The sequence below is a fragment of the Phalacrocorax carbo genome (assembly GCF_963921805.1).
Source record: "Phalacrocorax carbo chromosome W unlocalized genomic scaffold, bPhaCar2.1 SUPER_W_unloc_2, whole genome shotgun sequence".
Lineage (NCBI taxonomy): Eukaryota > Metazoa > Chordata > Aves > Suliformes > Phalacrocoracidae > Phalacrocorax > Phalacrocorax carbo.
Window position 1 is genome coordinate 1123906 of NW_026990253.1, and position 72089 is coordinate 1195994.

General features: G+C 43.1%; 1 protein-coding gene across 1 annotated transcript; it reads right to left on the bottom strand.

The window, feature by feature from the left end:
* Positions 1 to 4764: 4764 nt before the first annotated feature.
* On the bottom strand, positions 4765 to 29764 carry LOC135310843 (carnosine N-methyltransferase-like). Its single transcript, XM_064439899.1, has 8 exons — positions 29368 to 29764; positions 28100 to 28292; positions 27204 to 27367; positions 19158 to 19298; positions 14301 to 14479; positions 12052 to 12165; positions 7541 to 7644; positions 4765 to 7229 (listed from the first exon to the last, which is right to left on the bottom strand). Exons 1-8 carry the CDS (start codon positions 29730 to 29732, stop codon positions 7128 to 7130), a joined length of 1362 nt encoding a protein of 453 aa, XP_064295969.1. The 5' UTR covers positions 29733 to 29764; the 3' UTR covers positions 4765 to 7127.
* Between the last annotated feature and the right edge of the window lie 42325 nt (positions 29765 to 72089).

The window sequence follows — 72089 nt, forward strand, 5'->3', positions numbered from 1 at the left end:
CAACCTCCTCCAGCTTCTGCTTCGGGACTGCATGGCAAACACTCGTCTCTTCACTCTGAGGAGGTCTCTTGAGCACGGCAGGACAAGACAACAGCAGCAACTCACACAAAAGACCCTTGAATGGCATGTGACACATTAAGAGCTCTGCATAGCGCTTAGCCATATAAAGGTCGAGCCAGCAGCTTTTTAACACATGTCCCACAGAAGGGCGGGCACCGTTGGCTGCTGTCGTGGTTCAGCCTCAGCTGGCAACTGAACACCACGCAGCCGCTCACTCACTCCCCCTCCACCCCCGTGGGATGGGGAAAAGAATTAGACGAGCAAAAGAACTTGTGGGTTGAGATAAGCACAGTTTAATGATTACAATAAAATGATAATAATAATAATGATTATGATAATAATGACAATAATGTTAATATAATAAAATGGAAAAGGAAGGGAAAGGAAAAAAAGGGAAAAAACCACAGAAACACGAACGATACAACCGCTCACCACCCACCGACCGACGCTGCCCGTCCCCAAGCCGCGCTTGCTTCCCCCCCCCCGGCCAGCTCCTCCCATTTAACTAACATACTGGGCATGATGTTACATGATACGGAATATCCCTTTGGTCAGTTTGACTCTGCTCTCTTAGCTGTGTCCCCTCCTGGCTTCTTGTGAACCCGGCAGAGCATGGGAAGCTAGAAATGTCCTTGACTAGTACAAACGCTCCCCAGTAACAGCCCAAAACATCTGTGTGTTATCTCAACAGTTTTTTCCATGCTAATTTCAAAGCACAGCACTATACTAGCTAGAGTGAAGAAAATTAACTCTATCCCAGCTAAAACCATGACAGCTGCATGTGGAGAGCACATGCGCGTCCTACTCTCGGCCATGTCCGCTGGATGGGGTGGAACCCAGTGCTATACACCCCACCTCCAGTGAGTAACAGGTTGGATGAGTTTCAGGCAAGCCCTACAAACTGCTGTTAGCAAGGGCAGGTCATGAAGCAGAGGGCAAAGTCAAGGTTGTGCTGAGGAAAACAACCCTGTTTCAGCACCTGAACAATTCCCTTCCTCAGAGGTTTTCCACAAACCAGGAAGGCTCACACTGCGGGCGGGGGACAGCTGCAGAGAGACCACTCTGCTGGGGGGAAGTGGAGTGGCCCGAAGCAAGTTCCCCACCAGGAGGAAGCCCCTGTTCACCCACCTGCCGGGGCACCTAGGTCTCCCCTAGGTTAACCAAAGCAACATGTAACTAGCAGTTACAGCACATAACATACATAGAATTATAAAATGATTCGGGTTGGAAGGGACCTTTACAGATCATCTAGTCCAGCCCCTCTGCCATGGACAGGGACATTTTTCACATCAGGTTCCCCAAAGCCCCATCAAACCTGGCCTTGAACACTTCCAGGGAAGGAACATAGAGAACTTCTCTGGGCAACCTGTTCTAGTATCTCACCACCCTCCTCATAAAAAAAAAAAGTATTCTTTATGTCTAATCTAAATCTACCCTTTTTCAATTTAAAATCCTTTAAGGTCTCCCCACAGCCTTCTCTTCTCCAGGCTGAACAACCCCAACTCTCTCACCTGGATAGGTGCTCCAGCCCTCAGATCATTTTTGTAGCCCTCCTCTGGACCCACTCTAACAGGTCTGTGTCTTTCTTGTACTGGGGACCCCAGAGCTAGACAGGGTACTCCAGCTGGGATCTCATGAGAGCCGAGTAGAGGGACAGAATCACCTCCCTTGACCTGCTGGCCACCCTTCTTTTGATGTAGCCCAGGATATGATTGGTGCTCTGGGCTGCAAACACATGTTGCTGTCTCACATCCAGTTTTTTCATCCACCAGCATCCCCAAGTCCTTCTCCACAGGGCTGCTCTCAATCCACTCATCCCCCAGTCTGTATTGATAGTAGGGATTGCCCTGACCCAAGTGCAGGACTTTGCACTTGGCCTTGTTGAACTTAATGGGGTTCACATTCTCCTACTCCTCAAGCCTATCAAGGTCCCTCTGGATGGCATCCTTTCCCTCAAGCAAATCAACTGCACCAATCAGCTTGGAGTCATCTGAAAACTTGCTGAGTGTGCTGGTTTTGGCTGGGATAGAGTTAATTCTCTTCACTGTAGCTGGTAAAGTGCAGATGGCACATTGATGCTTTAGTTGCTGTTAAGTACCAGCTAAGTGTTGCTAAGCAGTGTCTATAATAGTTAGGGACCTTTTCAGCTTCCCATGCTCTGCCATGCGGGCAAGAGGCCGGGAGGGGAGGGGCCACAGCCAAGACAGCTGACCCCAACTGGCCAATGGGATATTCATTCCATACTATGTGACACCATGACCAGTATATTAACTGGGGCAGTTGGCATCCGTGGGGGGAAGTTGTGGCTTGGTGGTGTTGGGTTGGTGAGTGGCTACATCACATGCTGTTTGTTTTGGTTGTTCATTCCCCCTTCCCCCTGGCCCGGGTTTTGCCTCTTTCATTATTCTCCTTTTGATTGCATTATTATTGTTGTTACTGCTGTTTTAATTATTAAACTGTTCTTATCTCACCCCATGAGCTTTACCCTTCTGCTTCTCTCCCCCATCCCACCAGTGGGGGAGTGAGCGAGCAGCTGCGTGGGGCTGAGTTGCCAGCTAAACCACAACACTGACATAGGCAGTGGGATTGAGTGCAACCTCACTGATGAAGATATTAAATAGTGTTGGTCTCAGTACAGACTCTTGAGGGACACCACTCATTATTGGTTTCCACTTGGACACCCAGCCATTGACAATAGCTCTTTGGATGCAGCCATCCAGCCAATTCCTTGTCCTTCAACTAGTCCATCCATCAAATCCCTCTCTCTCCCATTTACAAGAACATTGTTGGGGACCACAAAGGCCTCAGTAACTAAATCAGGCAATTCCCTCAGGACCCTGGGGTCTATCTTGTCGGGTCCTGTCATGAGCCACTGTTGGGTTGCACAATTTGGCAGAAGTTAAACCCCCTTGCTTTCTAACCAACCTCAGATAATTCTGGGTGGCTAGGGGTGGCTGGGCTTAACTTCTGAGTGATGTTCAATTGGATGTTTTATCGTGACCAGGTTTGTTGTATTCTCGGGAACAGAATTAAGACTCAAAATGGAGTCAAGTGCCAAGTCACTTTATTTGGCTGCCAACAAGTACGCAAGAGAAAAGGAGAGAGAGTTACGATAGCTACCACCACAGATCTGTGGCATCCTGTCAGTCCGATGTATCTTCAGTCTGGTGGGGGAACGTTCCAACTGGTCTCTGCAGGTTCCGCCTTTTATAGCATTGTGCCATTGCATAGTCAATGAGATGTTTTGCATAGCCACACCTCCCACTCGGCAGTGGGGCGCATGTGCAGTATCGTCACTAGAGGGTGCTCAACGGTTCCAGAGGGTTCCAGAGGGTCCAAGCCCCCCTCCCACATGTTGTAAGATGACCCTGGGGCCAGGTGCACGTGCAGAGGACTGGGCCTATATGCTCTGAGACAAGATATAGAGAGATATATATATATGTTCCTGTTGGGTAGAACTTCCTCAGTTGCCGTTGTGGTGAAGCCTTGGTAGTTAAGCCATTCTGCCAACAATGTTGAGACAAGTTTCTAGTCCCTTACAGGTCCCATGGACTTGTATAGGTTCAGGTTCCTTAGGTGGTCTCAAACCTGATCTTCTCCTACAATGGGAGGGACTTCATTCCCCCACTCCCTTCCTTGAGGTTCAGGGGGTTGAGAGATGTGGAAAGAGAGATTACCATTGAAAACTGAGGTTAAAAAAAATTTAAAATTTCCAAGTACCTCAGCCTCCATGTCACTAGAACTCCCATCTTTCTTACAGAGGGTGCAGGGGAAGGTGGGGTATGCGGTCTTTAATCTTCCTTTTCTGGCTAATGTACCTGTCAGAGCCTTTCTTATTATTCTTTGCATCCCTTGCCCAATTCAGATCCAACTGTGCCTTTAGCATTCCTCATCCCATCCCTATATTCTTCCCACGATACATGTCCCTGGTTCTACTGCCTATGCATTTCCCTCTTGTGTTTCAGTTTGACCAGGAGGTCCTTACTCAGTCATGCTGGACTCCTGCCTTCCTCGCCTGATTTTTGATACACTGTAATTGAGAACTCTTGTGCTTTAAGAAAGATGTCCTTAAAGAGCTGCAAGCTCACTTCTGCTCCTTTGTACCTGAGGAGACCCCATTCACCAGTCCCTTAAACAATTGAAAGTTTGCTCTCCTAAAATTCAGGGTCCTGGCTCTAGTCTTCACTTGGCCCATGTCCCTCACAATTGTGAGTTCCAGCAGGGTATGATCCCTGCAACCCAGACTGCCACCAATTTTGACAGCTCTATTGTGTTCATCAGGTCTAGTAACAGTTTTCCCTGGTGAGGCTTAAGAAATATCCTTGATGCACTCTAAAAAAAGTCTCATGGACTGCTTATAGCTAGCTTGCTGTGCTGTTTTTCCAGCAGATGCAGATTTCCAGCAATACAAATTCCCCAGCAGGATCAGAGCCCACTAGCGTGATGCTTCCTGTAGTTGAAGTAAGAATGCTTAGTCAATAGGCTCCCCTTGATTAGGTAGCCTGTAGTAAACACCAGCCACAAGGTTTCATTTGTTGGCTTGGCACCGTAGGCTATATGACATGCTGCAACGTTTAGGAAACAGAGGTTTTTGCAGCACCCCAGGAAGTTGGAAAAACCTCTCACAGCAATTCTTGGTCATAATGTTTCCACAAGACACTTAATCCAGATATTCAACAAAACACTTCAGAACTTACAGACAGCTCTAACATTCCTGGGACTTTTAATGCAGTAGTTGATTACATACCAAGAATTAAAAAAAAAAAATTACCACTGAGTAAATGATAAAAATCAAAGATAAGTCATACTGCAAACTGTAATATCCAAGAAAAAAAAATCAAGCCTATTGTGGACATTATTGTCATAACTGATTTTATAATGTACTACATGTAAATAAAAATACAGGACATTTTACATTTATCAAACTTAGTCCATATAAAGAAGTACTACTATTCTGCAGATTATGAAGCATATTTTGCACAATTACAATACCACATACAGTTTAAGTGACTTAAATTATCTTTGCTTCAGCTGCTAAACAAGTTATGCAGGTTCCCCCCCCATGTGTACAATTGAAGAAAATAATGCAGTCACACAGAATAATACACAGTTATCCCTGTCCATGAAAATACAAATAATGATTTTTAAGAACTCATGAATAGGACTGCAGATAACACACTAATTCATTCAAGTAATTCATAAGATTATTCTACTTCCAACTCTTAATGTAACTGTTATACTTCAAAAGGAAAGCATCAGAAACAGATTGGTATTTTCCAAATTTAAAACAAAAGCGCATCACTATACACCTGATTTAAGTCAATTAAAAAAAATATTTTTCCAAAAGCAATGTAAAAAAAAAAAGATACTTTTGACAGTGTGGGATAGTGAAGAAAAAAACCAAGAGAACAAAGGATATTGAGATTCAACCAGAATGCCAGAGTTCAATTGTCTATTTGTAAAAACAAGAACATCACATTTTAAGAGTAACTACAGAGTGGTTACAAGAGACAAGTTGGGTGGTATTACAGATATAACTATTCAGCAATTGCATAATCAACTTTTACCTAACCTCACCTTGCCCTCAAGGAGCTTGAAAAATGAAATTAAACACTAATCACATTTTATCTAAGGGGAAAAAAAAACTAACCAAAAAATAAAACCTAAAACCAAACCCACCATAATAAAGGCAAAGTATCCAAGTTCACAGGAGGAAAAAAAAAAAAAAAAGAGTAAATAGTATAATAAGGAAATTAAAGGAAAAAATTCTTTTTTTGTGGTATGCAAGGGGTTTTTTTTGTTTGGTTTTGTTGGCTTTTTAAAAAATTTGTTGTAATGGTAGTGTTTCAGCTTTAAATTGGTCTCTCTTGTGTAACACCAGGATTTGTAGATTGAATATCCACCTAAGCCTCATTTGCCAGGAAAACATTAGGATAAGGAAGCAAGAGGTAGATCTTAATGTAGCATGAGTAAACTGCCTTCAAGTCACAAACAAATTATCTACCAATTGGCCTGCATATGCTGACTTTGATAAGGAGATGCTTTGGTTACAGCACATATTATTTACATGCCTTCTTTTTTTTTGTGGGGGGCGATGGGGGATGGGGGACGACACACAACAAAAAAAGGCATTTCCTATGTCCCACCACCTCTTCATGGCATGGATAACTCAGCTATGCTACTAATTTTTAAAAAAAGAAAAGAACTCAAAGTAAAAGATAATTAAACAGAAAGCTCTCAAAGATATTGCTTCAGACAGTTTTGGCATTAAATAATAGGTAGGTGACTCAAAAGATCAATATATTTTAAGTCTGCAAAGCATCCAACATTTCAGTTTTGACACTAAGATTCATCAGAATTAGTGTTTTTCCTGAACTGAGGTTAATTTACTGCTCCTCTGTGACATGCTGCTTTTCTTCATTCGATACTATGCTTTCACATAGTATTTCAAATTGTCTACAGATTGTGTTTTGAGTAAATGGTTAACAGCAGTACAGACAGATTCAGATTAGAATTCATACAATAGTCTACTTTGTTCCTATTTACACTATTTCCAGTTCCACAGAAAATGCTGTAACAGTTCTGATAGTTATTATATGTCAAGAATAATTTTTCAAGAATAACTTTTCAACCCATTTCAGACTTCATAATTTAAGTGTACATTTAGAAATACTTCTCTGAACTGTGATACAGCTAGTATGCTAAATAACACTATAGAAAAAAATATTATAAATTTCTGAAAAAAAATGAGGCAGCATTTATGGAGAACTAGCCTGGTTAGGGGAAACATTAAATTTTATACACATGAAAATGTTACCTTTTTTTTTAATAAATGCATTCCAAAGCATATCGTGTATGTGTACGTTTCCCCCTCCATTTTCAATAATACATTACAAATACGCACGGCACACTACATGTTTGGATGATATTAAGAAAATAGATGCTATCTAAATCATTTTAGGTGTAAGAAGGCACCACTGATTTGTCCAGACATCACCCAGTCTGTTTTGTTCTCAGTTTTAGCATTCGAGCTAGCATTTTTCTGATTAACCTATCCAAATTCTCTTCTATTCTGGTTTTCTCACCACAAACAACACACATTCATAGTAGTATTTCATCATGGAGAGTTCATTCACAGTGTATGTTGACGATACAGATTCTTTCTCTACCTGAAAGTAAAAATCAGAAGTCTTCAAAATACCTTCCTCTACAGGCACTGTAGAAATTTCTCTCTGTAAGAAATTTCTATATACTTTCTACCAACAGATTTCATGGTCTGTCTACACAGGTTAAAAAACAAAACAAAATAAACACCCCAACACAACAAAATAAAAAAGAACATGACTATAAACATTTAACTCTCTCAAAAGTTATTAGTCTAGCCATTAAACTGCAGTCCATTTAAGGTAAAATGTTTGTATGAAGAAGTTAGTTTTGTTTACACCAATGCTATTCATTCAAAATTGCCGCATCATCTTACCTCTATATGGAATCCATACTGCAGTATAACATTTTTTATATCCTCATAGCTTAACTCTATAGAAAGTTCATTTGCCAAGTTTTCAAAGTGGTAAAGGAGAGGACCTACAGTATAAAGAAAAAATGGAAAAAGCTATTAAAAAAGGCAATTTTTTTAAAAAAATCAGAAGTACATACAGAAAGTGTTAAGAATGCTAATATCCAAGCCGACAATATTCAAAATACAGACCAAAAAACCCACCACATTTCTATCACTCGAATATGATTTTTATAATTAATTTCAGTCTAGCATCACTGCTCTCTCTACAGAACAGGAGGCAGGACATGCTGTGGGCTATGTCCACATTCTGCAGCTGCCCAGGACTGGTGCAATGACTGAATAACCAACTGCTACTATACAAAATGTTTAATGTCCAAGTTTGGTCTGCCTTTCCCTTACCGTGGCAAAAGTTTTAAGTCTCCTCTTTTGAGCCAAATCTCTTAAGCCTTATTCTACTTAGAAGCATTCTACAAATTAGAACACTGTGCTGGTTTTGGCTGAGAAGGGGTTAATTCTCCTCCCTGGGGTGGGGGGGTGAGGGGCGGGGACGGCTACCCTTCCAGCTTCTTGCCCTCAGCCGCGTTGGCGTTGGCGGGAGGCTGGGAGGGGCAGGGCCACGGTGGGGGTGGCTGACCCCGACTGGCCAATGGGATGTTCATTTCATACCATGTGACACCATGACCAGTATATTAAGGGGGGGCAGTTTGCGGCTTGGTGGAGGTGTGGTGCTGGGTTGGCAGGTGGTGAGCGGCTGCATTGCGTGCAGTTAGTTTCGGTGGTTCATTCCCCCCCCCCTTCCCCCTTCCCCCTTCCCTTCCCCCCCACCCCGAGTTTCGCGCCTCTCATTGTTCTCCTTTACGTTGCACTTCTGTTGTTGTTTCTTTTAATTTTAATTATTAAACTGTTCTTATCTCAACCCATGAGCGTTACCCTTCTGATTTTCTCCCCCATCTACCGGTGGGGGAGTGAGCGAGCGACTGTGTGGCGCTGAGCTGCGGGCTAAACCACGACAGTCTTTTTGGCGCCCAACGTGGGGCTCAAGGGTTGGAGATAATAACAGCTGCTGGTCACAGCACCATGTTGTCCTTTTTGCAGTTGGTGTTGGTTTGTTTAGTGTGCTGTGTTCTGCTGTGATTAGTAACGTTTTGCCTAAGAGATGTGTTATGAAAACACTGGTTTTCAGCTTTATCTGGTATTTGGGGTTTTTGCTGAAACCATTACTGTACTTTGGATACCACATTGCTGAGGCAATTAGCAATTATACCTCCTCCTCGGAGAGATTTTATATGGAGGAAATACAGAATAGTACCTTTGCAACTTTGTTCTATGATGTCTCTGCCTCTATTACAACAACCTTTTTGTATCTTGAACATCCTTGGGTGGTTAAGGTGCACTTATTGTTAGTTTTTGGGCATGTTGTTTTGGTTTTGACTAAGCAACTTAACAATATTACCCAGAAATCTGCCCCAAGGCTTGACAGTTACGAGTGGCAGGGCTTGTGGGATAGCATGGGCAAATACCTAGGGCAGTGGGCACCCCCTGTAAATTCCTGTAAATATGAATCAAAAGTGTCTCTGTTAAGATCAGAAATAAAATCAGTGCTTCTGCTCCTCTGTCTGGGGACTTGCTCACTGGAAACTGGAGTAGCAGCTTTCCTGGAGAAACCTCCCTGAGTGATTGTTTTCCCTTGCAGCTCATGTACCCGTGCCTCTAGGGTCGATGTAGGATTTCCATCCCTCTTCTTCATGTCCTCTCCACAGTCACACAGGTAAAACCATAGTGTGCCCCATGGTGTGTATCCTCTCCTTTGAGCAAAGTGACAATTATTCCTAATGGCTGAGATACTGCTCCGTACTGGTGGGGAGTAGGACATATCTTCTTTGAATTGCTGGAACTCCCGGGACAGGTTCTCAACAGCAGAGATGAGCAAGGAAGAGTGATTTGCTTCGTATTCCCGGAGTCTATCAATCACCTCCGCCACCACTGGTGTCTCGTCATCTTTCCAGGACATTACTGCCAATGAGTTCCCATGCATCAGTGGTGCGCTCCATACAAACTTCGGCCACATGGGTCATGTGCACTGGGCTTCGTCTGGATCTTTGGATGACTGTTTATCGTCTAGGTCACTATAAATCACCTCAAGCACGGCTAGTTCCCTCAGGTACTGGATGCCTTTCTCCATGGTCATCCGTTTTCCTAGGCGAAATACAATATCTTCCTTGAAGGGATACCTTTCTCTCACACCTGACAGGAGTCGCCTCCAGAGGCTGAGGGCTTGTCCTTTTTCCAATTGCTTTGTCAATGCCCCCTTCCCCAGAAAGGGATCCCAGTTGTTTGGCTTCCTTTCCCTGTAATTCCAGGCTACTGGCCCCATTATCCCAGCATCGGAGCAGCCAGGTGATAATGTGCTCTCCTGAACAACGCCCAAAATCTTTCCGTATATCCAGCAACTCACTCAAGGATAGGGATCGGGTAGTTTCTGTTTCTTGTACAAGTTCTTCCTCTTTCTCTTCCTCCTCCTCTTCTTGTGATGGCCCTGGTTCTTCATCGTCTCTTTCTAAACGAGTTGACTTTCTCTTCCATGATTTCTTCTTGAGTATAGGGGCGACCAATACTGGCACGGGTTGGTCCTCGGATTCAGCTGCAACGCTTGTCACCGGGGTTTGAGTAGCTGCAGTGTCTGTCGTGGGGGTTTGAGTGGCCGCAGTGCTTCTTGCTTTCCTTGTCTTTGTCTTTTTAGATCCAGAGGCCTTCTCTTCCCCTTGGGGGTACTGAATAGTGTTAAACAGGGCTCAATAGGCATGGGCCAGGCCCCAGCACATTGCAGTGATTTGTAGCTCTTTGGAGTTGCCAGGGTGACAACATACTTTCTCTAAGTATTCTACTAATTTTTCAGGATTCTGCACTTGTTCAGGGGTGAAGTCCCACAACACTGGGGGTGCCCACCGTCTTAGGCATTTGCCCATACTATCCCACATACCCTGCCACGCATAGCTATTGAGCCTTGGGGCAGATCTCTGGATGATATTCTTAAATTGCTTATTAACCTTAGACAGAAGTGACACCGTCTGCCACAGCAATAGCAACAGATGTATCTTAACTACCCAAGGATGTTCAAGATACTGAAAAGTTGTTGTAATGAAGGAGGAGACATAAGATGGTAGCTAAGGTGCCATTCTGTATTTCCTCCATAAAAAACCTCTCAGAGGAGGAGGTATAATTGTTAATTGTCTCCATGAGGTGGTAGCCGAAGTACAGTAATGGCTTCCATGCAAGACCTAAATAACCGATAATGCTCAAGGCCAGTGTTTTAATAACAAATCTCCTAGGCAAAACATCTCTAGTCAGTGCAGAGCACAGCAAACTACAAAAACCAACAGCAATTTTTAACGTGTACTTTACAATCAGCATGGTATAGACTGGACAAACTAATATTGAGAACAGATGAATCAATGCTGTGACCAGCAACTGTTATTATCTCAAACCCTTTGTGCCCCACGTTGGGTGCCAAAATGGACTGTCGTGGTTCAGCCTCAGTCGGCAACTCGACACCACGCAGCCACTCTCGCTCACTCCCCCCACCCCTGTGGGACAGGGGAGAGAATCGGAAGAGCAAAAGCACAAAAAATAAAAAAAAAACTTGTGGGTTGAGATAAGAACAGTTTAATAATTACAATAATAATTATAATAATGATTATTATAATAACAATAATGATAATATAATAAAATGGAAAAGGAAAAAAAAAAAACAAACCAGAAACACAAACGATACAACTGCTCACCAGCCACCGACCAACACTGCCCGTCCCCGAGCCGCGATTGCTTCCTCCCTGCCCTGGCCAGCTCCTCCCAATTAATATACTGGGCATGACGTTACACGATATGGAATATCCCTTTGGCCAGTTTGAATCTGCTCTCTTAGCTGTGCCCCCTCCCCTCCCGGCTTCTTGTGCACCTGGCAGAGCATGGGAAGCTAGAAATGTCCTTGACTAGTACAAGCACTACCCAGCAACAACCAAAACATCGGTGTCTTATCTCAACATTGCTTTCATACTAAGTCCAAAGCACAGCACTATGCCAGCTGCAGTGAAGAAAATTAACTCTATCCCAGCTAAAACTATGACAACTAGCAAAAAGAATACAGGATACTACATTTGTCTACCTTAAATTCGTGACACATGAATGTGAAACCTGGCACTGGACAGCTTTGCTTCTCTATTTGAAAAACCCCAAACAAACGAAACCAAACACAAAAAACCCCAAAACAAAAAAATCCTACATGGTTTTAACATGATTAGAACTAAGACACATTGGACATATTCTGAAGAGGCCTGAGATAATTTGAAAGCCCTAGCTCTGTAGAATTGTCAGCACAGACACTTCCATCCCCACAACTCTTTTCAGGTACTAGGTGCCTTGTATGTGAGGAAACAGAAGTCGAGTTTGTGGAAAAGACAACTGGTCACACTTACCTATATTTATCCATATGCCTCCAGGCTTTAATATTTTCCATATTTTATCGATATAATCAATGACATTATGTGCTGTATCTATAAAGAAACAAGTTGCTATGCAGTCCCATGTATCTGTACCAAAAGAATATATTATACAGATATTAGTTTCAATGTTTCTCTCCCATAAAAACATATAATTTAACACCAATATTTATATTACACTCAGGATTTGCTTCAATTAACAATAAGAGTTGAAGACTCATCGCATTTACCAGAAACTAAATGCAAAACAGTGTTTTACATAAATGATGGACAGTTAGATTTGCGTTTGTGGGGTCTATATTTTGAAAAAAATGTAAAAAATTAATGCATACATATCTGTGCATTTTACAAAATAATTCTTTGCATATCTTATATAAAATATAAATTGCTTATATATTATAAAACATAATTACTGTAACATATTAAATATACTTCAAAATATTTTATCCAGTATCTGAACATTTCTCCAATTGTTTTTTTACTAGTGTATTTAACAAGCAGGATCTTTCAAGAACTACCTTGTCAAGAATGAGTCTGTTTTTGTCTAAACATGCACCTGAAATTTTAAAAGTTTAAGTTCTGTAAATTTTTTTAAAAAAATAATCTGATATCCTCACAAGACAGCATCTTCAGAAAATTAAGCAGTTATATAAGGAAGGTGTAAGAGAACAACCCCCCTTGGAAAGAAGAGGCATTGTCTATGTTTAATTAGCATTAATCTAGACTCCTTTATTTTTGATCAAACACTGTTTTCATGTTTTAATATTTAACCTAAACTTAGGGATGGGATATCTTGGCCATCAGTGATTATTCATTTAATCAAGGACAAGCATTCCTTTTGGAAGAAAATAAAGGAGTTGGCAAGAGAAAATAGCCTTGAGTTGTCCTTAGGTGACATGCAATCATATATATGGATAAAAAGGGTTAGGATACTTCATCTGTAAAGACCACCAAGAACCCTGAAGAGAGGAAGGCATGTGCAGAAGGATCTGAAACAGAGCCAAGAGGAGTGACTTAATGCTATTATGCAACCTATGTAGGTTAGAATGAATATGTATTAGATTGGCAGAATATGTATGGACTTATTGTACAAATATAATGAGGTAGCCAGCTTCAGTGTGCTTGATTTGTGGAAAACCACTGAGCACCCAGGCTTGCGCAACCCTGAAATAAATTAGCAATGTCTCTTCTGAGTGTGTGATTATTGACTCATTGCACGCAGGGAGATGAATCCACTTTTCAGACAAAGGCATCTTATAAGAAAATATCTAGAAGCCTAGCTGCACAAAAAAGTGGCAGATCAAAAGCTAGTTATTTTTCATCAGAATGAAATATGGGTCCAATGAGGACAGAGATGTGGAACTGGAAAACATAAGTCCTTGGTGATAATCCAATACTATGTGAGGGGGAAAAAAAAGTTACCTCTAAATCGGAATACTTCATGTTTCTTGTTATTTGCTCTACTAAGACCTGAAGTATTAAATATTAGACTACATATGAAAGAAAAAAAACTAGATAAGTGCTATTCTTCAATCAAAGAATAAATGTGTAATTGGTATGTGCTAAACAAGGTTATCTTCTGCAGGTTAATTCAACATTAGGTTAGTCTCATACAAAGACTACTTTATAGCTGCAGTGAAGATAGCACAATTAATCTGATATCACCAGGAAAAGTAAGGGTATTTGTACTGATGGGAAGTCTCAATCTTTAATAATCATCCCCATAATATGCCCCTGAAATACTTGCTACTGTCAATAAGCATATATTTGTTTCAATTATAATTAACTACTATCAAAAAAGTTTGCTTTGCTCTTACAACAGAAAATTAATTAACAAAAATACTTCCCCCCCCCCCCCAAAAAAAGAATGCATTAATTACATTGTTCACTTCCTTAACATCACTTTTTTAAACATCAAGTAAACCCTTCCCTAACTTTGCCATATTGTCTTTATTTTAAAAGAGACTACTGCAGCAAAGATCTGTTAGGCAAGTAGCTAGCTACAGCAAATATATTACTGTATGCTGGGGTTTTTCTTTTTAGTTATTAAAAAAGAAAAAAAAAGCAAAGCTGATTAGGAATAAGAAAATCTTGTGATAGGTAGTACTTTTTTTCTTAATGATTACAGATATAGTTCTACTCTATTTGTAATCATTTCTTATTGTCTCATTACAAATACACTAAAGATAATTCCGAGGAAAGACTAAATATTTGCATTTACTCACTACACTCAGAGTAAATTTCTTGAAAATCCCCTGCTGTCATAGAGAAGTTTGAACCATAAGGAAGACTGTGAGGGTCAACATCAGGGAAATAAATGGGTCGTATCTGATCAGCAGATCTTCTGTTATTGCTAAATTGATGAATCCAGGGATAAAGCTTACATGAGTTAATTTCAGAGCATCTGCAAAACATGGAAGTCATAACAATTCAATTTAAATTAATTGTTTATGTATTACCTAGAAGTGTAGGTGTCTTGAATATAAAATGATACAGAAAAAGACTCACAACATCCACTGTTTTATTGATAAAGTTAATGCTAAAGCTAGAACTTTTCTAAGGGACTTGACAAACCTGATTCTGTGGGATGGATGAAATTTGTAATTCAGTATATCCAGAAAAGCTAAGCCTTTTGGTGTTGTCTTTTTTGTTTGTTTTATTAAAAAACAACAACAAACAAACACAAAACCAAACCAACAAACACAAAACCAAAAGAAACATGCTTGTCTTAAATTTCTTTGGGAATAATATTTGTTCTCATTCTAGACTCTTTTGCCTTTCCTGAACCATAATCACAGGGGTTTTGAAGCACAACAAAACAAAAACATTTTTCAGATGCAAAATTAAATGATGCATTTAAACTTCAAAAGATTAATCAATTTCACCTTTTCACAAAGCACAGTAGCTTTTCACTAGATGTCATTTTAAGTTAATAATATCTGGAGTACTGCAATTATGCTAAGCAAACGTTTTTATTTATTTGTGGATTGACATGATCAACTAAATGAACACTTACTCTAAGAAGTGATGAAAATAGTATTAACATATAAAAAGCTTTTCCCAATCCTGCAAATGATTCATAATTTTAAAAAAACCCAAAACTAAACAACAACAAAAAAACCAAAACCAGTTTTCTCTCCCATGTATCACTACCAAATTCTGCAGTCAAGCTCACTTACTAAAGCTATGTTACACATACATAACTAGATATTCGGAGATAACAGAGGATATGCATTTTATGAGAGATGTTGTCAACAAGTACTTTTTAAAAGTGTAAGCAGTCTTCCAGGTTATAGAAAATGCACTCTTGGCTCATGGATATAAAGCATCTGAGGTAAAGTTTTTGAAATAAAATTTTTTTACCATCTCCATGTAGTATTTAGTTTTCTCAGTAAAAACAAAAATTAACTGTATTTGAACAACAGTATAAAGAGTTCATCAACTGTCTCCATATATAATGGATATAAAAATATCAGATACATGCAATCAAAGAAAACAAGCAGGGAAATAACCCTGACAACATAGGCCTTGTTTCCTTCAAGCAAGACATGTCTATTTTGGCTGACTTAACATTTGATAGATTAACTTTTTTTTTTAAAATTATTTCAGCATTCTTTGTGTGCTCACGGTCAATTTGTATTGTCCTCAGAACATTTCTGTAAAACAATGAAATTTTCAGAAAAAGCAACACAAAGAAACTAAGAGACCAGAGTAGATAAAGGAAATTTTTCTGAGCCATAAAGGAACACATACCTTCCAATACTTCTAATTTTTGAGCATAAAATATATACATGTAGACTTCAACAGTTCCAGCAGCAATTCCCTACTTAATATAAAAAGCCAAACCCTCTCCATATTCAAACTTGAAAACCTCCCTTTTCCAGCTTTTATAATTTATATCTCAAACTTAAGTAGTGCAGTCCCTTACAGCTACCATCTTTCTAATGAAAAAATATAGGTAGGGAGTTAAAGTTGTTTAAGTAGTAGAGTGTGAAGCACTTATTTCTAATAGGTACAGTACATATATTGGGTAACGCTCAGTCTGAAAAGGTAATTCTAGACAAGATGATTAGGTAAAATCTTACTTTTGACCAATTAAGAAACCTTCTCAAGGTATCAAGATTAGATGCTTTTTTAGGAAAGTAAAGATTAGCCAACTGTCAGTGTGAATCCTACTTGTATGAATGAAAGCATTTTAAACCACCCCTACCCTCATTTGGGTGCAAAGTGATTTTATATTACTCCAACTGAACTTTCTCAAATATTCATAAGTGCTGCTTCTACTGAAGGGCTGTCAGACAGGCTACTGAGTCTGCTCTGAATCTCCAGCTGCAAGACATAGCAAGTCAGCAATCAGCTGCACACTAGATCAATCCTGTTGCACAGTGGAGAAATGAGACCACATAAGATCTAGTGTCTCCCTTCCCATCAGATGTCAAAGGGATGCAATGTGTCCTTGTGACTCTAGGCTACCTGAAAATTTTTGTATGGTTTCCAGAGGCAGGACAACTGATTATGCTTCTTACAGTTTTTATTCTTCAAAAAAACACGTAAGAAGCATGCCTGCATATCACTAGGTATCACCTCTGCCATCTGTCATTATATCCAGGATTACAGCAGCTTTGGAGCCATTATAGCTTAACTCCTTCAGAGCCACTTTATTTTCAAATTGGAGCTTCCTAATGGAATAATGCACTTTAACCAATATAGTTTTTCAAAACTGCACTGATTAATTTCAAATATTCATAGCAACCATAATTATACCTCGATGCACTTCTGTGTTCACAACATATTGAATTATGACATTTTATCCACAATAACAAAGGCTCTCAATTTAAGAGTTGCTGGGTTTTTTAACATGTATTAAAAAAATGTCAGATATCACTTTGTATACAGAAGATGTAAGCCACTATACCAAATCTGGAAGGCCCACCGGAGTAGTAGACTTGATATTCAGGATTGACCTTGGTTTATTTTTAGGAATAAAAAGTACTGAAAAAGAATGCAGATCCAAACTATAAGCATACAATAGCAAAACCCTCATGCCACTATAAACTAAAAAAAATTAATTAGGAATCATGTCACGCTGTTTAAATGGTAAAATTAAAAATAATTTTCAAGAAGTTATTTCATAGTTAAATTTTCTTTTTTTAAAATCACAACACCCTCATCCCCAAATAAACTAAACTAGCATTTAATTCAAAGCTGTTATTTTCCTTCCAACATGGAAAGCCTTAGGGACCAACTCAGTCCCCTTTTTGGATAAATTAAGAAGGGAAGAAGAAAGGAATTATAGCTAAACACTTATTTGCAAAAATCCTTCTTTCTTACCATATTCTTCCTTAACTGGTATTTTCAGCTCATATTGTTCATTGTTGTTTCTTCCAGTTCCAGGAAGGCAAACATGTCAATTTCAGAACGCTAACTGGGAACAGTCACTTAAGACTAAAATAACAGATCTCAAAGGTCCCTAAAACCTTAATAGACATCCCAAGGTTAAATCTGACAGAAAGGAATGCCTGCACCTCAACTGAACTGACTGAAATTCAAAGATAACAGTTCTCTGTATTGTCTTCCATGCCAATAACAAAACTTGTAATCGATAACTTGCCCAGGAAAGACGAAGGTTACAGCAGCTGAGCAACACTCAATTTCACTGTCTAAAATTAAATACTATTAGCAAATATAATAACACATATATACCTCTTTGCTAAATACATTTTATACTAATAGGAAGCACCACATGAACATTAGATGCTAAGAATTTTGGAGTACTAGAGTAAGCTAAGCATGAATTTTCAGGAGAATTCCACATATGGGCCAAAGATTCCATATGTAAGGAAAACAAAAAAATTAGAATGTTAACTGGTTTCAACCAACATGACAGCTAACCAGTGCTGCCAAATAGGGTAACTAAATTGTTTTATACTGCACTGAATCATTTCTGAAGTTCTAAAGAATGTAAGAGCCAGTAGGGCCGTATAGCTAGGGATAAGTAAAAACCACAACCTCCTCCTTTCAGTAGCTGCAAGGCATTAGATCAACTCAATAATTTATGAATAATGTAAGGAAAGAGCAAATAAATCTATAGCAAATATTTATTTCCATTATAGTGACCAATACTGTCTTAAGCAGACATGCAGCAGCCCTAAAAAACGTCTTCCCCTTGGTCTGTATTTGAATGGTAAGCAATAACAGATCTGGGATCATCTTTTTGTTTCCATGCCTAGCATAAGGGAATAACAGTTCACACACAGAGCTTCAAACCACCAATAAGTATAAGTATAAGCCAATATTTTATGTGTTTTCAAAGGCATGTCAATTCATACTTCCCCACCCATAATCTTCCCATTCTCATTCTTACAAGAACAATTACATTTTACTACCTTCTTCCAAGTTCATTGTGAGATCAATAATTTCCAGTATAAGTGAGAGAACACCAAATACAAAAATGTCACTCTAAATTAAACCTATACAGTGAAATTTATGTTATTGCCCTACATTCAAATTTAGTACCACAGTTTAACTGTAGAACCATCATTATTGTAATTATTACTCAAGTGACAGAACTTGCTTAAGAAGTGGTGCAGCATGTTTTGTTGGTTGCTTTTAATGTAGAAACAGTAACTTAAATTTTAGTATGGAATATAACATTTTCATTAATAGGTTTCCTCTGATACTAGTCACCATCACTAAGTATCATGCATATCTTAATTAAGCCATTTTTGATACCCAAGAGAGATGTGCATTTTATAGAAATGCATTTGAAATAAAAATCTTAAATCCTTTTCAAGATTATGCAGGAAGTCTGTGGCAGAGTCTAGAAATCTCAAGTCGCGTAACTTAAAAGCCATGCTTGCTACTATAAGCCTAATGACTTAGCCATTAGACTCAAATACAATGCTTCCTGCTCCAATTATCCCCACTCATTTTTTCATCAAAACACTCTAAAAAGTGGTTGTCTGTTAGAACTTACAAATCTATTCTCAAGACCTTTATTTATTCAAGTTTTTCCTCATTTATACTTTTGCCTCCCTAGTACCTGGAGGTTTCAAACAGCAAGTAAAACATAAGCCATGTACCTGTTGAGTACAAAGTTAGAAGAAAAGAGCATAAAGAGGCTCCATTCATTTCCTTGGCAAGCATAACCGAGCATAGCTATTTCCCATGCCAATCTACCTAGCCCAGCACCAGGTACCAGGATATTAACTTTGGAGCAATCCCTGCAACAAAACAAAAATAGTAGTCAAGTCTCTATCATATACCTCTTTAACAAAAACATATTGAGGTCCAGTCCAACATTTTCCCCCCATATGCTTAGATGTTATAATGTACTTCCTGTACGACATTACTTTTTAAAAGACAAACCAAACCAGTTCTGATCAGATCACTTAATTGTATAAAGAAAAACCCACAGAAAAGACTCAAAATAATATTCACACAGAATAAAAGTACTTATGCCTATGTAATCCTTATTCAGAGTATAGTGCATAATTAAGAAAAATATATTTAATAACTTGGTTATCATTAAAATACTCAAGTGATTTGCAGAAAGAGCAAACGTTCACATATCACCATTTATTCTTCTATAATGTCCATTGATAACTAGTATTCTAGCAATCAGAAATTAAGTTCTTTCTTACATCACTTTATACTCAGTAAAGAAGAAAAAGTATTTTGACAGCAGAACCACAAAGCAAACATGAGCTCATGAGCAATTCAGACTCTAAAAACTTGAAAATAGGTAACTTTTCAGCAACTGTGGGTTTTTAAATATACTGTTTGCAGATTTCCCTCAAGCACATAAACAACATAGAATTTCCTAAACCAAAGTTCAGCGTAATTATCTGCCCCTTCACTTCCCATAACTAGACATCAAGTTGAAGACTACAGAAAGGCATCCAGCAGTTGTGTGGTTACTGAGAAATTTAAGGCAACCTTTCCCACCTTCCAAGTTGAGCAACTAGTAAATACAAGAACTAAAAATCTCAAAGTATTCTCCCCTTCCAGGCAGAAAATTATGAAGGTACTAAAAAGCTGTCTTATGCAACCTGCCCTAGGTAGTCCTGCTTGAGACTTTCTAATTTCATATATCAAAAAAGCAAGTGTGAATACTCAGTCCTCCCTCCTTTTTACATCTCACCTTCAAAGGCAAAACACCTGTGTATTAATTTAATATACAAATGCAACTAAATGAAGCCACAATCAGCATTAAAACAAACAAAAAAACCCAAACAAAACCAAACACACCCCCACCCATACCCCCACTGTGAGAGAAAGCAAAATGCAAAGCCTTTTGATCCCTTAAAAATCCAGGATGCTAAAAAGGGATCAGAAGGTTTAGCATGCTGTATAAACATGAAGATGAGCAAGGGAGTTAAATAACTTCTGAAAGGTAGGTAATGATCTTCAGAAATCATGCTAACAGGAGAGAGAAAGTATTATCCTTTTCTAAAGGCCACACAAACTAACAAAGCAATTTTAACAGTGCCTTTTGGTTTGTGTTTGTGGATTAATCACATAATTGGTGAAGCCTCACAAATAAAAAAAAAAATTAAAAAAAAAGAAAAAAAGGGTTTTTAAATGCCTAATTTTTATTCCTTTAAAGTTATACTTTGGGGGGGGTTGTTTGTTTGTTTTGTTTTGTTTAATTTTACAATTAACAAAAAGCAAGAAATCAAGATACAACTTCACTATTATTTAAAGGCACTTCTGTGAAACAAGTTTTTATTTGCCTCTCTTCTACAAGGAAGGCCATGGGGGTGTGGGGCATGGTGTTTATATAAGTGCTACTACATCTCTATAATGACCACAGATACTAAACTTTTAAATAGATACATGTGCAGTACACATTTTTAGAATACAAGACATTCCATTCAACAGAAACTCAAACTTGTAATGGAGACTGTTCTAAACTGAGACAAGAAAAAACCAACTGGTGTTTCAGAGCTATAACAACAGGGACAGAAGTGGCATCATATTAGTTGTGTCTGACAACAGACAACAAAAACAGAATTCCTAGTAAAGTTGCACAAAGGTGTTGACTTCAGAATCATACAACCTATTATCAGATGTTTCCTCATGCCAATTTGAACTTTAGATAAAGCTTACTGGTGATAAATGTAAAATTCAAAACATTCCAACTTCAGTCACATCTGTCTAAGACTTTACACAGAATCACAGGTTGGAAGGGACCTCAGGGATCATCTAGTCCAACCTTTCTAGGAAGAGCACAGTCTAGACAAGATGGCCCAGCACCCTGACCAGATGACTCTTAAAGGTGTCCAATGTGGCCGAGTCAACCACTTCCCTGGGGAGATTATTCCAATGGTTGACTGTCCTCAATGTGAAAAATTTTCTTCTCGTGTCCAATCAGAATCTCCCCAAGAGCAACTTGTGTCCATTCCCCCTTGTCCTCTCCAGGTGACTCCCTGTAAAAAGGGAGTCTCCATCTGCTTTGTAGCTACCCCTTAAGTACTGGTACATGGTGATGAGATCCCCTCTAAGCCTCCTTTTCTCAAGGCTGAACAAACCCAGTTCTCCCAGCCTATCCTCATATGGCAGGCTTCCCAATCCTTTGATCACCTTGGTGGCCCTTCTCTGGACCCCTTCCAGCCTGTCCACATCCTTTTTGTATAGAGGGGACCAGAACTGCACACAGTACTCCAGGTGTGGCCTGACCAGCACTGAGTAGAGCAGGATGACGACTTCTTTATCTCTGCTGGTGATGCCCTTTTTGATGCAACCCAGCATCCTGTTGGCCTTTTTGGCCACATCAGCACACTGTTTGCTCATGTTGAGCTTTCTGTCCACCAGGACACCCAGGTCCCTTTCCACAGAGCTGCTCTCCAGCCAGGTGGATCCCAGTCTGTACTGCACTCGCAGATTATGTTTTCCTAGGTGCATGACCTTACACTTCTACTTGTTGAACTTCATAAGGTCCTTGCTGGCCCACTCTTCCAGCCTATCCAGATCTCCCTGCAGAGCGGCTCTCCCTTCTGGAGTGTCTACTTCCCCACTCAACTTGGTGTCATCAGCAAACTTCATCAGGCTACACTTGATGCCGTTATCCAGATCACTTATGAAGATACTGAATAACATTGGGCCCAATATCGATCCCTGGGGGACTCCACTTGTGACAGGTTGCCACTTGGAAAAGGAGCTATTTAACACCACCCTTTGGGTGCGGCCTGTCAGCCAGTTCCCCACCCACTGCACTTGCCTAGGCTATACCGCATTAATTTCTCCAGCAGGAGACTGTGGGGGACTGTATCAAAGCCCTTGGAGAAGTCCAGGTAGACAATGTCCACCGCCCACCCCATGTCAACCAGGCAAGTCACTTTGACATAGAAGGCCACCAGGTTTGTCAAGCATGATCTGCCTTTACTGAAGCCATGTTGGCTTTTCACAGTCACGTGTTTCATTTGACTTGTGATGGCCCCCAGGAGGACTCGTTCCATAACTTTCCCAGGGATTGAAGTAAGGCTGATGGGCCTATAGTTACACAGAACCTCTCTCGAGCCCTTCTTGTAGATAGGGGTAACATTTGCCTTCCTCCAGTCCTCTGGGACATCCCCCGTTCTCCATGACTTCTCAAAGATTATGGAGAGTGGCCTTGCGATGATGTCATCCAGCTCTCTCAACACCCTCGAGTGGATGGCATCAGGGCCCATCGATTTGTGGGGGTCAAGCTCCTGTAGTAATTCATATACTAACTCTTCCTTCACTGATGGTGGGTTGGTGTTTGGATCAACCGGCAATTTCATTCCCAAAGCCTGGGACCTGACAGTGCTGGTAAAGACAGAGGTGAAGAAGGTGTTGAGGACCTCTGCCTTTTCAGCATCATTGGATATTGACTCTCCTTTTCTGTTTAACAGTGGGCCTATGTTTTCCTTCTGTTTCTGCTTGTGGTTGACATGTCTGAAGAACCCTTTCTTGTTATTTTTTATGTCTACAGCCAGTTTCAATTCAAATTGGGCTTTTGCTTTTCTAACTGCATCTCTGCACTCTCTGGCTATGCCCTTGTAGTTCTTGGCGGATAATCCTCCACTTCTCCATTTCTGGTATGCTTCCCTTTTGGATTTGAGTAGACCCAGGAGGTCATGGTTGAGCCATGGGGGCCTCTTGCTCCGCTTACTTCCCTTTCCTTTGCAGGGGATAAATTGGCTTTGTGCTTCCAATAGAGAGTTCTTGAAGAATTCCCAGCACTCACTAGCTCCTTTGTCTTCCATGGAAGCTTCCCATCGAATCCCTCCCAATTGAGCCCTGAGTGAACTGAAGTTTGTTCTTCTAAAATCCACAATCCTTGTCTTAGAGGTGACCTTCAGCACACTCAGCAGGATCCCGAACTCCACAATATTGTGGTCACTGCAGTCAGAGTGTCACTAACCGAGATATTACAAAGCAGGTTTTCTCGGTTTGTGAATAGCAAGTTCAGCAGCGCCTCTTTCTTGGTTGGCACATCTAACATTTGTATCAGGAAACAGTCCTCTATGCATTCCAGGAACTTGGTGGATGACATGCGAGCTGCCGTATTGTTCTTCCAGCAGATGTCTGGGTAGTTGAAGTCACCCATCAGGACAAGGTTCTGTTGGCCAGAAGCTTGCTTTAGTGCCCCAAATATCACTTCATCAGCTTCATCATCGTGGTTAGGAGGTCGATAGCAGATGCCCACTGTGAGGTCCTGCTTGGAGACGGCCCCTTTGACTTTAGATCAGTTACTTATTCCATAACCAAAAGCTTTAACAGTTTACACACAGACAAAAAAATCCCCAACCACCCCAAAATGCGAACTGCTGAAAGTAATAATTTTAATCTTCAAAATAGAACTATGACCTCTCCTATAGACCTACATCAGATAATTTGTAATATTTAATTCATTTTTACCTCATATAGGGTGCTATTAAGCACTGAAGACCTATTAAAAAAACCTGTGAGGAACAGCTATAGAGTTAATAAGCCAATTTATGGAGCATTACTGCCTTTGCAAACTGAAAGTAGGATGCTTCTGTTTCTTGTTTCAGACAGCCTGCTAAAAATGGGCTGGTTTTTGAGCATTACTATTTTGCAACCATCTATAGTTAAGGTGGTCTTCAGCTTTAACCAGGATAAAACAGTACTGTAATTTAGTGACATTACAAAAGGCTGGAAATAAACAAGGTCTATGTCTGAAGCGTGATCTTCTCCTACACAAACTATATAAAAATAAGATGGCACTACTACCTCCTATGAAGGATCAACGAGTTCGGAGTAAAAGCAATAATTCTTGAATTATTTCTTGTAAATCTTTATAATTATTTCCTTGAATAGTTATTTAAAGTTATGCTTCTAGTTATGGAAGTTGAAATTTTGCTTTTAGAACAATGATTTGACCTGTTAAGCACAAGAAATACACTGTATCTCACAAATTTAACAGTTTTTATCCAACTTGTTTGGCTTTCTAAGTCTTATATCAGATATGCAACACATTGGCAATGTCCAGCTATAAACTAAGAAATAAAGGAGGATTTCCATGAAGTCAAAATTCAAAACCAGTTTTAGAGATTATTACATTTGGTCAAAATCCAGCTGAATATCACATCTTCCAAGAGGCAGTTGCCTAGTGTTTATAAGTTAAGTATCAGACATAGAAACGAAAGAAGCTCTATTTCTAGTGCGTTTTCCTAGGTAATCTCCTAGCTAGGGAGATTTCTTAAAAAAAAAATAAATCTTCTACCTAAATGTGTAAAAACTAAACTTACTATAGTTTTTTCTACAACTGAAGATTCTTGAATGTGTTGCATCAAACAAAGGAAGGGTATTAAAGTTTTATTTTTCAGTGTACTGCAGAACATTAATCTTCAAATAGAATATCTTAAGTGATGCATCCACCTTGAGATAAGTTAGCCCAAAGCAAAAGAAACCAAGCAATCCATCTAACATGTCCATTTGACCATATCAAAATCCACATTATGTTCTGCCACCACTAGCAATCCCCACTCATGACAATTAAGTGGAAGGTATTTTCAAATTGGTACAAGTGAATTATTAGTAATCACTGAGAAAGAAGGAAACCCACAGTAGCTCCAAGCTATATCAAATCTAAGCTCTGACCTGTTATGCTTATGATTACAAAGCTCACAAGTGACATCAAAACACACACAGTATGGGATAATTTTCCCATTTTTAGAGCATCAAATTTAAACTGGAATGTATTTTATGGTAATCAAGCTAAATGGCAGAAACAGTAACTACAGAATTCCTACAGCAATAATTTCTTCCTAGATTTTACCGGTATACTTTTACTTAAGTTTACCTTAAAAACCTGTTCTGGTTTAAACCTAGCCAGCAACTAAGCACCACATAGCCACTCACTCACTCCACCTCAGCGGGATGGGGGAAAGAACTGGAAAAGCAAGACGACAGGTGGGCTGAGATAAAGACAGTTTAATAAGTAAAGCAAAAGCCGTGCATGGAAGCATTGCAAAACAAGGAATACATTCACTGCTTCCCATCAGCAGGCAGGTATTCAGCCATCTCCAGGAAAGCAGGGCTCCATCATGTGTAACAGTTACTTGGGAAGACAAACGCCATAACTCTGAACATCCCACACTTCCTTTTTCTTCCCCCAACTTTATATTGCTGAGCACAATGTCATATGGTACGGAATATCCCTTTAGTCAGTTGGGGTCAGCTGTCCCAGCTGTGTCCTCTCCCAACTTCTTGTGCACCCCCCAGACTACTCGCTGGTGGGGTGGTGTGAGAAGCAGAAGAGGCCTTGACTCTATGTAAGCACTGCTCAGCAGTAACTAAAACATCAGTGTGTTATCAACACTGTTTCCAGCGCAAATCCAAAACATTGCCTCATACTAGCTTCTATGAAAAAAATTAACTCGATCCCAGTTAAAACCAGCACAAAACACCACAACACTTAGTATTTTGGTAGCATTTCCTAATAAGCCAATGCAGTTACAAAGGTACGTGCTGTCATGGTTTTAGCTGGGATAGAGTTAATTTTCTTCACTGCAGCTGGCATAGTGCTGTGCTTTGGACTTAGTATGAAAGCAATGTTGAGATAAGACACCGATGTTTTGGTTGTTGCTGGGTAGTGCTTGTACTAGTCAAGGACATTTCTAGCTTCCCATGCTCTGCCAGGTGCACAAGAAGCCGGGAGGGGAGGGGGCACAGCTAAGAGAGCAGATTCAAACTGACCAAAGGGATGTGCCATATCATGTAACGTCATGCCCAGTATATTAATTGGGAGGAGCTGGCCGGGGCAGGGAGGAAGCAATCGCAGCTCAGGGACGGGCAGCGTCGGTCGGCATGTGGTGAGCAGTTTTATCGATTGTGTTTTGGGGTTTTTTTCCTTTTTTTTTTTTCCCTTTTCCATTTTATTATATTATCATTATTGTCATTATTATAATAATCATTATTATTATAATTATTGTTTTTATTGTAATTATTAAACTGTGCTTATCTCAACTCACAAGTTTTCTTTGGGCCTTCTGATTCTCTCCCCCATCCCACAGGGATGGGGGGAGTGAGCAAGCGGCTGTGTGGTGTTTAGTTGCCGACTGAGGCTGAACCACGACACGTGCACACATGCAACAGAATTTTTACAAGACTTGCATTGTATTATCTGCCTGAAATCAAGGCTGAAGTTAAGAATTTGTATTATAAATTTTAAGTGCAATAAAACTACACTACACTGAGGCTTATGACTTTTCTTCCTTCCTTCCCCCTTCCCCCAAGTACTTGCTGCTGTCACAAGGGCCTTTCCCTTAATCTGCAGAGCCCACACTGAGTGTCAGGTAACCTGTAAAGTTTAACTCACCAAGCACCACTGGGTTAGCTCTACCGTCTCCTGGAGACTATTACATGAAAAGTTATCATGAACCCTGTTATATGAAGCCACAGGAAAAAAAAAAAAGTTTTTACTGTCAGCTTAATTCCATGTCAAGTTTATGATTCTGCTCTTTTCCAATACCTTCTGCTAAAAACAAACTTTCTCAATTAAACAATGAATTCCATAGCATTCATGGTTATTTCTGTATTTTTGAAACCAAGCCTTTTCTTATTCCATAAAAACTTGTTATTTTTTTTACAATGTTGTATGCCCACATAAAAGTAAGTCTTAAAATACTATTTACCATCTTTCTTTTGGAAAGTTCTTTACAATTTCACTAATGATTGGCTGGTAGCAGGAATCTCTCTCAGGCTTCCCCTCTTCACTCCAGTCTCTCACAAATTGTTTCAAAGTTGATTTTAATTTATCCATGTCAAATGTAGAAGCTGGTGTAATCTTCCCTCTTCCCTAATTAAAGTGGGGGAAAAATAATTAATGAAAAATGCACCAAGTATCTTTAAACTTGAAAAACAGAAAATAATATAGAAACAGACAAGTAGTATTAGGGCTGTTGGGAGTTTTAATTGACAAAGTACTTACCTCTCACTTCTGGGACCAGGGCCCAAATCCAGCCCTGTTAAATGGATTGAGTTTGGTGGTCTCAGTTCAGCCCCCAAGAGACCAAATCACAAAACCAACATACAGTATGGCATAACCAAGCACAACTAGTAGTTATTCAGGAAAGGATCAGGACTTCGCTAGTGATGAGACTGAACTGCTCACCGTAAGAGGGAGATCCCTCTATGTTACTGATGCAGCATGGAAAACTCACACTAGAGCTGCCCAGAACTGTACCTAGCCTGCAGATACCAAAAAAAGACTTCAGTTTCCATCACTGACAGTCTTTTAAGTCCGAGTGCAATTATTTTTTTTGCTAGATACCACACTGAAAGGCAAATAAGTAGTGCAAAAATTGCACTAAATTTTACAAATGCTAACATCCAGAATACTTGGACTACCTAAAATAAATAATTTAGGATGCCATAACATACAATAACCTACAATAAGATATACGATACCATTTATGGTCTATATAGCCAACTGAAAAATTAACTTTAAAATGTAACCAGAGCAGAGCTAGAAAAATCCAAAGGGTACAAAATTTAGTTTTGAAATATGAAAAAGTTCATTTTAACATACATCTCCATATTCTTTGTTTTCAAACATATGAATGCAGTCATTGACAATGGTCTGTAGTATCTCTTGATTATGATCAACACACTTCCGAATCTTATCAAGGTGAGGAAGGAATTGAGGAAGAAGACTCTGTTGGTTATCTGGGAGAGATCTAAACTGTCTCTCTGTTCTGTTCACCCGTTCATACATATTAGTTCTAGGAAGAAAAAAAAAAATTAAAGTCTTTGGATATTTAGCAGCAATACATATTATAAATACAAAGAATTCACTCAAAGCTACTCCAATTACAACTATCCAATTCTTTCAACTCAGTAGTCGGACTTCATAATTCCTTACTAGAGAACAAGTTCTCAAGAATTTTATAGGCAAAATGATTGTTTTAAGCTCTAGTTCCACATTACCACTCTTTTAACGACACATTACAGTTTAAGAGGACCGCTGTTTTACAGCTTCATCCCCAGCCTCTCATTTCCAGCACAGGTGATCACAACCTCTAATACACAGATCTACAAAATGATGCAACTTATTAAACAATCAACCCACAAACCCATAAAAATAGCCACATTATTTCACAAATACAATTTAAACGGGATGAAACAGCTGAATATCATGGTAACCTTTGGCTACAGAAAAACTGGAATGTGGAATGGAAATAGGGCAGCTGAAAGCAGGATCCTCAAAAATCAATTGCTTCTGAAGGAATCATAACAGTCAATGCCAGACCATGCTGGAGTTTTGGTGGCCCCACTAAGGCATTAAATTGTCTTCTTTCAACAGCCTCAACTATGAATACTATTAAATTGGTTGTGTAACTGAGCCAGGCAAAAAAATAAGTCCTCCCTTTCCCCAAAATACTGTCAAGGACTGGATTTTTTTCAGCCAAGGCTGGTTTTTTTCCTTCCACCATTTCAATTACTTATGTTTTCTCCTTCATTCTATGGATTCAGGTAGCAAGTCAGGGGTTGGGGTTTATTTCTCCCCCTTTCATTTATCTCATCCCTAAAAGGGCTATCCAGCACCTTTCTGACTCAACAAATGCCTAGATAGCTAGTTATAACAAAATTACATCCATCAGTGCTTTCAGACGACCTTATTTCTTCTGCAATTTAACAAGTCTCTCAAAAATTTCCCCGACAATCTGCCACAAAAAACACCACGTGGATTTCTCTGTCAGTAGGACCTACTATTGTTTTTCAGGACATTTAAGGGCAACACCCCATCACAGAGCTGGGCCACGTGGCCGTGCGTGTGAGGCAGCACATTTCTGTTACCTGTAGTATCGGAACGCGTTGATGATCCTCCGGAAATGCTCCCGCTCCAACCGCTCCTCCTCTGCCCTGGCTATCGTGGCCGCCGCCAACACCTTCGATTCCTGCGGCTGCCGCCACCATTCGTCGCTCGGAAGCGCCGTCGCCTCCGCCTCTTGTTCACCGCCCCCACACTCTCCCAACCGCCGCCGCCGCCGCTGCTGCTGCTGCTGCTGCTGCTGCTGCTGCTGCTGCTGCTGCTGCTGCTGCCGCTGCTGCCGCTGCTGCCGCTGCCGCCCCCTGTGCATTGCCTTGACCGGTAAATCCCTCTCGCTCCTGGGCCGCAACAGCAGCGCTTTACGAGACACAGCGCATGCGACCGACATCATAACAACAACCACGGCTAATAGTCGCGCGCACGCTAGCTCACTTCCGCCATGGGACGGAAGGAGTCCGCTCGGTGTAGGCGCAGAAGTAAACCGTCTGGAGGTGAAGGGACGGGGGCGAGTGCTGACCCTGATGCTGCACGGCTTGGGTGGGGTGATGCAGAGGTAGCAGGTTGCTATCAGCTTTTTTCTTCCTCCCTCTCTATCTTTTCAGCGTTTTACATGGATCTATCTGCCGTTGATGCTACTACTGGTCTAACTATGATGCTACGTAGCTACTATTAGCCTCGGTTAATTTCTGCAAGGACAGTTTGACTAGATCAACAAAAGAAACCCACTCCCCCACCAAAAAATAGACAATTTTTTTTATCAGTTCCCTTGTAAATTACTCAATATCCTTATATTAGCTATCACAAGGAGAGAGACAAGTTTTATTGTGGAATAGTGCTAGACCCCATCTGTAGAATATTATACTTTTTTGGGATTGCTTACACAATGCCAATTACTCTGAAATGCTTTTGCAGCATACCTTAAGAGAACATGTGCCTACCTAGCTGCTCTGAAGTTCTCAGCTCTTAGCAAGGAGGGCCTCCTTTCTAAGGGTCAAACCCCTCCTCAATTTGAAGTCCTGAAGAGCATTGCCATGCATCCTTATTTTGTCTAGACGCCAGCAGGAAGCGGTAGCGACATCCTGAAGAAAACAGAATTTTCTGCTAAGTAATAACAATGAACCATGTGAGCCTGGCAAAACAGAATTTGGCAGCCAGAGAAGAGAGCTGAGAGATAGGGAATAAATATGTTTTATGACTATATACTTGAAGAAGAACTGAGAGACTGATAAAAGGGAACATCCCTCCTCAGAAGATACCAAAAGCTGGGTGAAAAAGTATATAGTCAAGGAGGACAACTAATTGGGATGTTGATAAGAACTAAAACTAAGTGTCCTTTATCTGAACTATCCTCATTATAATACTAAAAATCACACTCATAGGACAGAAAACACCAAACTCGAATAAGCCCCTTACTCTCTGAGCATGTGTGGCAAACTTAAAGGGATCTGTGCATTTAAGTTGAAGTGAGAAAGAAACTAACCAATGATCAGCTGGGGGTGTTTGTGTGAATATTAGCTGTTACTGACACATTTAACTATAAATACCTTGTAGTTTCTTGGTGCAGTGTGCTAGCTTTGTGGAGTGTCGTGGTTTAGCCCCAGTTAGCAACCAAGCCCCACGCAGCCACTCGCTCACTCCCCCCTGGTGGGACGGGGGAGAGAATCGGAAGAGTAAAAGTGAGGCAATTCATGGTTTGAGATAAAGACAGTTTAATAGGTAAAGCAAAAGCTGCGTGCAGAAGCAAAGCAAAACAAGGAATTCATTCACTCCATCCCATGGGCAGGCAGGTGTTCAGCCGTCTCCAGGAAAGCAGGGCTCCAGCATGCTTAACGGTTACTTGGGAAGACAAACGCCATAACTCCAAATGTCCCCCCTTCCTTCGTCTTCCCCCACTTTATATACTGAGCATGACATCATATGGTATGGAATATTCCATTGGTCAGTTTGGGTCAGCTGTCCTGGCTGTGTCCCCTCCCAGTTTCTTGTGCACCTGGCAGAGCATGGGGAGCTGAAAAAGTCCTTAACCAGTGTAAGTGCTACTTAGCAACGACTAAAACATCTCCACATTATCACCGCTGTTTCCAGCAAAAATCCAAAACATAGTCCCATACTAGCTACTACAAAGAAATTTAACTCTATCCCAGCTGAAACCAGGACAGTATCCACCCCTTATTCCATATCATTTACATCATGCTCAGGTTCCACACTATCCAATACAACCTCATTGATCTCCACCCCCCTTCCCATCCTTTGACAAAATACATGGATATCATTTAGTCCACAGGTTTGGCCTCTATCTGTTCTTGTGGTCACGCAGGACAGGAGAGGTGGTGTGTTGCGTGGAGTTACTGGGCACCAAAGCCAGCTCAGGTTGGGTCACTGCTGCACTTGCACTGCTTCTTGAAAGGCTTGTCCTCCATTGGTTCGGGTGGTTCCTGCTGTAGTAATTCCTATAACATGCAACTCAAATCACAGGTTACAACAATGTAAAGGTATATCCATTACAATCTCCACCCCTGGCCCCTTTGGGCCAGGTTATAGGTTTTAACATTGCAATGAACTCCTCCCCTTGCTCCCAGCCTGGCTAGCAATAAGGGGTTTCTGCTATAGTAATTTCCATAATATGTGACTCAAATCCCGGGTTACAACAATTAAACATTACAGTCTCCACCCCTGGTCCATTTGGATCAGACCATCAAGTTTAACACTGTAATGAACTCCTCCCTTGCCCTTGCTCTGGTTTGGACTTATCCACAGACTGTAGTCCTTTAGGGTTGTGCCTGCTCCAAGTGGAGCCTTACCCAGGAGCCACAGTCTCTCCAGGGGCACACCTGCTGCAGCATAGACTTATCCAGAGCCACAGTCGCTTCAAGGTGTGCCTGTTCCAGCGTGGCCTTCTGCATGGGCCTCAATGCTTTCAGAGCTCTACCTGCTCCAGCATGGCCTTACCCACAGCTGCAGTTCCTCCAGAATAAAACCTGCTCCAACACAGCCTTGCCCATGGCTGTAGTCCCTCCAAAGCCTGCTCCAACATGGCTTTTCCCATGGCTGCAGTCCCTCCAGAAGTAAGCCCTCCAGGTGTGTACCTGCTCTGTCGAGGGCTTAGCCATGGCCACATGCTTTGAGGTGCTCTGGCATGACCTTGTGCACAGCCACTGATGCTTCAAGGTGTACCTGCTGCAGCACAGACTTATCTACAGCCACAGACACTTCGAGGTGTACCTTCTCCAAGATGGATTTATCCTTGGGCCACAATTGCCTCAGAGGTATACCTGCTGTGGCACAGACATAACCAAGGCCACAGATGCTTCGAGATATACCTGCTCTGGCACAGGCTTATACAAAGACACAGATGCTTTGGGGTGTCCTGCTCCCACACAGACTCATCCACAAGTCACAGTCACTTTGACTCAAGTTTACACTGGAGTTCCAGCCTGTCCAGTACAGCAAGACAGAAACAGCATTTCGTGGTTTAGCTGGCAGCTCAGCCTCACACAGTCGCTCACTCACTCCCCCACCGGTAGATGGGGGAGAGAATCAGAAGGGTAACGCTCGTGGGTTGGGATAAGAACAGTTTAATAATTACACTTAAAAGAAACAACAACAGAAATGCAATGTAAAGAACAACAAGAGGTGCAAAGCCCCGGGGGAGGGGGGAGGGGAACGAACCGCCGAAACAAACCGCACGGGACACAGCCGCTCACCGCCCGCTGACACGACGCCGTGTCGCTCCCCAGCCGCAAACTGACCCCCTCAATATACTGGTCATGGTGTCACATGTTATGGAATGAACATGCCATTGGCCAGTCGGGGTCAGCCGCTCCCACCATGGCCCTGCCCCTCCCAGCCTCTCGTGGCAGAGCATGGGAAGCTAGAAAGGTAGCCGACCCCCACAGTGAGGAGAATTAACCCCTTATCAGCCAAAACCAGCACATTCTCCACCCCTTATTCCATACCATTTACACCATGCCCAGGTCCCATACGATGCAATACAACCGTACCAACCACCACCCCTCCCCTTCCCATCCTTTAACATAATACACAGGCATCATTCCCTTAGTTCATCGACCTTCCCTGTAAAACGTCCATTAAAATGTCCATTGAGTTCACCCAGTCCATGACTCTGGGCTCCATCTGTTGTATCAGTCTTTCAGGGTGGGAGAGGTGGTGTGTGTGGCATTGGATTGCTGCATACCGAGTCAGTCATTGTTCCATCACTGCTGCACGGCTTGTTTCAGAGTTGATCTTCCATGGGTTGGGAGGCTCGTACTCTGATACCATTGATACAACACAGAGACGACACACAGTATTATATAGCAGTTCGCATTGTGCCATTCAGTTCATTGACTGTTTTCACCCAAAATCAAATCCCCTTGAGGCACACATCGGATTTATCCATCCTCTCACATCACCCACCAAGTGCACCCAGGTCCTCGAGCAAAAGCAATCCCACGAATGGGTTTGCCTTTGCCTGAGGCAGGAAGAACCCACACTGTTTTGCCCAGCATATTTTTTGTGTGCACTACAGGGACTCTATCCCCTTCCACAGTATGTAGGATTTCTGACTGGGCAGGGCCAGCTCGGTTGGCAGAGCCCCTCGTGTTGACCAACCAGGTGGCTTTTGCTAAATGTGTATCCCACTGCTTGAATGTCCCACCCCCCATTGCTCTCAGCGTAGTTTTTAACAGTCCATTGTACCGTTCAATTTTCCCAGAGGCTGGTGCGTGATAGGGGATGTGATATACCCACTCAATGCCATGCTCTTTGGCCCAGGTATCTATGAGGTTATTTCGGAAATGAGTCCCATTGTCTGACTCAATTCTCTCTGGGGTGCCATGTCGCCACAGGACTTGTTTTTCAAGACCCAGGACAGTGTTCCGGGCAGTGGCGTGGGGGTCAGGATAAGTTTCCAGCCATCCAGTCGTTGTTTCTAGCATTGTAAGCACATGGCGCTTGCCTTAATGGATTTGTGAGAGTGTGATATAGTCAATTTGCCAGGCCTCCCCATATTTATATTTCAGCCATCCTCCCCCATACCACAGAGGCTTTACCCGCTTCGCTTGCTTGATTGCAGCACATGTTTCACATTTGTGGATAGCCTGTGCAATAACATCCATGGTCAAGTCCACCCCTCGATCACGAGCCCACCTGTATGTTGCATCTCTCCCTTGATGGCCTGAGGTGTCATGGGCCCATCGAGCTAGAAATAGTTCACCCTTATGTTGCCAGTCCAGATCCACCTCAGCCACTTCAATCTTGGCAGCCTGATCTACCTGCTGGTTGTTCCAATGTTCTTCAGTGGCCCGACTCTTGGGGACATGAGCATCCACATGACGTACCTTTACAACCAGGTTCACTACCCGGGCAGCAATATCTTGCCACAATGTGACAGCCCAGATGGGTTTGCCTCTGCGCTGCCAGTTGCTTTGCTTCCACTGCTGTAACCAGCCCCACAGGGCATTTGCCACCATCCAGGAGTCAGTATAAAGATAGAGCACTGGCCACTTTTCCCTTTCAGCAATGTCTAAGGCCAGCTGGATGGCCTTTACCTCTGCAAACTGGCTCGATTCACCTTCTCCTTCAGCAGTTTCTGCGACTTGTCGTGTAGGACTCCATACAGCAGCCTTCCATCTCCGGTGCTTTCCCACAAGGCGACAGGACCCATCAGTGAACAGGGCATAATGCTTTTCATCTTCTAATAGTTTGTTACAGAGTGGGGCTTCAGCATGTGTCACCACCTCCACTGGAGATATTCCAAAATATTTGCACATTTTTTACATTTTGTCCTGCCCGGACTGGCCCAAGGCCTACTGCATGGACTATCTCCTGTTTAATCTGTTCAAAGGCCTGTCGTTGCTCAGGGCCCCATTTGAAATCATTCTTTTTCCGGGTCACTTGATAGAGAGGGATTACGATCAGACTGTAATTTGGAATAGGCATTCTCCAAAAACCCACAATGCCCAAGAAAGCTTGTGTTTCCTTTTTGTTAGTAGGTGGAGACATGGCTGTTATTTTGTAGATCACATTAATTGGGATCGGACGACATCCATCTTGCCATTTGATTCCTAAGAACTGGATCTCTTGTGTGGGTCGCTTCACCTTATTTTTTTTTATGGCAAAACCAGCTTTCAGAAGGATTTGGACTGTTTTCACTCCCCTCTCAAAAACAACTTCCGCTGTGTTGCCCCACACAATGATGTCATCAATGTATTGAAGGTGTTCTGGAGCTTCTCCCTGTTCCAGTACAGTCTGAATCAGTCCATGGCAAATGGTAGGACTGTGTTTCCACCCCTGGGGCAGTCGATTCCAGGTGTACTGGATGCGCCTCCATGTGAAAGCAAACTGTGGCCTGCACTCTGCTGCCAGTGGTATTGAGAAGAATGTATTAGTGATATCAATTGTGGCATACCACTTGGCTGCCTTTGACTCTGGTTCGTATTGAAGTTCTAGCATGTCTGACACAGCAGCACTCAAAGGTGGAGTGACTTCATTCAGGCCACGATAGTCTACTGTTAGCCTCTACTCTCCGTTCGGTTTCCGCACTGGCCATATGGGACTTCTAAAATGTGAGTGGGTCTTACTGATGACTCCTTGGCTCCTCAGTTGGTGAATGAGTTTATGGATGGGGACCAGAGAGTATCTGTTGGTGCGATATTGCCGCCGGTGCACTGTTGTGGTGGTGATTGGCACCTGTTGTTCTTTGACCTTCAGCATCCCCACAACAGAAGGGTCCTTCGAGAGACCAGGCAAGGTAGACAGCTGTTTAATTCTCTCCATCTCCAAGGCAGCTACACCAAAAGCCCACCTGTACCCTTTTGGGTCCTTGAAATACCCTCTCCTGAGGTAGTCTATGCCAAGGATGCACGGAGCCTCTGGGCCTGTCACAATGGGGTGCTTTTGCCACTCATTCCTGGTTAGGCTCACTTTGGCCTCCAATACAGTTAGCTCTTGGGATCCCCCTGTCACTCCAGCAATGCTGATGGGTTCTGCCCCATTATAATTTGATGCCATTAAGGTGCACTGTGCGCCGGTGTCCACTAAAACTTTATACTCCTGTGGGTCGGACGTGCCAGGCCATCGGATCCACACAGTCCAATAAACCTGGTTCTCTCTTTCCTCCACCTGGCTGGAGGCAGGGCCCCTCTAATCCTGATCATAGTATTCATCACTCACTTCCTGTAAATATGAATCAAAAGTCTCTCTATTAAGACCGGAAATAAAATCAGCACTTCTACTCCTCTGTCTGGGGAATTGCTCACTGGAAAGTGGAGTAGCAGCTTTCCTGGAAGAACTCCCCTGAGTGATTGTTTTTCTTGTAGCTCATGTACCCGTGCCTCTAGTGTCAAGGTAGACATGCCATCCCACCTTCTCATGTCCTCTCCGTGGTCACACAGGTAAAACCATAGGGTGCCCCATGGTGTGTGTCTTCTCTCTTGAGCAAAGGGACTCTTACTCCTAATGGCTGAGATACTGGTCTGTACACGTGGAAAGTAATACATATCTTCTTTGAGTTGCTGGACCTCCCAAGACAGTTTCTCCACAGCTGAGGCAAGGGAGGAAGAGAGATTTGCTTTGTAATCCCAGAGTCTATCAATCACCTCCGCCACCGTTGGTGCCTCGTCCTCCGTCCATGGCATTACTGCCAATGAGTTTCCATGTGTCGGTGGTGCACTCCGTACAAACTTCCGCCACATGGGTCATGTGCACTGGTCTTCATCTGGATCTTTGGATGACTGTTGATCATCTATGTCAGTATAAATCACCTCAAGCACGGCTAGTTCCCTTAGATACTGGATACCTTTCTCCATGGTCATCCATTTTCCTAGGCCATATACAATATCTTCTGTGGAATAAGTGAATGTGGCCTCCCGTGACAGCACCGGAGATCTCATCGCCCTTATAGGATGCAAGCCGTGGGATAGAAAAACAACCCACAGAAACACAGAACTGAGGCCTTCATATGCGGGACAGAAGGTCAGGGGCACAGCTGGAGCACCGAAGCAGGAGAGCGTGCTTATCTATGTTTATACCATATGTGGAGCTAGTGTGATAGACCACATTCAGAGGCGGAGAGAAGGGAAAAATACTAGCTCAGGAGACAGACTATATAAAGGCTGATCTCTTGCTAATAAATGGCTTTGGCTTTGCTTGTGCATGAATACTGAGTCCATGTCGTGAATCTCCACAAATGGTGCCCTGTGTGACAAGCGACGAATCCACCTAAGAAGGTGAACCGGTGGCGAACCCCACAGGACTGAAGTGCTGCTGAAAGGAAGTAAGAGCTGGCTGCAATCCCTCATTGACTGAGGTGAGCTGTGGGGAACTATGGGGAGTAGTATATCGTCCGAGGAGAAGTCAGTACTGAGTCTAATGGAGGGACTCCTACAAAAACACAGGGCTGATATCGACCCGCAGTCATTAAAGAGAATTTTGAAGTGGGTATCGATAAACTGTGAGGGGGTCAACGCAGTTAACATTTTTAACTCTGAAACTTGGGACGAAGCAGGAGTTAAATTGAGGGATAGAGCAACAAGGTCAGATAAAACTGTGGCAGAGCTCTTAACTCCCTGGAGACAAATATTAGAGCTTATGCGCAAGCAGGAAGCTAGTTACTGAGATGCCGGAGAATGTGAGTCCGCCGCTCCCCATGACACTGCCCTACCCACTGCCCCCCCAATGCCAGCTAAATCCGAGGTCCCAGGAAAAAGGAAAGGCACCCGATGTATGACTCAAGTTTACCTAGGGTCCTCGAACAGTAATGAAGACCCTGATGACAACCCTGATGACCCATTTGATCCTGGACCCATTGACCCAGAGAAAGAACCTGATTTTTACCCCCCCAACCCACATGATCAATGGCAAGCGATCCGTAGAGAGGCATTAGCCGCTGGGGATCATGAGCTGGCCGCGAAGTTCGTAGCCCCTGTCATCTATGAACCCAATCAACAACCGAGATGGGAAGGACTTAACTTTTCCATTATTAAGGAAATGCGACGAGGAGTGATGGAATATGGACTGGGATCCCCATACTCAAGGAACATGTTGGGGTCAATCATGAAATCTTTTACCCTGGTGCCCCATGATTGTCTACAACCCTGCAAGGGCCATTTGTTTTACCTGGTGTTATTGATTCAGATTACTCTGGTGAAATCAAAATTATGGCCTGGACTCCCACCCCACCTTGCACTATTGTGCAAGGCTCACAAATAGCCCAGTTAGTCTACTTTAATGCCCATCCCCCACAAACCACTAACACAGTACGAGGGTGTCAAGGCTTTGGATCAACAGGGGCCCCGCATATTTTGTGGGCCCAAACAGTGAGTGCCACGTGCCCCATGCTGCACTGTACCCTGATGACGAAAGACAAGAAATCTATCCGATTAGCCGGTATTCTTGACACTGGTGCTGATGTCACCGCCATCTCTAAAGAACTGTGGCTCAAAGACTGGCCTCTGGTGCAACTTGGGGAAGCTTTAACTGGAATTGGCGGGAATGCTTTACCTTTGCAGAGTAGAAACATGATGTTAATCGAAGGGCCTGACAAACATGTAGCATCGGTGCACCCGTTTGTATTAGCAACACCAATTACATTATGGGGACGGGACTGTATGTGTCAGTGGGGAGTGCAAATTGGGTCAAATTTATCCTGAGGGCCACTGCGGCGCAAGCCACCTTAGAATTGACATGGACAACACAAACTCCGGTATGGGTGGAACAGTGGCCCCTGCCTGTTGTCAAATTGCGCCATTTACACGCATTAGTTGACGAACAAGTACGTGCAGGACACATAGTACCTACCACTAGTCCATGGAATTCACCTGTATTTGTCATTCAGAAGAAAAGTGGCAAGTGGTGTCTCTTACATGACCTAAGGAAAATTAATGCTGTAATGGAGGATATGGATGCCCTACAACCAGGCATGCCGTCACCTGCCATGATCTCCTGCAATTGGCACCTTGCTATTATTGATTTAAAAGACTGTTTCTTTACAATTCCTTTGCGTCTTAATGATGCCCCTAAATTTGTGTTTTCAGTCCCCTCCATTAATATTAGTGAGCCCCACAAATGCTATCATTGGATAGTGTTGCCACAAGGCATGAAAAATAGCCCTACGATATGTCAATGGTTTGTAGCGAAAGCCCTATCCCCAGTATGTGAGCAATTTGCTGAAGCACTTGTCTATCACTATATGGGTGATATCCTTATAGCCGCAGAATCTGATGAATATATGCAAATGACCTTAGCGTTTGCATCCCACCAAATAAAGCAGGCCGGTCTGCAAATTGCAGCAGAGAAGATTCAACAGGCAAGCCCATGGCAGTATGTAGGGTGGAGAATAACAGAACAAAAAAACAGGCCACAACACGTAAAAATCCAAACTAATGTCAAGAGACTTCATGATTTACAAAAACTCTTAGGTACTATTAATTGGGTTCGACCTCTGTTAGGTATTATGAATTGAATTAAGCCCTTTATTTTCTCTATTGAAAGGCAGCCCTGAGCTTTTGTCACCTCGTGTTTTAACCCCCGAAGTGACGGTGGCACTTACAAAAGTTTCTGACGCTATCACTTTGCGTCAAGCAGATCGCGCCTGTCCTGAATTACCCTTTCAACTAGTCATCTTGAATCCATCTAGCCAGCCATATGCACTGCTTTATCAGTGGGATGTAACACGCAATGACCCCTTAGTGATAATCAAATGGATATTTCTCGCTAATCAGTTACATAAGACCGTTTTGACTTGTCCTGAAAGCTTTGCCCTGCTAATTATGAAAGGACGACAATGACTCAGAGTATTAGCAGGACAAGATATTGCCAGAATCATTGTACCAGTGTCGTCACATATGTTACAGTATTTGATGCAAACTTCTCTACACTTTCAAACAGCTTTAGTACACTTTCCTGGACAGCTAGATCAAACACTTTACCTGTGCCTTTGCATCCTTAGGTATCCCATGTATAATTAAGACCGATAATGGCCCAGCTTATATTGCACATCGTCTACTAACCTTTTTTCAAGATTGGGGGGTGAAACACATCAAAGGTATTCCTCACTCCCCCACAAGGCAAACCATCATTGAACGAGCACATAACACCTTAAAACGCATGTTGTTACAACAAAGCAGGGGAGCTGAAACCTTAACTCCACAAGAGTGTTTAGCAAAAGCACTGTATGTCCTTAACTTCTTGAATTTTTCCACTACAGGTCCCCCCATTAGCCGACACTATCTCTCTCTGCAAACAGACCAGCAGAGTGCTGAAGGAAAGGCACAGGTCCTCATATGAAATTTAGAATCCGGGATAACGGAGGGTCCCTTCCCACTAATAATATGGAGGAGAGGTTATGCTTGTGACTCCACAGGGTCAGGACCTTGCTGGATCCCCGCCCGTTGTGTTTGGCTGTATCGGTATCAACCCTCAACAGAAAATTCCACATCGGAAGAATCAAACCCTACTGAAGGAAAATGAAGACGCTCTGTTTGTTGATTGTATTTATAATCTGTTCATGTAATGGGGTATGTTCTTGGCCAGGGTTACCCAAACTACCATTGTCTAATAATGTTTGGGTAACACTGGCGAAAGCCATAAGTCAAGACTCTCTCATTCTGAATCTATTCACAAAAGTATTCGGCACCTAGAGAAAAAAAACCTGCAGAAACTGCAAATAGATAATGATTGGAGTTGGCTTGATCAGCTCGTTAGTAAGCTACGCCTGGGCAGATGGGTAAAAAACCCTTGTGAAGTATGTAATCTCTTGCATTGAAATGTTTTTGTGTATTGTTATCTGTATCCCATGCTTATAATGCTTACAACATTTAATGGATAAATCTCTGAAAACCATATTGATAGTTGAAAAAGAAGGGGGAATTGTGGAGTAAGTGAATGTGGCCTCCTGTGATCTCATCGCCCTTATTGGATGCAAGCTGTGAGATAGAAAAACAACCCACACAAAAACACAGAACTGAGACCTTGATATGCGGGACAGAAGGTCAGGGGCACAGCTGGAGCACCGAAGCAGGAGAGCGCGCTTATCTATGTTTATACCATTTGTGGAGCTAGTGTGATAGAACACATTCAGAGGCAGAGAGAAGGGAAAGATACTAGCTCAGGAGGCAGACTATACTAAGGCTGCCCTTTTGTGAATAAACAGCTTTTTGGCTTTGCTTGTGCATGAATACGGAGTCCATGTCATGAATTGCCACAGTGTACTTTACAATCAGCATGGTGTAGATTGGACAAACTAATATTGAGAACAGATGAATCAATGCTGTGACCAGCAACTATTATCTCAAATCCTTCATGTCCCACGTTAGGCACCAAAAAGGACTGTCATGGTTCAGCCCCAGTCAGCAACTAAACGCCATGCAGCTGCTCGCTCACTCCCCCAACCCTGTGGGATGGGGGAGAGAATCGGAAGAGCAAAAGCAAAAAACCCCAAACTTCTGTGTTGAGATAAGAACAGTTTAATAATTAGAATAAAATAATAATGATTATTATTATAATAACAGTAATGATAATATAATAAAAAGGAAAAGGGAAAAAGGGAAAAAAACAGCAACACAAATGATACAACTGCTCACCACCCACCGACCGACGCTGCTGGTCCCCGAGCCGCGATTGCCACCTGCCTCCCCCGGCCAGCTCCTCCCAGTTAACATACTGGGCATCATGTTAAATGATATGGAATATCCCTTTGGCCAGTTTGAATCTGCTTTCTTGGCTGTGCCCCCTCCCCTCCCGGCTTCTTGTGCACCCAGCAGAGCATGGGAATCTAGAAATGTCCTTGACTAGTATAAGCACTACCTAGCGACAACTAAAACATTGGTGTGTTATCACCATTGTTATCATGCTAAGTCCAAAGCACAGCACTATGCCAGCTACAGTGAAGAAAATGAACTCTATCCCAGCTAAAACCATGACACTGTCACACAATGTTCAGCTTTGAGTTGGTGTTGTATCATGTACAGATGAAACACTCTTTCATGTGCGGGAAATGAACACCAACATTTTAGGTTGTGTCATGATTTTAGCTGGGATCATTCCTCAGTCACAAGTTACCACTGCCGAGCAGCTACAATTAGGATTTCCCCTTCACAGACTACATGGTATTGGGCTGAATCTGTCCAAGTTGCTAATAAGGAAGTTAACAATAACATTTGAAAATGAGGACGTATTGCAACCATTTGTAAGATCTCTTACCAGCACAGTAAGGAAGTATCCCTCAGGGACTATTTGAGCAATCTGAAGGAAGCACTTATTTTTTAACTCCACAAGGAAGCTTAAGAGTGGTCTGTAACCAGAGTGATGGAATTAACCAACCATGGATGTTGCTATACTCCTTGTATAGCCCTATCCAACTGGACATTAAGTCTGGGGACATGGAGTTTACAAATCAGTATATTCACTGATCTGTATTTTAGTCTCTAGGTAATAATTAATGCAAATGAGACAATAGACAATGTGTTTCTGTCAGAAGAGGATGACAAAATGTGGTTTCGTGTAGTGGACTGAAAACTGGCCAGGACTGCCAAGATTAAGAACCAAGTGGATAAAAGGTAATTCTGGCAGGGGAGATCATGACCACCGACTCATTGACCTACCCAAGTAATACCACTTACTCAAAAAGAGAACAACGGGAAAGGACAACTGAGCCTGTCCAATAATTTACATGTGAAGCGAGCAAGTTTGTTCCAGTCGCCAAAGAGAATAATATTGAATATGTATGGATAAGATGAATATGTATATTTTTGGTCTATATAAATCACATGGGAAAGGTGTGTAAGGTATGCATGTTAGGAGGAGCGATCCCCCGTGCATCTGGCGCCGTGAATAAAGAATGCCTGCCTTTTACCACTACATTGGTGTTACGAGATTTATTCCTGATTTTGGTGACAGTGGCTCAATTTATTTATTGGCTTTCTTTAATTCGTGTTTATTCAGATTCAGACATGTCTTCTGAAGATACTTGGTGTATGTTTAATATACACCTTCCCTCATTTCTTCAAAACCACTTAAGCTTTGAGGTAATTTAGGACAAAATACAAGAACGGTTTTAAAAAAATAAAAGAGATCAGTTAAAAAAAAAAAAGCAGGATAAATTGCAAAATATTCAGTCTTCCTTTCACTAAGAGTTTCAACCTAATGCACCTCAAAAACCAAAATAGTCAATTTACCGAGTCCAAAATTAAGTGCATTCCTCAAGCAAAACTGACTTCGGCAATTATTTCACCTGAGTTAACACCTCAGGATTGGGCCCATAGCAGCATAAAAAATCCCATATCATTCTAACATGTACACTGAGGTGGGGAGCAGGGAAGAAAAAGAAACAAACCCCGATGTTGTTTTTCTGGCTCTGTGTGGGCAAAAGATGGCCACTCGCTATAACAGCATCTCCATTCATGCCTGTTAGCCAATGTTGACTCTGCCAGTATTACCTTATCTGCACAATGGAGCCTATACTCAGGGAGATTTGGGGGAATGTTAGCAATAGTATCGTGCTGACCCAGAGGGCCCTTTAAGTTTGAGGAGTGTATTCCAGAGATGCAAAGCACTTGCTGGGAAGGCCTGAGATGAAAACTGGGTTTAGAAGAGACTGTCCTCTGCCCATTTAACAGATAAGATAGGGAAGGTTATGCCACACTTCCTCTGTCAAATGATTCCAAAGGAACTCTGATTTAAAATGTGGCATCTCCTGGCACACATGAAGATTATTCCTTTGGAAAGCATGATTTCACCCTCATTTATATGCTATACTGGAAGACTGCAATACTCTAAATAAGATATTTTTACAGTTGCAAAGATATTATTTGGGAATGACATAGGCAACAGAGGTTATAGTTCTTAAGACAGAAAGAAAAAGGCTAATCGGAGTCTTCATCATCAGGGTATTCATCTGCATTACTTAATGTTCGGACTGTATCTGGAAAGAAACAAAGGTCTCTCTTAATTTGGGATTAAATCAGAAAAAGCCTCTGTGCTGGTTTTGGCTGGGATAGAATTAAATTTCTTCATAGTAGCTTGTATGGGGCTATGTTTTGGATTTGTGATGAAAACAGTGTTGATAACACAGGAATGTTTTAGTTATTGCTGAACAGTGTTTATGCAGAGTCAAGGCCTTTTCTGCTTCTCACACTGCCCCACCAGTGAGTAGGCTGGGGGTGGGCAAGAAGTTGGGAGGGGACATAGTTGGGACAGCTGACCTCAACTGACCAAAGAGATATTCCAGACCATATGACATCGTGCTCAGCAGTAAAAAACTGGGGGAAGAAGAAGGTAGGGGGGACATCCAGAGTTATGGCATTTGTCTTTCCAAGTAACGATTACACATGATGAAGCCCTGCTTTCCTGGAGATGGTTAAACATCTGCCTGCTGATGGGACATAGTGAATTAATTTCTTATTTTGCTTTGCTTGCATGCACAACTTTTGCTTTACCTATTAAACTGTCTTTATCTCAGCCCATGAGTTTTCTCACTTTTACCCTTCCAGGGGGGAATGAGCGAGCAGCTGTGTGGTGCTTAGTTGACAGCCAGGGTTAAACCATGACAGCCTCACATTTGCAATGTTTACAAACCAGCATCTGAGAAACCTGATTGTTGTATTATTTAGGGATATTAGGGCTACACAGGTGCTGGGGCTGAAGATCTGAATCTCAATGGTAGGACTAAGCCAGTAATCACATCTCCTACATGTGTCATTTAGTCTGTAATGGAAAGCAAAGGCAAATGTGCTGCTGTTCTACTCCTCAGTGACCTTCAGGAACCATCTTCTGGCTCCCTGGAATCTGTGTGGCACAGCTGGAACTATTTAATTCTCTTTGTTGTATATATTACCTTTAAACTGCAAAGGAAAGGATGGGTGAGTTGGTGGAAGACTCTCCATAGTTTACACTAAAGTATCTTCCCCCAGATGTGCAGAAGCCCTAGGAGAAGTAAACCTATCTTTGGGACTGTACAGAGATAAACAGGAAGGGCTTTCTGTGATAGATTATTATTTTCCTACAGATTTTTGAAGGTGCTGAACTTCTTAACTCTAAGGGACTCCTGGGCAAGAATAGTTGTCTGCTCATGAATTATATTGTACAATATATTGTATAATATTTATAATGTATAATTGTACTACTGGGAGCAAGGACCATCAAATCCTAGTCAGTCATAGTTTTGCAATAATATATTAATATATTAAAAATATTAGGTAGAGACATGGCAAGACTGACATAATTCAGAAAAGTGCTAAAAATCTTATCTTAGACTTCTGGAAGAAGAAAGGTGAGTAAATTTTTAATTGACCTACTGAATAAAAGAAATCTAAGAAAACAGACTTAACGTAAATTTTACTTTTTTTCTTTATTTCTCTATTTAGAGTCAAGCAGACAGAAAGAGGAAGAGGAATAAGAAAGAAAAACAGGAATGAGAAAATAAACAAAGAGCTGCTGTTGATGTTAGCTTAGTTTGGAGGAAGACAGGAACAGATACACTGTTTCACTCTTATGCCCTGTCCCTAGTGGTGTACTGCTCTTACAGGAAGCTTCCATCCTTGCTTTCCTTCTATTCCACCACTCTGAAGAGCCTGGCTTCCATTTCCTCCCTTTTCCCTTACTACTTCCACATCTTCTGAACTCCTTTGCTCCTTGCTGACGTAAGAGGGCATTTTGTCATCAACATTGAATGCAATGAACCATGCATGTGATGAGGCCTTTATCGTAGCTCTGCTGAACCTAACTCCTCTTCCAAACACAACCTTTAGTCCAGAGTGTTTTTATGGCTATCAACATCCTGATATTTGGTTGAAATGGTAAATGTCCTCTAAAAAGGGAAAATGTATCAGAAGAACACAAATTAGAAATACCTGCACTTTCTTTCCCAGACAGACCCCCACTCAGCCACTCTTTCCCCCTTCTCAACAGGACGGGGGAGAAAATAAAATGGAAAAGCTCATGGGTTGAGATAAAGGCAGAATAATAAGAAAAGTAAAAGCTGCATGTGCAAGCAAAGCAAAAACAGGAATGAATTCTTTACTTCCCATCAACAGGCAGATGTCCAGTCACTTCCTGGGAATCAGGGCCTCAGTACATGTAGCAGTTGCTTGGGAAGACATATGCCATAACCACGAATGTCCCTGCGTCCTCCCCATTTCCCTCAGCTTTTATTGCTGAGCACAACATCATATGGTATGGAATAGCTCTTTGGTCAGTTGGGGTCAGCTGTCTCAGCTATGTCCCCTCTCAAACGCTTGCCCATCCCCAGCCTACTGGCCTTGGTTGGGGGGGAGGAACAGTTGGAGAGAAAGCCTTGATGCTATGCAAGTACTGTTCAGCAATAGCCAAAATGTTAGTGTGTTATCAACACTCTCTTAGCCACAGGGGAAGTTCAGATTGGCCATTATAAAAAGGTTCTTTACTGAGAGGGTGGTTGGTCACTGGAACAGCCTCCCCAGGGAAGTGGTCACAGCACCAAGCCTGTCAGAGTTCAAGGAGCATCTGTACAATGCTTTTAGTCATATGGTATAGTTTTAGGTAGTCCTACAAGGAGCAGGGAGTTGGACTCGATGATCCTTATAGGTCCCTTCTAACTTGAGATATTCTATGATTCTAAATGCAAAGTGCAGCACCATATGGGCTGCTAGGAAGAAAGTTAACTCCATCCCAGCCAGACCCTGTACAGAGAGTACAGAATTCAGAGAAGAACCTGTGAAAATGTCAAACAACAGACTAAAATTGATCACAGGTTGCAAGCCACTGAGAGTCTGGCAATATTTAATCTCAGTACTCATCTTTCTACACTTGTAATCTGTTTTTGAGCAGTTGCATGGGGTGGGCTGGTCATTATTCTGCAATGCAGTGGCTTTCAACCTATAGCTTGCCACCTCTAGTTATCAATGGATTACTACTTCCAAAGGGGTCTGTGAAAGGTAACTAAGAAAACCCACTGTCTATGGGCTTCCTATTTATTTTACAGACATTGGTATTTTCCCTGGAAAACTTATAGGAGGTCTGCAAATCAAAGCTGCTTAAACAATGCATTTAGCGATGGGTGGATTGAAGTTCAGGCATCTGTACATCTGTAGATGTACTTTTCATCTCACAAGCTTTAGGTTTTATTAGAGAGGAGAAGGGAATAGTTCCCAATCAGTGTGCTGTTGTAGCAGCAAAAATAAACTGAACAGCACTGTTGAAAGTAAGGCTGTGATTTGGAAATTTCTTTTTAAAAACTTTTTAGATGAAAGCCTGTGACTAGTATGGGTACAGGCAAGTAGGACAGTGTACAATCTGAGATCCCTTGTTCTACTGCTTGTTACAAGAGCTAGGGAGAATGTGAAAGGGTGTTTTTCAGGTTGAAGTGTTACTACAATCAGATGCAATGCAAGCAAATGTAAAGTACATCAGTTACCAGAAATGAAAGTCTTAATTCTATCATGACCTACCTAAATCTTTTCTTACTTTGGTGTGCATTGGTCACATAATGACTTGTAATTACAAGAATTGGCATGTTTATTGCTTTAGCCATGAGTAAAATAAAATACAAATGTTAGATTCTGATATTCCAGGTTTGAAAGAAATTGTGCAATGAACAGTATCCTAAGGCAGAGCTGGAGAAGCTGGTCCCAGAGCAGACAGCCATTATGCAAACAGAACGCTCTAGTCATAGTGAGCAGTGCTTGTAGTGCACAGCAGAAAGCCTTAACAATACTGTCTCAGAAGCATAAAAATAACTTTTTCTTTATAAAATCATTGTCAAAAGTCAGTAATAAGTATTTTTAATGCAGATAACGCTGATTCTGGCTTCACCAGCTTTTCCATTCACGGTATTTCCAAATGTGTTCCTTGAAGCCCAGCAGATGGAACACAAGACCTCTACCAGGGACTCAGTAGTTTTAGGTCTGTCTCCACCTTTCCCAAAAACAATATAGAAGAACACAGGAGATCACAGTGTTTCAATTGTTAGGACTGAACCTAATGCTGGCAACCCATGAAAGCCAGCTTTTAGGGATTTTGCATAGTTTGTGTAAATCAAAAGACATGCTTGCTTCAAGTGTGCTACAGAGTACTCTACCTGTGCTGTGCTGCAGCTAGAACATATTTGACTTTCTGCTTTGCATAGACACATTGATTTTATGTCTCCAGTACTCTTTCTTCATAGTGTTTGCATAGGCTCCTGTTCTGCTTACACGTGAAGTTTTTGCAAATGTGCACCCCCACCTCCAGCATAAAATAGAAATAGAAGTTACAAACTGTTGCTCAAATAAATTTTCAGTAAAACACTCTGGAGGCAGTTTTTCCAAATTATCTCAATGGAAATATAAACAGAATTAGTTGCTGGTTTTATTTTAAATATAGCATACTTCAATGTCCAAAAGAAATCAGAACATAGGTGAGCATGTGTAAACCGTTCTTATGGTATTCTTATTCTTGCAGATGGCAAGAGGAGACTCAGCCTGTAAGTCACATAGTTTCTTTCTACGAGCTGAAATTTGATATGATGGTGCCGGTAACTGCACTGTAGCCTTCTAGTCATGGATTTCTACTAACACAGCTTACCTAACCTTACTACAGTTTAGAAAAGGGAATCATAATAATCCTACTATAATGTTCCCTAGTGAGGAAGGGACAGACATGAAGCAACCACACGGTTACTGACATAAGAGTGGTTTTGATGCAATCCGTCATGTGACACTGCTACTCTGCCTACATTTCCTGGGGGGACTTGGAATAATTGTGCTGTTGCTTGTACTAATGGCTTTTCAAAGTGATTTTAGTTGAATCTTAAAAAGCAATTTTTATTTTGTCCAAACAGCTACAAAACTTCAAACGTAGTGCAATCCCCAAGTAAAGATTTTTTTTGGTGGCTGAATATTCATTAAAAAGCAACAGCTGGCAAACAAAACAACCCTATGTCTAAAATAGAAAAAAAAATCAAAGGAGGCCTACTAATGCCGTGAAAAGTCAAAATCAGGACTCAGTAGTCTGAATGACTATTAAGCAGGTATTCTTTATTGCAGCATTGGATGCACAGGGGACCACTCCTAATGTGCGTGCCCACATAGGGTTAGTTGTATAACTTATATGAGCTTTACATACATATTCATTAGTTTTCTGAGAAAAATATATACATATACATTAATTTTCCGATAACTCATCATCATATGCAAATGTCCTTTGCGCATGCCTGTTGGTGCCTCCGGGTGGTCATCAGGGGTCTCTGGATGAAGGATATACTCTTCCTCACTGTGTCCACTAGTTAACTTTTGCTTTCGCGCAGACTCAGTTCTGAGATCATGTATATACTATCCTTGAGGGACGGTCTGTTCTGGTTTAGTGTTTGCTCTGCAGTTCCTTATCTTTATGGTTCTGTACATCTGCTTGTCTAAGGTCAAATATTGTCGTAAATTTTTGTTTAGGAGCTTCTTGTCTTGAAACCTTTCTGACTCCCCCGAGGCAACAAGTTTTAGTCACAACAGTTCTAACTCTATCACTACAGAAGTACTCACAACCTGCTTTAGCTTCCTGTCCATTTACAGGTTTACTTGACAATTCTGGTATTCTCTGTAAACAGCCAGCCCATGCTGTGTCAGACTTCTTGATCTCAAAGCTACTAAAGGCTGTGGCTGTCCACCATTAGGTCTACTTAAAAAGATACCATACAGACTGAAGTAATGCAGCTGAGATTCAGCTTTCATGATCTCATCAGCTATAATACATTCAGTAGGGTATCAAGAATATAAGCCTATTACTTTCATGTTCAGTCTGTAAAAATCAACCTTTATACCCAAGTATTCATTCCCTCAAGACTGAGAACATCTCTTGCTGTTACCTGCACACACAGAAATGTGAACACTTGGCAAACTCAAGCTGTCTGTTGGTTATAAAAAAATGAGAAAGCCTGTACACTGCTGATGTATAGTGGTGACTGATATTGCAGAAGTATTCTGAAATACTCTGGTAGAGGACAGTTAAATGTCAATACAATTATCACAGTTTCTGAAAGTAAGTGTATCAGTAATTTATATTTAACAATTTCCTTTGACTGTAAATGATCTTACCAAAGGAAAATATTCTATACATTACCATAGTTGCTTGGAATCAGTCCAGTCCTCCCTTTGCAAGTTCCTTTCCACCAATTTGTATCACTCTAGAGAGAAAGGGGGAAAGAAGAGGGAATATGCTGCATCTCAGAAATATTCGCTCTGCATGGGACATGACAAACTCACCATGTCTGAGATGTAAATGATATCTCCTTGCTCAAAGTTCAGTTCATCTGGCAATAAGAAAAAAAAAGGAAGAGTAAATACAAATCTGAATGCATGTACTTAGGCAACACAAATAATACATGGAAAAAGCAGAGTACCTTCAGCTCTTCTTTCAAATTAACAATAGCTCAGATTCTCCAGGAACACGACAACTGCATGACAGTCTTTGATATAGTAGGCAAGTCAACCTATAGCTAACTTTTTGGTTCTGTGACCCTCCTGACAGGTAAAGAAACGGCTGTAGTCTTTCCTATGGAGCTCTGTACAACAAAAGCAGTGGAATATACCTAGTGTTTGTTAACTTCTTCCTTTTGTTGGTTGGTCCCAGTTCATCAAATCTCTCAGTTCTGAATTATCTTTGTTGACTTTGAAAGAAGAAAAAAGTCACTTAGCCTGTGTGGTGGGATAACCTTGGCTGGCCGCCAGGTGCTCACCAAGCCACTCTATCACTCCCCGTCCTCAGCAGGACAGGGGGAGAAAAATATGATGAAAAACTTGTGGGTTGAGATAAAGGCAGTTTAATACAGAAAAGCAAAGGCGGTTCAGGGAAGCAAAGGAAAACAAAAGAAAAGATGTCGGGGTGGGGAGGAGGTTGGGGGGGTTGGGGTTGGATAGACAGCCTTGATGCTGTGGGAGCACTGCTCAGCAGTAGCCAAAACACTGGTGTGTTATCAACACCTTTCTAGCTATCAATACAAAGCACAGAACTATGAGGGCTGCTATGGGGAAAGTTAACTCCATCCCAGACAGACCAAATACAACCTCCACCCCTTATTCCATACCATTTGCATCATGCTCAGGTCCCACATAATTTGATAAATTTATATATCTTCTAACCATCCTATTGTATCTATTTCTCATTCCTGAAGTCCCTTCTTACCAAGACTTAAAATTTATACTGTATACTTAAACCATCTTTATACCCAACATATGGATTTATACATTCTCATTAACTGCTATCCCCTGTCCCTTAATAGGTAGATAATTATTTTCCCATTCCATGGGCTTCCTCCACTCCTCCAAATGTTCATAAGAACAGGCTGTGACTTGGGCCCCATCTGTCAAGGTGGGTGCTCAGGACAGGGGAAGCAGTGTGTTTGATTGTTGGGCACCAAGATCAGCTTGGGTTGGGTCATCACTGCACTCACCCAGTTCCTTGCAAAGCTCAGTCTTCATCGGTTCAAGTAGTTCCTGCTACATTACTTCCTACAACATGCAGTCACATCACAGATTATTTTCCCCAAGGGTTAAATCTCCTTGAGGTACAGACTAGGTCTCCCCCTCCTTTGGCATTACCCACCAAGTACACCCCTTGAGTGAAGACAGTCCCATGAATGGGTTTGCCTTTTCCCAAGGGAGGAGCAACCCACGTCACCTTCCCCAGCCACTTCCCTATGTGCACTACAGGGACCTTATCTCCTCCCACAGTATGTAGGGGCTTTGTTTGGGCAGGATCAGGACGGTTAGCAGATCCTCTGGTGTTAACCAGTCGAATGGCTTCTGCTAAATTTGTATCCCAGTGCTTCCATGCCCCATTGCCCAATGCTCTCAGCATAATCTTTAACAGTCCATTATAACTCTCAGTCTTTACAGAAGCTTGCGGGTGATAGGGGATGTGATACACCCACTCAATGCTGTGTTTCTTTGCCCAGGAGTTTATGAGGTTATTTTGAAAACAAGCCCCCTTGTCTGACTCAATTCTTTCTGGGGTACTGTGTTGCCACAAAATTGGCCTTTCAAGGCCTAAGATGGTGTTTCAGGCAGCGTCATGATTTACAGGGTATGTTTCTAGCCAACCAGCACTTGCTTAGGCATGTTCGTGGCAGTGGTCCAATATAGTCAATTCACCAGGCCTCACCATATTGAAAACCCAGCCACCACCTTCTGTTCCAGGGGGACTTTACTCGTGTGGCTCACTTGATTGTGGCACATGTTTCACATTCATGAGTGACCTGTATGATGGCCTTCATGGTCAGGTCTACCCCTCGATCACGAGCCCATCTGTATCTTGCATCTCTCCCTAGATGTCCCGATGTTTCGTGGGCCCATTGAGCTACAAATAGCTCACCATTACACTCCCAGTCCAGGTCCACATGAGCTACTTCAGTTTTGACAGCCTTGTCTACCTGTTTTCATTGTTTCAATGTTCTTCAGTAGAGTGGCTTTGGGGCATGTGAGCATCTACATGATGTACTTTTAGAGTGGTCTTCTACACGGGCAGTGATGTCTTGCCACAATGCAGCAGCCCAGATGGGTTTATCCCTGCACTGCCAATTGGTCTTCTTCCATTGCTGTAGCCACCCCCACAGGGCATTAGCCACCATCCAGGAGATAGAGCACTGGCCACTTTGGATGGCTTTCACTTCTGCAAACTGATTTGACTCATGTTCTCCTTCAGTGACTTTGATGACTTGTCATGTGGGACTCCACACAGCAGCTTTCCACTTCCGATGGTTTCCTACAACACAACAAGATCCATCAGTAAATAGAGAAAACAGAGAAAATGGCCTTTCATTTTCTGATAACTCTTGGGCACGAGCCACCTCCGCAGGCAATGCTCAAAAATCTCTGCCTTCTGGCCAGTCGGGTTTCTTCAGGTGTTTTCTGCCAGAGGCTTCAGGTGAGACCACGGTCCCTGGCTGCAGTGTAGAGCATGTTTTGCACAGCTGGTCCTGTACAGACAGGCCCGAGGGCTACTGCATGAGCTATCTCCTCTTTGATCTCCTCAAAGTCTTGCTGTTGAGATGGAAGGGTCCCACTCTAAATAGTCCTTCTTTCATGTAATTGAATAGAGCAGGCTCACAAGCTGACTATAACCTGGAATATGCATTCTCCAGAATCCCACAAGGCCTAGGAAATCTTGTGTTTCTTTCTTGTTAGCTGGTGGGGACATAGTCGCTATTATGTTGACCACATCCATCAGGACATGAAGACATCTGTCCTGCCATTTTACTCCCAAGAATTGGATCTTATTTGTATGATGAAACCACCTTTCAGAAGAATCTGAATTACTCTTCCCTTCTCAAACACTTCTGCTGAGTTGCCATACACAATCATGTCATCAATGCATTATAGCTGTTCAGGGGCATCGCCCTACTCCAGCACGGTCTGGATAAGCCCATGACAAATGGTAGGACTGTGCTTCCACCCCTGGGGCAGGTGATGCCAGGTGTATTGGGCACCCCTCCACATGAAAGCACACTGTGGCCTGCACTCAGCTACCAAAGAGATGGGGAAAAAGGCGTTGGCAGCGTCAACTGTAGCATACCACTTGGCTGTGTTTCAGTCCAGTTCATATTGGAGTTCAGCATCCAGTATGGCAGCACTCAGTGGTGGCATGACTTTGTTCAGGCCACAGTAGTCTACTGTTAACCTCCACCCTATGTCAGGCTTTGGTAGTGGCCATATGGAACTAATAAAGGGTGAATGATTCTTGCTGATCATTCCTTGGCTCTCCAATTGACGAATCAGCTCATGGATGGCAGCCAGAGAGTCTTGGTTGGGGTGATATTGCTGCTGGTGCACTGTCCTGGTAGCAATTGGCACCTGCTGTTCTTCAACTCGCAGCAACCCCACAACAGAGGGATCTTCTGAGAGGCCATAGAATGATAGAATCATTGAGGTTGGAAAAGACCTCTAGGATCATCAAGTCCAACTGTCAACCCAACAATACCATGTGTCCTAAACCATGCCCTGAAGTGACATGTCTACGCATCTTTTAAATACCTCCAGGGATGGTGACTCCACCACCTCTCTCGGCAGCCTGTTCCAATGCCTGACCACTCTTTCAGTGAAGAAATTTTTCCTAATATCCAATCTAAACCTCCCCTGATGCAGCTTGAAGCCATTTTGTCTCATTCTATCGCTAGTAACTTGGAGGAAGAGACCAACACCCACCTCACTACAACCTCCTTTCAGGTAGTTGTAGAGAGCCATAAGGTCTCCCCTCAGCCTTCTCTCCTCCGGACTAAACAACCCAAGTTCCCTCAGTCACTCATAAAACTTGTGGTCCAGACCCTTCACCAGCTTTGTTGCCCTTCTGTGGACACGTTCCAGCAACTCAAAGTCCCTCTTGTAGTGAGGGGCCCAAAACTGAACACAGTATTCCGAGGCATGGCCTCACCAGTGCCGAGTACAGGGGCATGATCACTTCCCTACTCCTGCTGGCCACACTGTTCCTGATACAAACCAGGATGCTGTTGGCCGCCTTGGCCACCTGGGCACACTGCTGGCTCATATTCAGCCGTCGCCAACCAGCACCCCCAGGTCCTTTGCCACCGGGCATCTTTCCAGCCACTCTTCCCCAAGCCTATGTAAGGGACTAGAAACCTGTCTCAACATTGTTGGCAGGACAGTTTTAACCACCACAGCAACTGTGCAGGACAGTTTGACCACTGAAACCTCATCACCATGGAAGTTCTACCTGACAGGAACACATATGCATCCTTTTGCCTCAGAGCACATAGGCCTAGTCCTCTGTGCATGCGCCTGGGCCCAGGGTCGATTGACCACACATGGGGGGCTCGGACCCTCTAGAACCTCTAGTGATGGCACTGGGCATGTGTCCCCATCGTAGAATGGGAGGCATGGATATGCAAAACAGTTCTGAGAACACCACTATAAAAGGCAAAACCAGGGGAGGAAGGGAGGAAGGGAGGAAAGGAGGAAAGGATGCTCTCCCACCGGATTCAAAGATACATCGGACTGACAGGATGCCACAGATCCATGGTGGTAGCTATCACAACTCTCTCTCTCCCCCTTTCTTGCTCTTTTCTCTCTTTCTCTCCTTTTCTCTTGCATACTTGTTGTTGGCCAAATAAAGTGACTTGGCACTTGACTCCGTTTTGGGTCTTAATTCTGTTTCCGAGAATGTAAAAGCAACCTAATCACGACAAAACACTTGAGTTAATCAGAAGTTAAGCCCAGCCACCCCCAACCACCCAGAGCTACCTGAGGTTGGCTGGAAAGCAAGGGGGTTTAACCTCTGCCAAATTGTTCAACCCAACAGTGGATCGTGACAGCCTGTAGCATTGCATGGGGTTGTTGTGACCAAAGTGCAGGACCTGGCACTTGGCCTTGTTAAACCTCATACAATTGGCCTCAGCACATTGATCCAACCTGTCCCAACAACAGTTGGGATCCCCCTATCACTCCAGGAATACAGATGGGTTCTGTCCCCCTATATCCAATGGCACCACCATACACTGTGCAGCAGTGTCTACCAAAGCCTTATACTTCTATGGGTCCAGTGTGCCAGGCCATCAAATCCACACAGTTCAGTAAACCCAGTCATCCCTTTCCTCCTCCTGGCTGAAGGCAGGGACCCTCTCTATTCCTGTTCCTGGTTGGAGTATTCACTGTCTGACCCCTGCAGTGCCAGACCAGAAGTCCCCTCACCTACATCTGGGAGATTGCTGATTGCCCCCCCTCCACATCTGGGAGAACGCTGATTGCCTTCTTGTGTCTCAACAGCAACTAAGCTGAAAGCCTTCTTGGGTGGCCCCTTCTTAGCAGTTCTCTTCCCCCTCAGTTTGTGTACATAGGCTTCCAGCTTAAAGGTGGATTCTCCATCCCACTTCCTCATGTTCTCCCCCTGGCCATGCAGGAAGAACCAGAGTGCCACGCAGCATGCTCCTGGGTCTCCCTTTCCCTCTGACTAGGGCAGGAGGGGACTGGCTCCATGGGGCACACCTCACAACTGAGGCGCTGGCCCAAGGAGATGAAGAGGGACAAAGATTTTCTTCAAAGTTTTGGAGCCAGGAAGACGCTCTCTCCACGGTTGCTGTATCCATATCCAGGCAATACACTGTTGCAAAGCTGTTAGAATATGATACTGGGGCATTTTGGACCACCTTTCTCCACATGGCCCATATGCACAGGACATCATATGGATCTTTGGAGACCTGGTTGTCATCCAGGTCACTGTAGATGACTTCCAGCATTGCTAATTCTCTCAGGTACTAAATGTCTTCCTCAGCAGTAGTCCACTTTCCTTGGTAATTCACAAGATCTTCCTTGAACAGCTATCTTGCCCTCACACTTGACAGAAGCTGCCTCCAGAGACTGCAAATTGCTGCCTCTTTTCCTGTTCCTCTGTCAATTCCCCAGTTTCTAGCAAGGGATCCCAGTTGTTGGTCTTCCTTACCTTCCAATTGCTGGCTATTGGCCCCGCTATCCCAGCACTGGAGCAGCCAGACAGCAATCTGCTCACCTGACTGGCAACTGTTATCTTTCCGCATGTCTCAAAGTTCTTTTGAGGTCAGGGACTGGATAGTTTCTGCCTCTTGGGTGATTTCTCTCACTTCTTCCTCCCATTTCTTTGCTGAAAGACTGGCTTCCTAATCACATCCTTCCTCCTCCCTTACGAATAGATGATATGGACCTGTTGGCCTCTTTGTCCGGTGTTTCTTTTTCACTACTGGCGCAATTGCTGTAGGTCTCTATCTCAACCATGATGTCCTCAGATGTGGTTTGGCTCCCTGCCTTAACCACAGTCCTCTGATAGTACTGAACCATGGCCTGAAAGGTAGAGGGCAAGCCCCAGTACAGTACTAGAAGCTGCTGGTTTTCATTGGGGTAGGCAAGGCACCCTTCTATCAGGTGGCATATCAATCTACCAGGATTACTTGCCTTTTCAGGCATAAAATCCCAGGCTTTGGGAGGTGATAACCACCCTAGGCACCTGCCCAAATCCTTCCACACACCCTGCCACCCAGGGACTGGCTGCCTCAGGGCACATTTCAGTATCACCTCAACCAAAAATTGTCTTCTTTTATGCCAGGATGACACCAGGTTCCACAAATCTAACAAAAAGCCAGCAGTGTTAATTAGTAGTATTAAACAGCTCACATAAGTGTGAACAAGGACCTTGGGAACCTGTGCAATAAAACCACCCACATCAGTCCTGGATGGGAAGAGGGAGATGTATTCCCTCATCCTCTCCACAAAATGGCTCCCCCAGCACAGCAAGGGCATCAATGCCAGGGCCAAGGGCATAGCCACTGTTTGTATCAACATGTTCCCAAGCTCAGCAAAATAAAGAGACAAGCAGTGCAGCCAGCAAACGCCATCACCCACACAGAAGCCTGCTACTGAGTTACGACTATAGCTATAGCACACACAATTCAAAACTGCCATTGTCTTGTGCCCCACGTTGGGTTGACCTTGGCTGGCTGCCAGGTGCCCGCCAAGCTGCTCTATCACTCCCCCTCCTCAGCAGGACGGGGGGGGGAGAAAATAAGATGAAAAAGAACTCGTGGGTCAAGATAAAGGCAGTTTAATAAAGAAAAAGCAAAGGCCGTGCATGCGTGGAAGCAAAGGAAAACAAAACAAAAATTATTCTCTACTTCCCATCAGGAGGTGATGTCTATCCACTTCCTGGGCAGTAGGGTCTCAGTATGAATAGTGGTTGCTTTGGAAGACAAATGCCTTAATAACAAATGCCTCCCCTTCTTCCTCCTTTGTCTTAGGTTTATTGCTGAGCATGATGTCATATGGTATGGAATATCCCTTTGGTCAGTTTGGGTCAGTTGTCCAGGCTATGTCCCCTCCCAATCTCTTCCCCACCCCCAGGCTACCGGCCTTTTTGGGCAGGGGGAGAGGTTGTAGAGACCATCTTGATGCTGTGGGAGCACTGCTTAGCAGTTGCCATATCACTGGTGTGTTATGAACACCTTTCTCACTACAGATATAAAACACAGCACTATAAGGGCTGCTATGGAGAAAGTTAACTCCATCCCTGTCGTGGTTTAGCTGGCAGCTCAGCCCCACACAGTTGCTCGCTCACTCCCCCACCGGTAGATGGGGGAGAGAATCAGAAGGGTAACGCTCGTGGGTTGAGATAAGAACAGTTTATTAATTAAAATGAAAAGAAACAACAACAAAAATGCAATGTAAAGGAGAACAACGAGAGGCACGAAACCGGGGGTGGGGTGGGCAACGAACCTCTGAAACAAACCACAGGCAACACAACCACCTGCCAACCCAACACCATACCTCCTCCGAGCTGCAAACTGCCCCCCTTAATATACTGGTCATGGTGTCACATGGTATGGAATGAACATCCCATTGGCCAGTCGGGGTCAGCATCCCCCGCTGTGGCCCTGCCCCTCCCACCGATGCGGCAGAGCACGGGAAGCTGGAAAGGTAGCCGACTCCCCCTACAGGGAGGAGAATTACCCCCTTCTCAGCCAAAACCAGCACAATCCCAGCCAGACTCAGTGCAGTACCTCAAGGAGATTTGACCTTATGTGAAAATAACTGTACTGAGTTTCCACGGCAAGGTTTTAGGTAGGGGGGTTCTGCAGGTGTGGCTTCTGTGAGAAGACGTCAGCAGCTTCCCACCATGTGGGATACATCCAGTTCCAGCTGGCTCCAAAACAGACCTGTCTCTTCCCAAAGCTGAGCCAGTCAGCAACATTGGTAGTACCTCTTGTGATAACATGTTTAAGAAAGGGTAAAAAATGCTGCACAGCAACTTTGAGAGAGTGAGAAAATGTGAGTGAAATGACTCTACAGACACCAAGGTCAGTGAAGAAGGAGACAGGGGAGGTGCTCCAGGCGCCAGAGCAGAGATTCCTTGCAGCCCTTGGTGAAGACCATGGTGAAGCAGGCTGTCCCCCTGCAGCCCATAGAGGACCTCATGCCAGAGCAGGCTCCTGGCAGGAACTGTGGCCCATGGAGAGGAGCCAATGCAAGAGTAGGTTTTCTGGCAGGACCTGTAATCCTGGGAGGTGACCCACGCTGGAGCAGTCTGTTCCTGAAGTACTGTCTCCTGTGGAAGGGGCCCCATGCTGGAGCAGAAGAGTGTGAGGAGGAAAGTGTGGTAGAGATGAAGCATTATGAACTGACCCCAACCCCCATTCCCCACTTGTCCCCTGCGACGCTCAGGGGGAGAAGGTAGAAGAGCTGGGGGTGAAGTTGAGCCTGGGAAGAAGGGAGGGGTGGGGGGAAGGTGTTTTTTTAAGATTTGTTCTATTTCTTATTATACTACTCTCATTTGATTGGCAATAAATTAAATTAATTTTCCCCAAGTTGAGTCTGGTTTGCCTGTGATGGTAATTGGTAAGTGATCTCCCTGTCCTTATCTTGACCCACGATTTTTTTGTCATATTTTTCTCCCCCTCTCATGCTGAGAAGGGGGAGTGATAGAGTGGCTTGGTGGTCACCTGGCAGCTAGCTGCAGTCAATCCACCACAGTAACCCATGATCTGAGTTGTAGGATACAACTGCTGTATAATGCCACTGCTGTATGACACCACTGCAGTATGTCGCCATTGCAGAATGTCACCATTGCTCTATGTCAAAGGTACTACCGCAGGAACCACCCAAACCTGTGGAGAATGAACCTCATAAGGAACTGGGCAAGTGCAGCAGTGATCCAACCTGATCTGGTTTCAATGCCCTACAATGCAGCACAACACATTGTGTCTCTTGTCCTGAATGACCATCATAACAGATGGAGCCCAAATAATGGATTAAATGACATTTGAATGGGGATGATCCACAGGCTAAAGGAATGACATCTGTGTGTATGTAAAAGATGGGGAAGGGGGTGGCTGTTGATGAGCATGTACTGAATAATGTCATGATTCTACCCCTTCTCCTATGTCATGTTAAGACAATGGTGGTGCAAATTTCATCAAACAGCCAAATTGCTTGTGTGCTGTAGTAGACAGAAAGGAGCTTCAGTGAAACAAGTGGGCGCAGGTGTCCGACAGTTCATGTTTGTTGATACATAGCATGCAATGACCAAAAGCATTAATGTGATGCTTCACATAGCAGTTCTGCCTGAGATAAAACAAAGGAATTAATTTATGTACAGCATATGGTGTTTTGTATGTTTTGCAGTGAGCCACTGAGGCAAGATCAGGGTAATTTCTTGATCTCAGCATATTCTCCCTCACTTCACTGAAGGAGGGGAGCAGAGGGTGCAGCCACTCTATCCATCATCCTAATTTTCTTTTAGTGATCTCTTTTTCCCTTGTAATTCCTTATATTTTTCCCATAAATAAGGGGTAGGTTTCTCATTAATTTTGTATTTTGGGTCTCTGAACCTGAGTAAAGGTATGAACATCTTTCAGGAAAAGATTTTCTTTTGTGGTTTACCCACAAAGCATAATCTCTTCTTTTCCCTTCCAGTTTGATGCTTTCTTAAGTACCACAGCCCAAGAATTACATCCCTCACCTCTTTCCCCTGGGCAGCTCAGGAGCAATATGATGGTCCCTCTGAGATGAAAAGGCACTCTGGCTAACAGCCTGGATTGCATTCCCAAGGTGAATACCTGTGAGTCTGGGCTAGTGTCCTGGTTTCAGCTGAGATGGAGTTAATTTTCTTCACTGTAGCTGGTATATGGGGGTGTTCTGGATTTAGTATGAGAATAACGTTGATAACACACTGATGTTTTACTCATTGCTAAGTAGTGCTTACACTAAGTCGAGGACTTTTCAGCTTCCCGTGCTCTGCCAGGTGCACAGGAAGCTGGGAGGGGGCACAGCAAGGACAGCTGACCCAAACTGACCAAAGGGATATTCCATAACATATGATGTCATGCTCAGTATATAGCTGGGGGGAGTTGGCCAGGGGGCAGTGATTGCTGCATCAGTTGGCAGGTGGTGAGCAATTGCATCATGCATCACTTGCTTTGTATACTCTTTATTATTATTATTACATTTTACTTTATTTCAATTATTGTAGGGAAATTGACAGGGATCAGCGACCGGAAGATCACGGGCTGTGACGGAAAGATAGACTCCTCCCCATAGGAGTGGCAGGAACAGGAAGCGCAAGAGCTATATAAGCGTGTGACGCAGTTAAATAAACGGACCTTTTGTATCCATCATATTGATGTCTGTGCATCACTGTCCCCAGGGTGGGTAGAGCCCTGTGTCCCGGAGATGTGCGGCCCAAGATAAGTTCTCCCACAGAAGCGTACAGCAACAAATTATTAAACTGTTCTTACCTCAACCCATGAGTTTTCTCACTTTCACTCTTCTGAGTCTCTCCCCCATCTCACTGGGGAGGGTGAGCGAGCAGCTGTGTGGTGCTTAGTTGCTGGCTAGGGTTAAACCACGACAGTCCTTTTTGGTACCCAACGTGGGGCACAAAGGGTTTGAGATAATAACAGATTATACAGGGTGTATTAAGGAATTTATATCTGTTAACAGTGGCTAGTCACAATATTGATTCATCTGTTCTCAGTGCTAGTTGATCTGATCTGCACCATGCTCGTTTTTCCTGTACATTTTAAAGATTGGGGTTTGCAGTTTGCTGTGCTCTGCAGTGATTATCGATGTATTGCCTAGGAGATTTGTTATTAAAACACTGGCCTTGAGCTTTATCTGGTATTTGGGTCTTGTACTGAAGCCATTACTGTACTTCCGGTACCACCTCATGGAGACAATGAGCAATTTTACCTCCTCCTCTGAGAGTTTTTTTATGGAGGAAATACAGAATGCCTCCATCGCTGCCTTCTATGATGTCTCCTCCTTCATTACAAGAGCTTTTCAGCATCTTGAATATCCTTGGGTAGTTAAGATACATCTATTGGTATATCTTGGGAATATTGTTTTGGTTTTGTCTAAGGTTAATAAGCAATTTAAGAATATCGAGAGAACTGCCCCAAGGCTCGATAGTTACAAGTGACAGGGTATGTGGGTCTCGTGGTTTAGCCCCAGTCAGCAACCAAGCACCACACAGCTGCTCGCTCACTCCCTGCACCCCAGTGGGATGGGGGAGAAAATCAGAAGAGCAAAAGCAAGAAAAATTGTGGGTTGAGATAAGAACGGTTTAATAATTAAAATAAAATAGTAATAGTAATAATGGTAATGATAATTTTGATGGTAATGACAATAATGATGATGATGATGATGATAATAATAATAAAATGAAAAGGAAAATAGCAAGAGAGAGAAATGAAACCCACAGGAAAAAGAGAAAGAAAGAAAAGGTGATGCAACTGCTCACCACCCACTGACCGCCGCCACCAGACCCTGAGCCAAGATAGCTGCTTCCCCTGGCCAGCTCCCCCCCAGTTAATATAATAGGCATGACATCATATGATATGGAATATCCCTTTGGTCAGTTTGGATCAGCTGTCTTGGCTGTGCCCGCTTCCATCCTGGCTTCTTGTGCACCCAGCAGAGCATGGGAAGCTGGAAAAGTCCTTGACTAGTACAAGCACTACTTAGCAACAACTAAAACATCGGTGTGTTATCAACATTTTTTTCATACTAAATCCAAAACACAGCATTATACCAGCTAAAATCATGATAGTGGGATAGTATGGGCTAATGCCTAGGATGGTGTTCACCTCCAGTGTTTTAGGGCTTCACCCCTGAACAAGAGCAGAGTGCTGAAAAATGAGTAGAATATTTGGAGAAAGTATGTTGCCACGCTGGCAATCCCAGAGATACACAAATCACTGCCATGTGCTGGGGCCTGGCCCATGCCTACCGAGCCCTGTTCAACACTATTCAGTACCCTCAAGGGGAAGATAAGGTCTCTGGATCTGATGACAAAATGACAGGCATTGTGGCTGAACCAGAGAACCAACCCATGCTGGTATCAGTCACCCCTATACACAAGAAAAAATACACAAGAAAATCAGGTCATTTAGTAGGTTATGAAGATGAACCAGGGCCATCACAAGAACAGGAGGAGGAAGAGCCAGAACCCATAAATGAGATGATAACCACATGATCCTTATCCCCGAGTGAGCTGCGAGATATGAGAAAAGATTTCAGACATCATCCAGGCGAGCATGTTATCACCTGGCTGCTCTGAACCTGGGATAATGGTGCTGGTAGCCTGGAATTAGAGGGTAGGGAAGCCAAGCAGCTGGGATCCCTTTCTAGGGAAGGGGGCATTGACAAAGCGATTGGAAAAGGGGCACAAGCCCTCATCCTGTCCAGAGTGAAGGAAAGGTATGCCTTCAAGGAAGATGTTATATGTCACCCAGGCAAGTGGACCACCATGGAGAAAGGTATCCAGTACATGATGTACTGGAGGTGATTTGTGATGACCTGAATAATGAGCAGTTATCCAAAGATAGAGATGAAGTCAGGTGCATGCGGCCCATGTGGCAGAAGTTTGTACGGAGCACAATATCATCACATGGAAAGTCATTGGCAGTAATGACCTGGAAAGACGGAGAGGAACTAGCGGTGGATGAATTGGCTGGCTGACTCTGGCAATGCAAAGAAAGTATCTCTTCCTCCCTATGGGACTGCGTCTTGGCTGTGGAAAAACTGTCTGAAAAGCTTTCCTGGGAGTTCCAGCCACTAGAAGAGTATATGCCCCACTCCCCACCTGTACGGACCGGTATCTCAGCTATTAGGAGTTAGAATTCCTCTGGCCAATAGAGAGTATATAGAGGGTATACACCACGGGCCACTCTATGGTTTTACCTGCATGATCACAGAGAGGACATGGGTATGTGAAATGGAAAACCTACCTCGAGGCATGGGTATGTGAGTTGCAAGGAAAAGCAACCACAAAAGGGGGCTCTTCCAGGAAAACTGCTGCTCCGATTTCCAGTGAGCAGGTCCCCAGACAGAGTAGAAGGGCTGATTTTACTTCTAGTCTTAATAGAGAGACTTTTGATTCGCATTTACGGGAAGTGAGTGATGAATACTATGATCAGGAATAGAGGGGCCCTGCCTCCAACCAGGTGGAGGAAAGGGATAACCAGGTTTACCGGACTGTGTGGATCTGATGGCCTGGCACGTCCAACCCACAGGAGTATAAAGCTTTAGTGGACACCGGTGCACAGTGCACCCTAAAGCCATCAAGCTATATAGGGGCAGAACCCATCAGCATTGCTGGAGTGACAGGGGGATCCCAAGAGCTAACTGTATCGGAGGCCAAAGTGAGCCTAAACGGGAATGAGTGGCAGAAGCACCCCATTGTGACTGGCCCAGAGGCTCCGTGCATCCTTGGCATAGACTACCTCAGGAGAGGGTATTTCAAGGACCCAAAAGGGTACAAGTAGGCTTTTGGTATAGCCACCTTGGAGATGGAGAGAATTAAACAGCTCTCTACCTTGCCTGGTCTCTTGAAGGACCCTTCTGTTGTGGGGTTGCTGAAGGTCAAAGAACAACAGGTGCCGATTGCCACCACAACAGTGCACCAGCGGCAATATCGCACCAACCGAGACTCCCTGATTCCCATCCATGAGCTCATTCACCAACTGGAAAGCCAAGGAGTGATCAGCAAAACTCGCTCACCTTTTAACAGTCCCATATGGCCAGTGCAGTAGTCTAATGGAGAGTGGAGGCTAACAGTAGGCTATTGTGGCCTGAACAAAATCACTCCACTGAGTGTTGCCGTGCTGGATATGCTAGGACTTCAATATGAACTGGAGTCAAAGGCAGCCAAGTAGTGCTAGTGAAGGCAGGGTTGTAACCACCCTGTTGAATAGCCAATTCTCTCAAATACTCCCCCATGTCACCATTCTATCATTGCAGCCAAATGAGATGGAGTTCTGTAATTTTACTGCTCCCAAAACCAGTCCTAAAGAGACAAATCACATTTCCATTTGCCTGAGACCCTTTTAAGCATTGCATCATCATAGCAGTTTGAGAAACTGCTCCCAGACAAGTCAGTTCTTAGGGGCTCAGTTGTCTACTTTCCCCTTCTTGGTGTGCTGCCCTAATCTCTCCCTGGGCTTCTGCCAATACAAGTCTTCCACTTTCTGCACCTTGGTCTGAGTGTAATCCTGCACTGATATCACATGCTGCGGCACCCCTGGGGTGGAGTGTGTTCTTTTGCTTTGTTACTAACCAAAGGGCACACAGGGATTGTTATACTAGTTTTCTCCTCGAACTCTTCAGTCCATTCCTTGGTAGGGGAATCCCTACTGCTGCTGTTCCCATAATCACTGGGGTTACTGACTGCTCAAACCCTACACTCCTGTCACCCAGTGTGAGCACTCTGCACCTTCTCCTTTGCTTTTGCTTTCGCTTTCTTATACGTATGCCACAAATTAGTAGAAAGCTTGCCACCTATCTGCTCCCCAGATATCTAACATCTCTCTCTGGGTAATATTTCTTTGGGGCTATTTGCGGCTTCACCAAGGGGAAGTCATGCTTGACCAACTTGATAAAATTCTACAATGAAATGACTGGCCTGGTAGATGAGGGGACAGCAGTGGATATTGTCTAGCTGGACTTCAGTAAGGCCTTTGACACTGTCTCTCATAAGATCCTCATAGACAAGCTGTATGGATAAACAGTGAGGTGAGTTGAAAACTGGCTGAATGACAAGGCCCAGAGGGTGGTGATCAGTGGCATGAAGTCTAGTTGGAGGCCAGTAACTAGTGGTGTACCCCAGGGGTCAGTACTGGGTCCAATCCTGTTCAACATCTTCATTAATGATCTGGATGATGGGGCAGAGTGTACCCTCAGCAAGTTTGCTGATGACACAAAATTGGGAGGAGCGGCTGATACACCAGAGGATCATGCTGCCATCCAGAGGGACCTGGACAGGCTGGAGAAATGGGCTGACAGGAACCTCATGCAGTTCAACAAGGGGAAGTGCCAAGTCCTGCACCTGAGGAGGAACAACCCCATGCACCAATATATGCTGGGGGCCGCCCAGCTGGAAAGCAGCTGTGCAGAAAAGGCCCTGGGGGTCCTGGTGGGCACCAGGTTGAGCATGAGCCAGCAATGTGGCCTTGTGGCAAAGAGGGTCAATGGTATCCTGGGCTGCATTAGACGAAGTATTGCCAGCAGGTGGAGGGAGGTGATCCTTCCCCTCTATTCAGCACTGGTGAGGCTACACATGGAGTCCTGTGTCCAGTTCTGGGCTCCCCAGTACAAGAGAGACACAGATATGCTGGAGAGAGTTCAGCAAAGGGCCACAAAGATGATGAAGGGACTGTAGCATCTCTCCTATTAGGAACGGCTGAGAGATCTGGAGCTGTTCAGCTTGGAGAAAAGGGGGATCTTATCAAGCTATATAAATACCTGAAGGGAGGGTGCAAAGAAGATGGAGCTGGGCTCTTTTTAGTGGTGCCCAGAGACAGGACAAGAGGCAATGGGCACAAAGTGAAACACAGGAGATTCCATGTGAACACCAGAAAGACTTTTTTACTGTGAGGGTAACTGAGCACTGGAACCAGTTGCCCAGAGACGTCGTGGAGTCTCCCTCCTTCGAGATATTCAAAAGCTGTCTGGACATGGTCCTGAGCAACCTGCTCTAGGTGGCTGTGCTCGAGCAGGGGGGGTTGGATGATATGACCCAACTTCAACCATTCTGTGATTCAGTCTCCATCCCTTCTATTTCAGTCCGATAATCACCAAGCTGTCCTAGTGACAGGATAACATCTCCCATTGATCTTCCTATAGTAGGCTCTAGCAAGGACATTATTGACCCTTTCAAGGCAAAGGGGGCACCTTCTAACATGCGGGTTTTCATGCTGGGTATAAAAGGTTCTGTATCAAGACCAAAAATTTATGTGAATACACACCTTGCCTTGTGGCTAGGTCCCATAAATAGTGACTAGCCTCAGCTATATTTGTCCAGAATAGTCTTATCATCCCAGTCAGTAGGTGAGGGATACTGGTTTTTTGTAGCCTGCTGAAGCCATGCCCACAGGGTGCGGGATACATTATCCTGTGCTCCTTTTAGCTGCTGGATAATCATTGAGTTTTGCCCTATGGCACCTAAACACCTCGATTTGTTAGGCTTTAAATCTATCTTCTTCATACTCCCATAGTCACAATAGCTATTCTGCCAGCCTTTCTCCCAGCTTTTGCTGGTATGTTTTTGCTACGTCCTGTAGTCCAGATTGTGTAAAGACATACACCGATATAGTGTGCTGGGGCACTCCTGGAACCTTCTTTGCTTTATGAATCACTAATGGTTGGACAGGAATGCTGTTGCAGCACTCATCTTCCACCCCCTCTGTCCACTCATCCTCACCAGAGGACCAGCAACCCTTATCCCACTGTTTCTTCTTCCAGCTCATAGCTTGCACCTCAGCGGTGCCCTTCCTGTGCTGCTCCATGCACCCCTCCTGCATCATGTGTGCCTGCACTGTGGGTACCTGTACTGCAGGTGGATGCAACACAGGCATCTGCATCACGTGTGCACCACCGGCAGCTGTATCAAAGACATTTGCACCACAGGCACCTGCACTATGGATGCTTGTACCAGGTGGTGTAACTGCTTGCACCAAGTGGGAACTTCCTGCAAGCTCCCCTGCTAAAATGAACTGGCTATGACCTGTGGCCAAGGGATTTGTGCAGCACAAAACAGGCCTGAAGGCCACACTGCGTGTGCAGCACAGCACAACACAACACAAGCTTGGGCTGACTCAATGTTCAATCGTCTTCCAGTCAGGATCACTACGGAAGGAAGGAAGGAAGGAAGGAAGGAAGGAAGGAAGGAAGGAAGGAAGGAAGGAAGGAAGGAAGGAAGGAAGGAAGGAAGGAAGGAAGGAGCCTGCCAAATAGGGCAGTGGTCTCCACACTTTTTTGGTCATGCACCTCGGTCATTAAAAATTTGGGGCATGCACCTCTAATGTATGCATATTTGTTTACTTTTAAATTATAAACATGTACTACTGTAATACTATATTTTGTACATTATAAATCATACACAATATACATTTTAGAAAAGGGTGAGATTAAGAGGACGTTAACAATCCAGTAAGCTCTGACAGATCATTTGATTCTGTTGATTCATATTTGTCAAAAAAAAAAAAGTTTAAATGCAACTTTGTCCTAGCAGATTTTTCCAGATCATATATCCTCTGTCCTCCCCAAATCAGCATGAATGAAGCCAGAGTAAAAACTGTATCATGTCTTCTAGCTAGTTCAACAGAAACGCAGTGATATACTCATGCCTGGTCCAGACCAAATTTGTAATGTGAGGTGATCTGTTAGTGTACAATTGTGGTGTTCCTGAACACAGAGTCATAGCCCCAGCATGATAAAACTGACTAAAATCTCTTTTAATCCCCTACCTGAATTTGCAAGGGATTTCTAGTGAACATGGGTTGTTTCTTTTTTCTCAGTTTTCTGTAAACGTTTCTGTAACAGCTCCTCAATTCCTTCCTCAGTTGTTCTGGGGTATTGAATCTACTGATGAGCTCCAGGTCTTAGCTCAGCACCAAGTATCACAGCAAATTCCTGCCTATCCAAACATTTCATTTTCCTGTGCCTTCAGTGAAAAACTTATCAGTGGAACCCTTCAGTTTTATTGTTTATTTCCAGTGGTACTGGCTTTTCTTCAGTGTAAACAAAACTGCTTCTTGAGTAGGATTGTTGCCAGAAACAATGCCCAAAGTAATTTAATAAATGCTCTAATTGCTTTCAAATAAATAGTCCAATTATGTCCTATATTGATCATCACTCCTGGAGAAAATCCTCTGATCTAATGGTGCTGTTATTCTTTGTCTGTGGTGTGCTCCATGGGCATAGACTCCACTGCTAATGCAAATGTTTGCAGAGTCATAGCTCCTACAGCCCCCATGCTGCTCTGCTGGACTATAAAACTGTAGTCTATATAATAATCTGTGGTTTTTTACATTCTTTTTGTGTAACAATTTTTATGTTCTTCACTTTACTGGAATACTGACTGCCTTCTATACATTTTCATCAGGGTAAGGGGATATATCTTCTTTTACAAATTCTGGGTATCTTCCCAATGTCTTCCCAGAAGCCTAGAGTTTTTGATATCTGGCCTCTTGAGAAGTCTCAGCCCCCAAAATTTCAAAATCAATTCCTTCTGAGTCTGCTTCAAGAACGTAAGTAATGAATTTTCCTACTGTTTTGTCTCCTTTTTTTGCCCTTTTGTTTAAAAACATGCCTTTCATGTATTTTTTCAACTTTACATTGGGTGTATGACTCTTCAAATATTAAGTTTTGCAAATAGTCTCTTCTGCCCAGATAAATGGTTCAATCCAGAATCATCACATCCACCTATTGTCAGAAATAATGCGAAGTTTTGCCTTCTTTTGTTGATTTCCTTATATTCAATGGAATAAAAATTAAATATTAAAATTAAAATTAATACTGCCTTAGAATATAAAACTGCACATGGAAGAAATGTATTCCAAAGACTAAGCCTAGAAAGTTTAGCTCTTGTTTCATAGCTATCTTTGAAATTAACTGATTTTCTCAACTTAAAAAAAGAAAATAAGACCTACCAAATACAAAATTGATGTATATATGTGGATATTTGGGGTTTCTGGGATTCCACTGCAGTGTTGTAGGATTACTGTTCCAATGAGTTATTTTTATCCTTGAATAAGCATAATATGGTACTATTCAAATGTATGTTTGTATCTATTTAAAATTTTCAGTGATAAAGATTACCTCCAAAGAGTAATCCACCCCCCTTCTCCTCATTCTCCTTGCTTTTGCCAAGGCAATTCCTCAGGAATGTTTCTCATTCTCTTTTTAAAGAAATCAGGTCTCCCAGGTCAAAAAGATTACAAAGATTTCCCAAACATAAACCAGATAAATCGTCATCAGTCTCTAAGGTGGTTAGATCTACAGCCTGGTGTTTCTGTCTTTGTATTCCTTTCCCACTGATAGCGCCTCTAAGACTTGGTAGTTAAAAGTATAAAAAACATTTAAACAAGAATATTCATAATAATAAGTTTTATTGTGCTATATTTCTATGGTTTAACTATTTGCCAAGCGGTCCAAAGATTTGGAAGGTCTAAGTAAATTCCCATTAAGGGAAAAAAAGGGCAATATAATTTTTAATAACACTGGTGTTACCTTACTGCAAGAGGCATGGATAGTTGCACGGATACAAATGTTAGCTGTCCTGATACAAATGTTAGATGTGCCAACCAGGAAGGAGGCACTGCTGGACTTGCTATTCACAAACTGAGAAAGCCTGCTTTGTGATATCTCGGTTAGTGACACCCTTGACTGCAGTGACCACAATATTGTGGAGTTCAGGATCCTGCTGAGTGTGCTGAAGGTCACCTCTAAGACAAGGATTGTGGATTTTAGAAGAGCAAACTTCAGTGCAGTCAGGGCTCAATTGGGAGGGAATCGATGAGTAGCTTCCATGGAAGACAAAGGAGCGAGTGCTGGGATTTCTTCAAGAACTCTCTATTGGAAGCACAAAGCCAATTCATCCCCTACATAAGGAAAGAGACGTAAGCGGAGCAAAAGGCATGGCTCAACCATGACCTCCTGGGTCTACTCAAATCCAAAAGGGAAGCACACCAGAAATGGAGAAGTGGAGGATTATCCACCAAGAACTACAAGGGCATAGCCAGAGAGTGCAGAGATGCAGTTAGAAAAGCAAAAGCCCAACTTGAATTGAAACTGGCTGTAGACGTGAAAAATAACAAGAAAGGGTTCTTCAGACATGTCAACCACAAGCAGAAACAGAAGGAAAACATAGGCCCACTGTTAAATGGAAAAGGAGAGTCAATATCCAATGATGCTGAAAAGGCAGAGGTCCTCAACACCTTCTTCACCTCTGTCTTTACCAGCACTGTAGGGTCCCAGGCTTTGGGAACAAAATTGTTGATTGATCCAGAGTTAGTATATGAATTACTACAGGAGCTTGACCCCTACAAATCGATGGGCCCTGATGCCATCCACCCAAGGGTGTTGAGAGAGCTGGATGACATCATCGCAAGGCCACTCTCCATAATCTTTGAGAAGTCATGGAGAACGGGGGATGTCCCAGAGGACTGGAGGAAGGCAAATGTTACCCCTATCTACAAGAAGGGCTCGAGGGAGGATCTGGGTAACTATAGGCCCATCAGCCTTACTTCAATCCCTGGGAAAGTTATGGAACGAATCCTCCTGGGGGCCATCACAAGTCAAATGAAACACGTGACTGTGAAAAGCCAACATGGCTTCAGTAAAGGCAGATCATGCTTGACAAACCTGGTAGCCTTCTATGCCAAAGTGACTTGCCTGGTTGACATGGGGTGGGCGGTGGACATTGTCTACCTGGACTTCTCCAAGGGCTTTGATACAGTCCCCCACAGTCTCCTGCTGGAGAAATTGATGCGGTATAGCCTAGGCAAGTGGTCTGTGCAGTGGGTGGGGAATTGGCTGACAGGCCGCACCCAAAGGGTGGTGATAATTAGCTCCTTTTCCAAGTGGCAACCTGTCACTAGTGGAGTCCCCCAGGGATCGATATTGGGCCCAATGTTATTCAGTATCTTCATAAGTGATCTGGATAACGGCATCAAGTGTAGCCTGATGAAGTTTGCTGATGACACCAAATTGAGTGAGGAAGCAGACACTCCAGAAGGGAGAGCTGCTCTGCAGGGAGATCTGGATAGGCTGGAAGAGTGGGCCAGCAAGGACCTTATGAAGTTCAACAAGTAGAAGTGTAAGGTCATGCACCTGGGAAAACGTAATCTGGGAGTGCAGTATAGACTGGGATCCACCTGGCTGGAGAGCAGCTCTGTGGAATGGGACCTGGGTGTCCTGGTGGACAGGAAGCTCAACATGAGCAAACAGTGTGCTGCTGCGGCCAAGAAGGCCAACAGGATGCTGGGTTGCATCAAAAA

Excerpts from the sequence above, each read along its gene's own strand:
- LOC135310843 (XM_064439899.1), bottom strand. The coding sequence starts at position 29,732 with ATGATGTCGGTCGCATGCGCTGTGTCTCGTAAAGCGCTGCTGTTGCGG. Across the intron at positions 7,645-12,051 it reads AGGCATATGGATAAATATAG|GTCCTCTCCTTTACCACTTT; the intron begins GTAAGTGTGACC and ends TTTATACTGTAG. Across the intron at positions 7,230-7,540 it reads AGTATGGATTCCATATAGAG|GTAGAGAAAGAATCTGTATC; the intron begins GTAAGATGATGC and ends TTTTACTTTCAG.